The 71,915-nt window shown below is 50.5% G+C and overlaps 2 pseudogenes; both read left to right on the top strand.

The window, feature by feature from the left end:
• The first annotated feature begins 50,169 nt into the window (after window positions 1-50,169).
• On the top strand, window positions 50,170-54,073 carry LOC142435775 (bifunctional peptidase and (3S)-lysyl hydroxylase JMJD7-like; annotated as a pseudogene).
• A 2,029-nt stretch (window positions 54,074-56,102) lies between these two features.
• Window positions 56,103-65,329, top strand: LOC142435774 (cytosolic phospholipase A2 beta-like; annotated as a pseudogene).
• Window positions 65,330-71,915: the final 6,586 nt, after the last annotated feature.

Raw genomic sequence — 71,915 nt, 5'->3', positions numbered from 1 at the left:
GCCTCGGGCAGGTGACAGAGTCTGATTAGTGTCTGCACAGTGACACTGCGGGTGTTGGGGACAAGGCTGCTGGATGGAAAACCAGTACCTAGCAGGGGTCCCAGGTCTTCCTGTCAATTCCCTTCCTGCCTCCCTTCCATGGGGTCTCTGTCTCATAGGCCAGGTGTTTCTGAAAACGCATCAGCTTCTCTTTGTGGTCCCCAAGAGGGACAGGCTATTCCAGCTGCTGGCCCCACCCCTGGATCCAGTCGCTGTCCTGTGTGATGGTGGGGACATGAGTGCCCTGATGTTCATACTGCCTTGGCCCCAAGCGGTGACCCCGTCTACCCCTCGGGCTGTGCCAAGGAGTGAAATGCTGACCAAGCTCAGGGACAGCACAATAATTTTTCTTTCACCCAAGATGACAGGGCCCAGGCCCATCAGTCTTCAGATCTAGGAAGTGGCTGGGCAGGGGCCATGGGTGGGTTCTCATGTGGAGGGTGCCCCTCACCCACCCCTGGGGCCCTGTCTACTCTGCCCATCAGGATGACAGGTGTCCACACGGTTCTGAGAATCAAGGGCCCTGGGCTCCAGTCCTAGCTTTGCCCCTGGAAAAGCCATTAAACTCTCCACATCCGGTTCCACCGCAGGCCGCCCCTTGGCCCCTAGTGGGGCTGAAGGTCACTTGTAAAGGTAAAATGGGGTTCAGGTGGGGTGCCCTCTGACCTGGCTAGCAGCCCTGAGAAAGCCGGCAGTATTCAGAGAGGTGTGAAGCTTGTGTCACTGACTTTCTCCCAGTGCTTCCACCCAAGCCGGCCGCTCACGTTTCGTGCCCAGCAGGCCCTGAACCCAGGGGCTTGGAAGCACCCTGGCCTGCTCTCTCAGCGCAGCCTCCTGCGTAGTGGGAGGTGGGAGGTGGACCCAGCCCTGAGTACCGAGTGTACCCCTGCTGGGGCTGGCTCACAGCCCATAGCCCTTACTATAAGTCCCGAGGCCCTCCCCTCAGCTCTGCAGTTGAGGGTTGTCCAGGCTCCTGGGCAGAAGGAAGCAGGGGCCATGTGATATGGGCAGATCCAAATGCCCTCTGAGGTCCGCAGACTGTGGCCTAACCCATCCCCATGCGCGTCTGGGTGCTTGGGAACCTCGGCTTGGTCACCAGCTTGGATTGGAGCCCCTGGCTCCTTGGTAATCCCTCACCCACCAGCACAGGTTCGGTGTGCATACACATATCACCCGTGTGCCCCCAACAGTCTGGATAGCCCGGCCTTATCAGGGTCATGCCCATGACCATCCCGGCCATCACCTCCCTGTCCTGTGTGCTCAGCACCTCTGGAAGGTGCCATGCTTCTGGATCAGCCGCTCCACCTCTTCCACAGAGCCCTCCAGGACACCGGCTTCCTGGAAGACCTGGGGCAGCCATGGAGGTGACACTGAGGTGGGGGAGGGTGATTGGGGGCACAGATGGTGGTTCAAAGGGAACCCTAGACAGCAACATCTGCCAGAACCTTGGTTTACCGCCTGGGCTCTCTGGGGGTGCATCAAGGGGCCTGCGGCTGGGGGTGGGGAGGTGGGTGCTGAGCAGGAGGGGAAGGAACCTGAGGAAGAAGAGCACTCCAACCTGGGGTCCGTTAGGAACATCCCATCTTCTGATGAGGTGGGGAGGAGCCCCATCAATTTCCAACCAAACCGCGTAGGGCTTGGCTGGCCGGGGCCAGGTGTGGGGAGGAGATGGCCCTGAGTGACCTGAGGCTCAGGTGTCCCCTTGGCCACTTGGGAAGACACACTATCTAGCTTCTTATCAGAATAGCAGCCAGTAATCCAGGAAGCAAGGGGGATTGGGGTGGTACTACAGGAGAACTGGAGGTCCTGGGGTCAGTGTGTCTGTGTGTGGTGAGAGGAGCTGTCTCCTGGGCCTGCAGGATCTTGTCCAGATGCCACACTGTCTGAGGAAGAGCTGCTTGCGGTGCATGGCCTGCCGTCTCCCTTGATTCTGTTCCCAGGCCTGAAAGACCTGCTCCCAAGCATCCTGCATGGCGCATAGCCTTTCCTGGACCTGGGCATGGGCATGGACACAACCTAAGGTGGTGCTGAGGGAAGCTCCAGAGAAAAGGTGCCTGACTGTCCCACCCAAGGCAAGGGTATTGTTTGTGTTTCCACAAGTAAAGAGGGACCAGATATAAAGCCAGTGCCAGATGAATGCAGTGTGCCCGCACGGAGTGGGGAGCCAGTGGAGGGGCCTGAGGGCTGGGCTCCCATACCAGCTATGTGGACAACTGCCCCTGCCCCCGAAGAATTTACTTCAGAGGACAGCACTGAAGCTGCATCTAGGATAGAGGGGCATGTTTGATCAGAGCAAATGGGAGCAAAGAAGGGGGAGGAAGAGAGAGTGGAGCACATCCAGGCCCATCAGGCCTGGGGGACGATATCCGGCTCTGAACATCCAATGGACAGAGTGGACAATTTGGCTGATCCCACTATGAGACACACCATCCATTGATGGCCCAGGGCCCTAAGGGGGACAACACTGGAGACTCAGGGTTAGAACTGGCCCAGACTGATCCTATGGCACTGAGGCAAACCACTAAAAGTGTTTGGCAGAGCAATCGTGGGAGCAGAGCAGGGAGCCCCTGAGGTAGTACAAAGGACAGACTCTGGGGCCAACGCATGGTACCCCATTGGACCTGACTGAAGGACACGCCTAGAGATTAAAAATCAGACTTTCATCTATGTATAGGTTTTTCTTTCTTTAAATTTTTTTTCTTTTATTTTATTCTTAAAAAAGCATTTTATTAAGGACTCATACAACTCTTATCACAATCCATACTTACATCAGTTGTATAAAGCACATCTGTACATTCTTTGCCCTCATCATTTTCAAAGCATTTGCCTTCCAAAATTAATTTATTCTTCTATGGGTAATTGGTTTCCTTTTTGTTGTCATTGCTGTGTTCTCACTCATTGCCTATCTTGCAATGACTTGATCTTTGGTGCATATTATTATCTCTACAGACCTATCTAGATACGATAGACTGCATGAATAGTTTGGAGGAGAAAACAAGGGGACCAATAGTTCCGGGGGAATAGGGGAGTGGGAGAGAAGGGGGCAAAGGGGTAGTGCTGAACAACCCAGGGACAGGGGAGCAATAAGTTATCCAAAATCAGTAGCAAGGAGGGTGTGAGTGGTCTGGTAGGGATTCAGCAAGGGCAAGGTAACCGAGAGAAATTACTGAAACCCAAATGAAGGCTGAGCATGATAGTGGGACAAGAGGAAAGTAAAAGGAAATAGAGGAGAGAACTAGGTGACAAAGGGTATTTATAGAGGTCCAAAGACTGGAATGTACATATGTAAATATATTTATATGAGTGTAGGGAGACAGATCTGTGTGCATATATTTATAGGTTTAGTACTAAGGCAGCAGATGGACATTGGGCCTCCACTCAAGCACTTATTCAGTGCAAGAGCACGTTGTTCTATTAAATGGCATTCCAGGATTCACACCTTCCCGACACGATTGCTGAAGAAAAATGTGTGCATAAGCAAATGTGGTGAAGGAAGTTGACGGTGCCCGGCTATCAAAAGATATAGCGTCTGGTGTGTTAAAGGCTTGAAGATAAATAAGCGGCCATCTAGCTTAGAAGTATCAAAGCCCACATGGAAGAAGAACACCAGCCTGGCTGACCACGAGGTGTAGAAGGGACCAGTTATCAGACATCAAAGAACTAAAAATCGTATCAGTGGGTGCCCACCTTCCTGATACGATCAGTGAAGACAAACGTGTGCATAAGCAAATGTGGTGAAGAAAGCTGATGGTGCCTGGCTGTCAAAAGATATAGCATCTGGGATCTTTAAGGCTCAAAGATAAACAAGTGGCCACCTAGTTCAGAAGCAACAAAGCCCACATGGAAGAAACACACCAGCCTGTGTGACCACGAGCTGTCGAAGGGATCATGAGGTATCAAGAATCAAAGAACAAAAAAATCATATCATTGAAAATGTGGGTGAGTGCAGAGTGGAGACTCAAAGCCCATTGGTAGCCAACCGGACACCCTTTACTGAAGGGTTGTGGGGAGGAGATGAGCCAGTCAGGGTGCAGGGTAGCAACGATGAAACATATAACTTTCCTCTAGTTCTAAAATGCTTCCTCCCCCCACTCTCATGATCCCAATTCTACCTTACAAATCTGGTTAGATAAGAGGGTGTACATAGGTACAGATAGGAACTGGAAACACAGGGAACGCAGGACAGATGACTCCTTCAGGACCAGTGGTGAGAGTGGCGATGCCTGGAGGGTGGAGAGAATGTGGGGTGGAAAGGGGAAATTGATTACAAGAATCTACAAATAGCCTCCTCCCTGGGGGAGGGACAGCAGAGAAGAAGAAAGGGGGAGACTTTGTACAGTGCAACATATGATAAAATAATATTAATTTATGAATGATGAAGGTTTCGTGAGGTAAGGGGGAGTGGGGAGGGAGGGGGAAAATGAACAGCAGATATTAAGGGCTCAAGTAGAAGGCAAATGTTTTGAGAATGATGATGGCAACAAATGTACATATGTTCTTTTTTAAAATAAAAAAACCCTTTTATTATTTAAGCTTAATTTATTCCCAAGCCATGAGTTTTTGCCTCTTCAGTTTCTTCTGGGAAATCTTTTTCTTCAGTGCAACCTCCTCTTCTGGCTTGGGAACGATTTGTTCCTTCTCAGTCAGGATCATTTCAATGTGGCAGGGGGAGCTCCTGTGTGGATTAATCTAGCCAAGAGCTCTGTAAGTCCGGTGGTGCATCTTGGGGGCTTTGTTCACCTGGATGTGCTCGATGACCTGAGAATCCACATCTAAACCCTTAAGTTCAGCATGACTATCTGCATTTTTAAACATGTGAACCAAAAATTCAGCACTCTTTTTGGGCTACCAACTCTGGGTCCCACCCCACTGTTTGGCCTGGGCACATCTACCAACACCATCATTGTCCCGTCGGAAAGGCACACACTGCTTCTTCAGAGTGACGTCTTTCAAGTATTTGGTGGCTTTCCAGATGTGCATGCCTTTGATGGCCTGGGCAGTTTCACGGGTGTTTTTGAAGTGGACCCAGAGATTCGACCCTCTGTATTTGCAGGATTTTGTAGGGTTTTCTGGGTCAAATGAGTAGCGAACCATTTTAGCAGGTCACCTCAGGCCGCTACAGTTAGAGGAAGAGCCTGTACATATGTTCTTGACACAATGCATGTATGTATGAATTGTGATAAGAATTGCACGAGCCCCCAATAAAATGATTAAAAAATAGAAAAGAAAAGTGCTTGGCCCTGTGGGGCCAGGGTGCAGTGGTCCAGTGGGCTGGGGGAGGGCCAGAAAGGGGAGCCGACCTCCACGGTGGACGGCCCTGTAGGCGGGAGCACCTGCTGTCCCCGCTGGGTGGCGCACTGGTGCAGCTCCTTCTGGGCCTCCAGCTTGGCCCGCAGCTCTTGGTGGACACTGAAGTTTTGGGCTCCACTGCCGGGGTCTTGGGGCTCTTCCACCACCTGCAAATCTCACTGCACACTGGCTGCCCAGGAGGCATAGTCTTGCACCTGGAACCTCGGAGAGCACGGGAGAGCATGGGGTGAGGGGACCTGGTACCGAGGCAGCGTCACAGCCGACCTGAGTCGACCACCACTCATGTCCAAACCTCCATGTCTCTGCCGCTCAATCCCACAGCCTTACCAAGTGTCTAATCAGCCTTAGCTCTGCCCGCCACCCCTCCTACCCACCCAGTTCTACAGGGCCAATGAAATCCCTCATGGGCAGCTTGATAGCTTTGCCCACCCATCCACAACTTTGCCAGACCCCCACTTAGAGGTAGCCTTTGGTGGCCTTGTGTGAGAGCCGAGGGACGAGGGACTCTTGTCCCTTCACTGCCTCACTGTGCAGATGGAGGTTTTTGGTGTTTTTTTTTTTAATTTAAATTTATTTATTTTATTGGGGGCTCTTACAGCTCTTGTTACAATCCATACACCAATTGTATCTGACATAGTCATACGTATATTGCCATCATTCTTTTCTAGACATTTATTTTCTGTTGAGCCCTTGGGATCAGCTCCTCTTTTTTTCCTCCTCCCCCAATCATGGTTCCTTGATAGATTATAGATTGTTATTATTTTCATATCTCACATCGACCATTGTCTCTTTTATCCTCAGGTTTCTGTTGCTCCTCTCCCTGAGAGGTGTGTGTGGTTATATGTCATTCATTGCTATCGGTTCCCGTTCCTCCCATCCTCTACCTCCCTTCCCCCTACCCTTTTTGGTATCTCTAGTCCCATTCCTGTTCCTGGGTTCCATGTGTCATGAGTTTTACCCTTGCTAATACCTATGCACTCTACTCCAGAGTGGGAAGCGGCACTGGGGTGATGATAGTGGGGGGTGAGGAGGCCTCAAGGTGTCAGAGGCAGATTGTGTGATTCATTGGTGCGATCCATGTCTCCTGAGGAGGGCCTCCACCTAGTGGGACACAGCATCTGGGAGGCTTGTGGCTTTCTCCTGAGACAGCATGGTGGCCAAGTGCCCGGGTATTGAGTGTGGGACTCTGGGCCTGGGTTGGCAGCACTTGCAGAAGCCACCCCCTCCACCAGGCACCCACCTGGATACGGACGAGCACGTGAGAGAGTTGGCTGTGAACTTTGAGGGTGGCCTCAGCATCTCAGAGCAGGTGGGGTCTGGCCTGAGTCAGCTCCCACAGATCCAACCCGGCAGCCCTGCCCCCAGACGGGGTCAGCAGTTATCCCAGCATGCTCATTCCTCCCCCTCAGCTTCTGTCTGGTCAACCCTTCAGCTTCCTGGCTGGGTTTAGAACTTGTTCTAAGCTCCCAGAGGGCCACCGTCCTGAGATCTTGCTCGGCGCTTTAGGCCTTTCTGCAAACTCTCCTCCCAAGAGCCCATTATCACTAGCAGTTTACCCCTTGCTCTAACGATGCTCCAGGAGGCCTGCTTGGGAAGTGTTGGGCTGTAGCCTGGTTCAGTCCCACTAACTGCTCCTCAGGAGAAAGAAGAGGTTCCCTGCTCCTGGAAAGATTTACTGACTTGCAAGCCCTCTGGAGGATCCCCATGAGTCAGCAGGTGGGGTCATTCTAAAGCCCGGCACACGGCAGGTAGCCACGTTGTGTGCCACCCAGGCATGCTGTGTGTTTGGAGGAGACTGCACACCCATCAAAGGTAGAAGCTGCACCCCTCCATGGTTCTTGCATGCAGCAAATGCCGGGCCCCTGAGACTCCGGGCCAGCCTCTGGGCTAGGATCATGGGCAAATCGGGATCTCGCCTAAGCTCCATCTGGGCTAGAAACGCAGTAGCTTGTACTGTGACCTGGGTCAGCGTGGGGCTGTGCAGGGCATCCTCAGCCCAGCTCAACTCTTCCCAGAACGCCCCTGCAGGTGCAGGGAGCCCGTGGCTTGGGAAAATGACCCTGCAAAGTGGGCTTTGTGACCAGGCTCCCTGATCCACCGACCCAGCTTTGCCTCCTCCACAGGCCGCAGACAGCAGTGGCTGCCCTGGGTTCCCTGAACTCGGGCCCTCTCCAGAGACAGTGGTTTGGCAGAGCCGCAGCACAGCAAGGGTCTCCCTGGAAGCTTCTTCATCCCATGCCCAGCTCCTCCTCCCAAACTCACCCCTGCTGCAGGCTGCTGGTACTCACTGTAGGTCCTGTCACCACTGCAGGGCCCTGGGGGCAATGCTGGCCCGCCACTCCAGCAGGCTCTCCGCTAGTGGGGCAGGCTGCCCCTGGTGGCCACCCATCTTCACTTGGTGCCGAAACATTGCATACTTGGTTAAGAGGAGCTGAGAAGAGAGGAGAGGGGTCACAGGGGGCCCTTGCTGGTGGGCTGTGAGACACCTCAGTGAGTGACTGGGCAGGGCAGGACTGAACAGCCACAGAACTTGCCCCTCTACGCAGAAAGGGGAATTGGAAGCCACAGCTGTCCTCAGTCCAGACTGATGTTCCCCATCAGCCCCTTGTGCATGCAGCCCCCCTCCACTACCCGTCTTCATTCGGTTCCAGGGCACCTTTCTTGCCCCTAGCCCCTTCCTCACTAGGGTGTGCTCATAGTCCTCTCTCCTCTGGCCACCTGCTGCTTGCTGCTCAGCCAGCTCTGCAAGTCCTTGGCTTCCCTCAGGAAGCCCTGCAGTGCCAGCATCCTCTTCAGATCCTGGCCCCTGTGGTGACAGCCTGAGTCCCCCAACAGTTAGTGTGCATGTGTCCACTTTCTGGAGGTCAAGGGACCCAATCAAAGGGGCTGCCTGAAGAACAAAGTTCTTCATGGTCTTTGCCCAGGCTGCTCCTCTGGATTCAAGAAGCAAACCAGGGCATGGGGAGTTGGGGCTGGCGAGGGTGTGGCTGTGGGGAAGGGCATTTGACTGGAGCCAGGGTGCTGAGCCCCTGCCCTGCAGGCTCTCCTCAAAAGTTTGTGGGAAGAGGAAACAGTGAAGGACTCATCTTTTCCTGACACATGTCTACAGGCCTCTGTCACGGTTCTCTTCAAGGCAGGGGTAGCGTCTAGGGGAATAAGCAACCCCAGCCAGTTTTCTGGTACCCACGGATGCAGTGACCCTCACTGTTGGGCTGCCAACTCCCGCAGTGTCTGCTGCTGCTTCCAGAGCTTCCCCTGCATCACACACAGCTGCTCTGAGACCTCAGTTAAAGGATCTACGTATAACTTCCTCCCTGGGGGATGGACAACGGAAAAGTGGGTGAAGAGAGACAAAATATGTAAGATCTGACAAATTAACAAGGGTTCATGAGTGAGGGGGGAATAGGGAGGGCGGAGAAAAATGAGGACATGATGCCAGGGCTTTAAATGGAGAGCAAATGTTTTGAGAATGATGAGGCCAATGAATGTACGGATGTGCTTTACACAACTGATATATGTATGGATTTTGATAAGAGTTGTATGTGCCCCTAATAAAATGATTTTTAAAAATTAAATCATTTTAATTTCTTAGGACAATGCCATTTGTATTTCAAAGCAACATTCACGAAAGCTATTTTTTTCACCTTCACTATCTTCTATTTAGTTTTAGATAGAGCAAAAACAATTCTTATGCCTTTGTATGAGATGTAATGCAAGTAGACATAAATTTATGCATAATTAAAAATTTGAATGAACAAAATATTTTGTTAAAGAATTTGACCTTTTGTGAAAATCATCGAAAGCATATAGCATTTTATTGAAGGGTGGGAATGTTTTCCTCTATTTTATTCTAGTATTTGGTCTGAGGTTCTTATGGCATATTCTGATTGTTGTCATGTAAGAGAATGTACATTCCATATAAGAGAAAACTTTCCTTATAATATTTTCCCATCCATTGCTTCCTGCTGAATCTCTCATTTGTTTTTTTATCATTATTTTTTCCTATAAAAAACCCAGGCTGAGAACTCATTTCCATCTGCTGTAGCAAAAATCTGACTCTTCACATCTTTAAAGCACTCCAATGTGCACCACTTAAGTGGTTCCAGGCATGTCAGACTCAAAAAAAGGATAGGATATAAGACTTCATATTATTTGGAGACCTGAAGGATTTGTAATGATCATAACCATGCCAGTTCCTGCTGAAAGCTGGCTGGATGGCTGGATACCCATGGAATAAGATTTTAGAATAACACAAATAAATCTTCTTTTACATCTGGAAAAAAAACCCAGGCTGCTTAATTTTATTCTTATTAATCATTTATATAAGTTAGAAAAATATTTATTATATATACATTTTATTAAAAATCTTTTATTGGAGACTCTTACAACTTTTGTTGCAATCCATATTGATTGCATCAGGCATTTTGTACATATGTTGCTTTCATTCATTTATAGAAATTTCTTTCTTTTTCTTTTTTAAAATCATTTTATTGGGGCTCATACAACTCATCACAATCCATACATACACCAGTTGTGCAAAGCACACTTATACATTCGTTGCCTTCATCATTCTCAAAATTTGCTTTCCGCTTGGGTTCCTGGAATCAGCTCATTTCCCCTTTCCCCTCTCCCCCTCTCCCCATGCTCCTCTTCCTTCATGAACCCTTAATAATTTATAAATTATTATTTTCTCTTATCTTACACTGCTCGGCGTCTCCCTTCACCCAATTTTCTGTTGCCCATCTCCCAGGGGGGAAGTTATATGTAGATCCTTGTGATCGGTTTCCCATTTTTACACCCACTTCCCTCCCAGTATCGCCACTCTCACCGCTGGTCTTGGGGGGTTCATCTGTCCTGGATTCCCTGTGTTTCCAGTTTCCATCTGTAGCGTTGTGTATCTTCTGGTCTAACCAGGTTTGCAAGGTAGAATTGGGATCATGAGAGGTGGGGGGAGGAAGTGTTTAATAACTACAGGAAGGTTGTGGGTTTCATTATTGCTACACTGAACCCTGAGTGACTCATCTCCTTTCCACTACCCCTCCGCAAGGAATGTCCAGTTGTCTACAGGTGGGCATAGGTCCCCCGTCATGCACTCCCCTCATTCACGATGATATAATCCCTCCTCCCGCCTTTGTTGCTTGAAAACTGGTCCCCTCAGCACTTCATGATCACACATGTTGGTGTGATGCTTTCATGTGGGCTTTGTTGCTTCAGGGCCTGCTTGTTTACTTTCAAGCCTTTAAGACCCGGGAGGCTATATCGCTTGATAGCCGGGCACCATCAGCCTTCTTCACCACACTTACTTATGCACACATTCATCTTCAGCGTTTATGTGGGGAAGGTGATCACACAATAATGGTATTTGTTCTTTGGTGTCTGCTACCTGATCCCTTCAACACCTCGTGTTCACTTAGGCTTGCGTGCTTCTTTTCTGTGGGCTTTGTTGCTTCCGAGCTAGATTTCAGCCTGTTTGCCTTCAAGCCTTTAAGACCCCCAGAGTTTCATTATATTGTGCAGAGAGTGGCTATGAGCCAAACCCACTCGACTGCACCCAACAACAGTAACAACAGGACTTGTGCTTCTAACAATATGCTGAAGAAGACCTTAAGAGAATCTCCCCTTTCTTTTAGAGCCACGGCTCTCGACCTGTGGGTCGTGTCTACTTAGGGGGTCAAACAGCCCTTTCATGAGGTGGCCTGAATTATAGCAGTAGCAAAATTACAGCTATGATGTAGCAACAAAAATAATTTTATGGTTGGTTGGTCACGACTACATGAGGAACTGGATGAAAGGGTCGTGAGTAAGAATGTTGAAAACCACTGTACAAGAGGAAGACTCAATTCTTGATACAGTTGAAGGGCAACAAAATAGACTCAGCCCCAATATAGATGGGATAGCACAGTGGCTGCAACAATAAACACAAGCCAAAGAAACACTGCAAGGATGGCACAAGACGGGACAGTGTTTCATTATATTGGCATAGAGTTGCTGTGGGTCAAAACCCACAAGAAAAAAATAGGACTTGTTTTTCTAACAATGTACCTAAGTAGACCTGAAGAGAACCTCCTATTAGTTTAGCGCAGCGGTCCTCAAACTGAGGGTTGTGACTCCTTTTGGAGGACGAATGACCCTTTCACGGCAGTGGGCCGTTCATTAAAGTGGAAAAATTAGAGGTATGATGTAGCAATGAAAATAATTTCATGATTTGGCAGTCACCACTACATGAGGAATGGTATGAAAGAGTCGTGGCATTAGGAAGGTTGAGAACCACTTCCCTAGAGGAAGACAGAATTCTTGGTAGAGTAGAAGGGCAGCAAAGGAGAGGCAGCCCCTACAAGATTGATTAGCCCAGTGGCTGCAACAATGAGCACAAGCAAATGAACAACTCTGAGCATGGCATTGGACTGGGCAGCATTTCATTATATTGTGCATAGAGTTCTTGTGACCAGAAACCCACTCAACAGCACTCAACAAAAATAACTACAGGACTTGTGCTTCTAACAATATGGTGAAGGAGGACTTAAGAGAAAGTCCTTTAACTTTAGAGCAGCAGTTCTCAACCTGTGGGTCGTGCCCCTTGGGAGGGTAGAATGACCCTTTCACAGGGGTGGCCCAATTCATAACTGTAGTACAATTACAGTGACAAAGTACCAATGAAAATAATTTTATTGTTGGGGGTCCCCACTAAATGAGAATCGATATGAAAGGGTAGTGGCATTAGGAAGGTTAAGAACCACTTCACTAGGGCAAGACACAAATTTGGTACAGATGGGAAGGAAGGGAGCGGCAGTCTCCAACAAGTTGCATTAGCACAGTGGCTGCAACACTGAGGCCAAGCACACAAGCACGGTGAGGGTGGCACAGGACAGGGCAGCGTTTCATTATATTGTGCATAGAGTTGCTAAGAGTCAAAACCCACTCGACGGAACTTAACGACAATAACTACAGGACGTGTACTTCTAACAATATGCTGAACTAGATCTTAAGAGAAACTCCTCTAAATTTAGAGCAGTGGTTCTTAACTTGTGGGTTCTGACCCCTATTGGGTTTCAGACGAGCCTCTCACAGGTGTTGCCAATTAATAACAATAGAGAAATCACAGTAATGGTGTAACAATGAAAAAAAATTACTGTTGGAGGATCAGCACAACATTAAGAATTGTATAAAGGAGCCATGCCATTAACAAGGTTCAGAAACACTGCCCAAGAGGAATACACAAAACGTGGTACTGCAGAAGGGCAGCAAGTGAGAGGCAGACCCTACAAGATGGAATAGCTCAGTGGCTGCAACAATGAGTGCCATCAACAAACCACTGTGAGGACGGCACAGGACGGGGCAGCGTTTCATTATATTGTGCGTACAGTTGCTGAGAGTCAAAACCCACTCGACAGCAACTAACAGCAACACAAAAAGGACTTGACTTCTAAAAATATGCTGACGTAGATCTTAAGAGAAACTCCTCTTAGTTTAGAGCAGGGTTCTCAACCTATGAATCACGAACCATTTTGGGGAGTGAGTGGGTTGAATGACCCTCTCACAAGGGTTGCCTGATCCATAAGATTAGCAAAATTACAGTAATGAAATTTCAGTGAAAATTTTGTATGACTGGGCGTCCACCACTCTATTGGAAACTGCATGAAAGGGTCGTGGAATTAGGAAGATTGAGAACCACTGTCCGAGAGGAAGACACAAATGTTGGTAGAGTAGAAGGGCAGCAAAGGAGAGGCAGCCCCTCCAAGTTGGAATACCTCAGTGGCTGAAACAACCAGCACAAGCAAAGAACCATTGTGAGGAATGCACAGGATAGGGGAGCGTTTCGTTCCATTTTGCATAGAGTTGCTCTGAGCCAAAACCCACTTGAAGGCACCTAAATACAATAACAACAGGACTTTTGCTTCTAACAATGTGCTGAAATATATCTTAGGAGACATTCTTCATAGTTTGGAGCAGAGATTCTCAACCTGTGGGTCACGACTCCGTTAGGGTGATGAACTACCCTTGCACAGGGGTGGCCCAATTCATAGCAGTAGCTTCATTACAGTTATGAAGTAGCAATGAAGATAAATTTATGACTGGGATTGTACCCACTACATGAGGAGTGGTATAAAAGGCCTGTGGCATTATAGGAAGGTTGAGAGCCACTGTCCTCGAGCAAGACAGAAATCTTGGCAGAGCAGAAAGACAGCAAATGAGAGGCAGACCCCCAATGATAGATTAGCGCAGTGGCTGCAACAATGAGTGCAGACAAGAAACCACTGTGAGGATGGCACAGGACGGGGCAGCGCTTCATTATCTTCTGCGTAGAGTTGCTGAGAGTCGAAACTCACTGGGCAACACCTAACAACAATCACTGTAGGACTCAGGCTTTTCACAATATGGTGCTGTAGATCCTAAGAGAAACTCCTCTTAGTATAGAGCAGTGGTTCTCAACCTGTGGGTCGCTATCCCTTTGGGGGGGTCAAATGACCCTTTCAGTGTGGAGGCCTGATTCATAACTGTAGCAAAATTAAAGTTACGAAGTAGCAATGAAAATAATTTTATGATTGGGAGTTCATCACTACCTGAGGAAATGAATGAAAGGGCAGTAGAGGGGCAGCAAAAGAGAGGGAGCCCCTCAAAAGTTGGATTAGCCCATGGCTGCAACAATGACAACAAGCAAAATAACCACTGTGAGGGTGGCACGAGACGGGCTCATATTTCATTATATTGTGTATAGAGTTGCTATGAGCCAGCACACACTCAAAGGCACCAAACAAAAACAACAGGACTGTGCTTCGATGAATATACTGAAGTAGACCTTAAGAGAAACTCCCCTTAGTTTAGACCAGTGGTTCTCAAACTGTGTCACAGTGCCTTTAGAAGACTAATGAACCATTCACATGGGTGGCCTGATCCATAACAGAAGCGAAATTACAGTTATGATGTAGCAATGAAAATATTTTGTGGTTGGGGTGTCACCACTACATGAGGACTGGTATGAAATAGTAGTGGCATTCAGAAAGTTGAGAACCACTATTCTTAAGGAAGACACAAATCTTGGTACGGAAGGGCAGGAAAAGAGAGGTAGTCCCTAACAAGATGGATTACCACAGTGGCCACAACAATTAGCGCAAACAGAAGAACCACTGTGAGGATCCACAGGGCAGGACAACGTTTCATTACATTGTGCATAGAGTTGGTATGCGCCAAAACCCACTCGAAGGCAGGCAAAAACAAGAACAGGATTTGTGCTTCTAACAATATGCTGAAACATACTTTAAAAAGAAACTCCTCTTAGTGTAGATTAGCAGTTCTCAAACTGTGGGTCGTGATGCCTTTTGGGGGGTGGGGTGGAGAATGACTATATCACATGGTGGCCTGATTCATAACAGCAGCATAATTTTAGTTATAAAGTAACAAGGAAAGTAATTTTATGATTGGGGGGGGCAACAATACATGAGGAATTGTTGTGAGAGAGTCGTGCATTAGGAAGTTTGAGAACCACTGCCCTAGAGGAAGACACAAATCTGGGTACAGTAGAAGGTCAGCAAATGAGAGGCAGTCCCTCAAAAGATGGATTAGCACAGAGACTGCAACAATGAGCGAAAACAAAAGAAAAGTGTGAGGGTGTTAGAGGATGGAACAGTGTTTCATGATACTGTGCATAGAGTTGTTATGAGCCAACTATGATCCAAACCCACTCGACAGCCCCTAACAACAATAAGAACAGGACTCGTGCGTGCAATAATATACTGAGCTATACCACAGGAGAAACTCCTCTTAATTTAGAACAGCGGTTCTCAACCTGTGATTTGTGACCACTTTGTTTCGTTGAACAACCCTTTCACAGGGTGACTAGATTCATAAGACTTGCAAAATTACAGTTATGGAAAAACAGTAGAAAAAAATCTTTAGGCTTTGGGGACCACCACTACACATTGGGAAGTGTATGGAAAGGTCATAGAAATAGGAAGGGTGAGAAACACTGTCCTAGAGGGAGACGCAAGTACAGTAGAAGGGGAGCAGAAAAGAGGAAGTCCCTACAAGACGGATTTCCACGGTGGCTGCAACAATGAGCGCAAGCAAAGAACCACTGTGAGGATGATGCAAGTCTGAGCAGGCCTGTATTATATTGTGCACAGGGTTGCTATGAGCCCAAACCCTCTCCACGGCACGAACAACAATAACAGGAGGAATCATACATCTAACAATATGCTCAACTAAACCTTGAGAGAAACTGCTCTTAGTTTAGAGCAGCCGATCTCAACTTGTGAGTGGTAAATCCTTTGGGGGTGTTCGAATGACCCGCCCATAGGCGTGGGCCGATATGTAACAGTAGCAAAATTACAGTTATGAAGTAGCAACAGTATAATTTTTTTGGTTGGGGGGTCAGAACTACACGAGGCACTGTATGAAAGGGTCATGGCATTAGGATTGCTGAAAACCACAGTCCTACAGGAAGACACAAGTCTTGATACAGTTGAAGTGCCGCAATATAGAGTCAGCCCCCCAAATAGATGCAATAGCACAGTGGCTGCAGCAATGAGCTCAAGCTAAGGGATCACTGTGAGGATGGCACAAGATGGGGCAGCGTTACATTATATGGAGCATAGAGTTGCTATGAGTCAAAACCCACTCGACTGCACCTGACAACAAAACAACAGGACTTGTGTTTCTTATAATGTGCTGAAGTAGACCATAAGAGAAACTCCTAATAGTTTAGTGCAGCGGTTCTCAACTTATGGGTCACGAGCCCTGTTGGGGGATGAATGAACCTTTCATAGTGATCGCCCAGTCATAACAGCAGAAAAATTAGAGTTACAAAGTTGCAATGAAAATAATTTTATGATTTGGCAGTCAGCACTATATGAGGAACGGTATGAAAATGTTGTGGCATTAGGAAGGTTGAGAACCACTGCCCTAAAGGAATACACAAATCTTGGTAGAGTAGAAGGGCAACAAAAAATAGCCAGCCCCCTCCCAATATGGCTCCAACAATGAGCACTAGCAAACAATCACTGTCAGGATGGCACAGGTCTGGGAAGCATTTCATGATATTGTGCATAGAGATGCGATGAGCCAAAACCCCCTCCGCGAAACTTAACAACAATAACAACAGGGCTTGTGTGTTTAACAATATGCTGAAGTAAATCTTAAGAGCAACTCTTCTTAGTTTACAGCAGGGTTCTCAACATTGGGTCGTGAACACTTTCAGGTGGGGGGTGTTTTGAAACCCCCCTTCACAGTGATGGCCTGATTCATAACAGTAGCAAAAGTACAGTTATGAAATATCAATGAATATAATTTTATAATTTTATGTTTGGTGTCCACCACTACATTGGGAACTGTACGAAAGGGCTGCAGAATTAGGATGTATGAGAAACATTGTCCTAGAGGAAGACACAAATGTTGGTACAGCAGAAGGGCTGCAAATGTCAGGCAGCCCCTGCAAGATGGAATAGATGCAGCAGTGAGCGCAAGCAAAGGACCACAGTGAGATGGCACGAGATGGGGCCGAGTTTCATTATATTGTGCATACAGTTGCTATGAGCCAACACACACTCAAAGGCACCAAACAATGATAAAAAGAACTTGGGCTTCTAAGAATATTCTGAAGTAGACCTTAAGAGAAACTCCTATTCGTATAGACCATTGGTTCTCCAACTGTTTGTCGAGACGCCTTTGAGGAGACTAACGAACTTTTCACATGGGTGGCCTGATCCATAACAGAAGCAAAATTACAATTATGATGTAGCAATGCAAATATTTTATGGTTGGATGTCACCACTACAGGAGGAATGGTGTGAAGTGGTTGTGGCATTTGGAAAGTTGAGAACCACTGCTCTAGAGGAAGACACATATCTCGGTACAGAAGGGCAGGAAAAGAGAGGCAGTGCCCAACAAGATGGATTAGCACAGTGGCTGCAAAAATGAGTGTGAGCAAAAGTACCACTGTATGGAAGGCACAGGCCGGGAAAGCATTTCATTACATGGTGCATAGAGTTGGCATGAGCCTAAACCCATTCGAAGGCACCAAACAACAGGATTTGTGCCTCTAACAATATGCTGAAGAAGACTTTAAAAGAAACTCTTAGTGTAGAGTAACAGTTCTCTAACTGTGGGTCACATGGGTGACCTGATTCATAACAATAGCAAATTTATAGTTATGGAGTAACAAGGAAAATAATTTTATGATTGGGGGGGTCACTAGTACATGAGGAATGGTGTGAAAGAGTCATGACATTAGAAGGTTGAGAACCACTGCCCTAGAGGGAGACATAGATCTGGGTACAGTAGAAGGGCAGCAAAAAGGGGCAGCCCACAGCACGATGGAATACAACTGTGGCTGCAACAATCCGCGCAAGCAAAAGAACCACTGGGAGGATGGGGCAGGACAGGACACCTTTCCATCATATTGTGCTTAGAGTTGCTAGGCGTCGAAAGCTACACAATAGAATCTAACAATAACTATAGGATTTGTGCTTCTGACAATAGGGTGAAATAGATATTAAGAGAAACTCCTCTTAGTTTAGACCAGCGGTTTTTAACTTGTGGTTTGCCACCACTTTTGGCGATCGAATGACCCTTTCAAGGTGTGAAATGATTCATAACTCTAGGAAAATTACAGTTATGAAGTAACAATAAAGTTATGATGGGGGTCACCACTACATGAGGAACTGTATGAAAGGGTCATGGCATTAGGAAATTTGACAACCTCTGCCCTAGAAGAAGACAAAAGTCTTGGTACAGCAGAAAGGCCACAAAAAAGAGGCAGCTACCCAAAAGTTGGATTAGCACAGTGGCTGCAACAATGAGCACAAGCAAAAGAACCACTGTGAGGATGGCATAGGATGGGAAAGCATTTCATTATATTGTGCATAGAGTTACTATGAGCCAAAACCCACACGATGGTACCTAACACCAATAACAACAGAACTTGTGCATCTACCAGTATGCTGAATTCTATCTTAAGAGAATTCCTCTTAGTTTACAGCAGGGGATCTTCACCTGTGTGTCGCGACCCCTTTGTGGGTATGGAATGAAAATTTCACAGGGGTGTCGTGACTCATAAGAGTAACAAAATTACAGTTATGAAGCTGCAATGAAATAATTTTTATGGTAGGGGGGGTCACCACTAAATGAGAATCGGTATGAAAATATCATGGCATTAGGAACGTTGAGAACCACTGCTCTAGTGGAAGTCCCAAATCTAGGTATGAAAGGGTAGGAATATAGAGGCGGTCCCCAACAAGATGCATTAGCACAGTGGCTGCAACAATGAGCGCAAGCAGAGAACCACTGTGAGGATGTCACAGGACAGGGCGGCGTTTCATTATATTGTGCGTAGAGTTGCTATAAGACATACCCACTCGATGGCACCTAACAACAACAACAAATGGACTTGAGCTTCTAACAGTATGGTGAAATAGACCTTAAGAGAAACTCCTCTAAATTTAAAGCAGTGGTTCTCACCATGTGGGTCGTGACCCCTTTGTGGCTTAGACGAACCCTTTACAGGGTGGCACTATTCATAACTTGTAACAAAACGAGAGTTACGAAGTAGCAAAGAATATACTTTTATGATTGGGGGTCTACCACTACAAAGGAAACTGTATGAAAGTGTCGTGGATTTAGGAAGGTTGAGAAGCACTGTCCTACACAGATATTGGTAGAGTAGACGGGCAGCAAAGGAGAGGCAGCCCCTACAATTTGTAATAGCTCAGTGGCTGCAACAATGTGCGCAAGCAAAGAACCACTGTGAGGAATGCACAGGACGGGGCAGTGTTTCAGTACATTGTACATAGAGTTGCTGTGAACCAAAATCCACTCGACGGCACCTAACAACAGCAACAACAGGACTTGGGCGTCTAACAATATACTGAACTACATCTTAAAGAAACACCTCTTAGTTAAGAGCAGCGGTTCTCAACCTGTGGATTGGGACCTCTTTGGGGGTTGAGCTACCCATTCACAGGGGTCGGTATCTTCTCCATAGTAGCAAAATTACAGTTATGAAGTAGCAACGAAAATAATTTTATGAATGGATGTTCACCACAACATCAGGAACTTCATTATAGTGCCAAGGAATTAGGAAGGTTGAGAACCACTGGTTTAGAGCATAGGAAATCTGATGAAATACTGCATATTTTAACACACATGACGTTGGAGAGTAATGGGTATTGGGAGAGGACAGTAGTATCAAATTCCTATGAGTCAGAATTGCTCTATATCATAGAGTAGCTAAGACAATGAGAAGAAATGACAAAGTCAAAGAGCTGTAGAGAAAATTCCATAGGACACGTGGCAACAGCTTTATGCTCTTGTTAGACCCTCAGGGCCTCCCTATCTTTTGTTGGCTTTCTTAAGCCCATCCCCACCACTGTGAATAGTCTTCATTAAACTCTCTTTAATTAAACCTTCTGCATGGTTTGTTTTCTGCTGGACCCCTAACAGATATCATTTAATTTTTTGATTGCAATTCATCTCTAGCATACAGAAATCTTTCAAGAGTTTGTTTTATGGTTTGCTTTCATCCACAACAGCATTTCCTTCCAGATTTGTTTGTCCTTGAAACATGATCAATAGTTCTTTCCTCTCCAATGAAACCCAAGTGATATGCTGCCTGACTGCCTATGAAGTTCATGTGTAGCCTACATGGAGATCCCAACCATTCCCTAGACAAGTGTTTCTCAACCTCCCGAATGCCATGATTTTTTCATACAGTTCCTCATGTTGTGTTTACCCCGATCATAAAAATTATTTCATTGCTAATTCATTACTGTAATTGTGCTACTGCGATGAACCAGGCAACCCCTGTGAAAGTGTCATTGGACCCCCAAAGGTGTCGTGACCCACTGGTTGAGATCCACTACCTTAGACCAACGTATGGCCTGAGGCCTGTATAGGGCCCCCCAAATAATCAATAGCTGCCAGCATCACACATCTCACCAACGAGAAGCATTTGGAGCCATCACCTTAGGGGTGAGTTCATTAAATATTTGACCTGTATGGCCCCATGAATGATGTTATAAATCACCACATGGTCCTTGGCAGAAAAACAAGTTTCCAGCTCCTGCTCCAGACCAAAGGTTCCCAAACTTATTCTGCCTACTGCCCTCTTTTCAGAAAAAGAAATTACTCAGGGCCCCTCAGCAATGAAAGAATTTTGGATTATAGCCCACCATCCAGGATAAAACGTAGATATCTGCTTTGTAGATCTCTGGATTTTTCTGTGCCCAGTAGGTGGGTGGTGTTGCCCACTTTGGGAAATGAGACTCTAGGAAAATCTGGTGTGTTTTCACTCTCTCTGCAAGAATTTCAGTTGAGGAGCAAGATCTGTCTTGAAAGAAGTGTATCCAGAATGCTCCTTAGAGGCAAGGATGGCTAGACTTCATCTCACGTCCTTGGGCATCAGGAGCTATGTGGAGGAACATCATGGGAAAGGCCATCATGCTTGGTAAAGGGGCGCCCAAATGGGGAGGACCCTCACCAAGATGGATGGACACAGTTTCTACAACAACACACTAAAACATAACAATTGTGAGGCTGGCACAGGAGCAGGCAGTGTTTCTTTCGGTTGTATGTAGGGTCCCCACGAGTTGAAACCAACTTGACAGCATCCAGCAAAACCAGATGTGGAGAAAGCATGGCCTGGTCTGTGTACAGTGGCCCCACGGAGGTTCCTCATCAGTTGTGTTTGAATGGGCCAGGTGCTCTCACAAACCTCCTCTTCAATAGACAACTTAGAATGTTTTCTTTCTGCCCAGGAACCATCCTGAAATTTAAAATGACCATTTGACACTGAGTTGATTGCGATTCATGGTGAGTCATAGGACTTTCAATCGGCATAACCTTTCAGAAACAGATGGCCAGGCTTTTCTTCCAAGGTATTTCTGGGTGCGCTTGAACCTCCTAAGTTTCTGTTAATGGCCAAGTGTTTTAACCATTTGTACTCTCCAGGGATGACTCACAGCTCTATTTATCCTTAAAAGTGACATCTCTCCTCTCTTTGGAAAGCCATGGCAATTGTTCTGTTTCAGTAGATTTACCTTCTTTAAATATAGGAATGACATATACTTCTACCACCTCACAGAAAATGTCAGAAACTCGTAGCTCTCATTTAATAATGGCGTGGGTGATTACATATTGGACTGCTAATCCCAAAGCCAACAGTTCAAAACCACCAGCCACTCTCAGGGAAAAACATGAAACTTTCCAATCCTATAAAGTTACAATCTCAAATACCCACAGGAGCAGTTGGACCCTGTCCTATAAGGTAGAACTCAGGTCATGGGGAGTCAGAGTGGATTCGATGGCAGTGAGTTTGGTTTGGTTTTTGGACTCCCCTCCTACCACAATAGCTCACAATTACTAAGTGCATGTTATGTACTAGTGTTCTAAGCATTGCTTGTACATTCACTCATTTCATCCCACTGGTGGTGGTGTGGGTGAAGCATTAGGACTGCTAACCAGAAGGTTGGTGGTTCAAACCCACCAGCTGTTCTTCGGGATCAAGTTGGGGCTGTCTGAGCTCATAAAGATTTTCAGGGTCGGAAGTCTGCAGGGACAGTTATTACTTTATCCTGCTGAGTTGCTATGAGTCTGAAAGAACTCTAGAGAAGTGGGGTTTTGGTGACTTTTGCAACCCCTTTAAGAGGAGCGCTGGCGGGGCAATAGAGAAGCCCTTGACTATTTACCACTAGCTCAGCGAAACCCTCGGCAGCTTCCCATGAGAATGATGCGTCAATTTGCTCCAGTATCAGTCACAGCCTATGGGAACGCCTATAGAATGGTTCCACTCTGTCCTCCAGGCTCACTATGATTTGGAATCGAGTGACCCATTGGTAGTACATCAGCTTCCGTCTATAGGTGAGGACACGAATGCACAGAGAGGTGAAGCCATCTGGCCCAGGGGTAATCAGGTTATCCAAGGGGGAGCTGGAATTTAAATCCCAGCAGACCAGCCTCAGAGACTACAGGCTTAGTTCTACCGTCTGCTGATATCTGGACTAAGAGTGGTTGGATTTTGCCTCCTTTTCCCTACACATCATCTCCACTGTCCCCTATCAAGCAAAATTAGCTTGAGCATTGAACAGGCACCCTCTAGCCCTGCCCGATTGCACACGCACAGGTTTGAAAAGGATGGGGAGATCACTGGGCTGTTTTAGCTGCCACCTCTACTCCCACTGCGCCAATACACCCACAACGAAGTCAGAGAAAGAATTCTTTGCCTTGTAACCACTCCTCAGCCCTGACACCTTGGAGAGAGCCAAAGCCACTCTCTTGGACACCCACTCGACTGCTACCTGGGAACTTCCCTTGGAGCACTTGTGGACAAAGGAGAGGAAGCACGCCTGCAATGTAATTAACATTATGACAACTTGTTCCCCCCTTGGAGAATGACACCATTAGCTGCTTCAATTGTGCATGAAATGTAAATTACACGACTCAGGGGTAACACATCTGAGCAGCCATGATTCTAAGTGACGAGGCTCTCCATCGAGCAGCCCCTCCCCAAGCAGCAGGAACTAAGAAACCCAAGCCCCGAGGCCGACAGCTGAGACCGAGGTCCTATGGTCTTTGAGTGTGCCTGCTCCACAGAGCCCACAAGGGAGGATCTTTCCGGGTGGCCCTGGATGCGAGGCTGGGATGTTCCACCCACCTGCTGTCATCACCCTGGACCTCCCATTTTCTCTAAAGGGAGTCAAACGCTGGACAGCACTCTTTCCTCCCTATCTCTCAGAAAATTAGGAAAAAGGGGTGGTGGCTGTGGTTGTGGTAATATCCTTCTTGCTAAGGAGTTTTGGTGATGCTGTGGGTTAAGCATCCCGATACTAATCTCAAAGCCAGCAGTTCAAACCCACTAGCTGCTCTGAGAGGGAGAAAGATGAGGCCGTCTGACAATGGACAAATTTATAGTGTCAGAAACCCACAGAGGCAGATCCAAACTCGTCCCCCAGATTACTTCCATATCCATTCCGCCTCCCATTCATTACTCTGTCTGGCTCAAATTATTCCGTGTTCACTCCCTGGCCAGCTCCCCACATTTCCCTACCTCCTTTCACCACGAACTCTCTGGACACTACTCGAAATCAGCTTGAGACCCTGGATCAGCCACACTTCTTTGTGGCCCATGAAAGAACTTTCCAAAACCTCATGTCACAAGCAGGTCCACTTGCTTTTAGAGAAGAGGCATAGGCGAAATTGTATGTGTCCACCTTGAGAGGGGCAAGCACCACCATGTACAATTAGTAGGTGACCACCAGTGTGTCACTTTTGTGGTCACTACACATCTCCTTTGGGGACCCATTTGCCCCTCTCCTAGCACCCTGATCCCTGGTGCCATGGTTAGACTGGGATGGGAAATCCCTGTGCTCAACCAGGAAATTCCAGGTGGAATCAGAGTCACTGTCCCCTCTGCAGAGCCTCTGTGAGGACAGGGAGTTTGGAAACACAGCCTAAATCTGCAGTAGGATAAATTTAAGAAATGATCACGCATTTACCCTAATGTCAACTGTACAAATCCCACAAACAACCTTCAAATGCCCTGCCAATGAGCAGAGCCAAAAGCAGGAAGAGCAAAAACCTACATATGGGTACAGGAAGACCTCTGGAAGGTGTCCCTGTGGGGGGCCGGGGAAGGGGGAGAGTGGAGATGAGGAGGCTCGGGGGCTAAGGCTCAGGCTGGGAAAGAGCCAGAGTTCTTAGTTCGACTCTCTCTTTGTCTCTCTGCCTAACCACCCACCTCCCACCCAGTCCAGGAAATTCTTTGAACAGGGCCCACAGGGTCAGAGGTGAGAGCTGGCAGCTCCTGTTACTACCCTGACTTGGGAAACCTCCCTCATTCTGGAAATCCATATATTTTCTTGGGCTTTGATCAAGACCCAGGTCAAGCCTCCCCTCCCCCTTTTCTCACAGAGGCACTTTGTCAGAATGGCAAATAGCCCTCAACTGTGCCATGCACTCTGCCTCTTCATTCCCTGTTCCCTTCGAACCATCTGCTGCAAAAAATCACAAAACAGCCCGATGGAGGGCAGGTCGGTGCTTCTTTTTCAGACTTTCCTCTCATTCTTTCTCTGTTCGCATCATCATTCCAGCTACAGCAAACCCATTACTGTCCAGTCAATTCCAACTCATGGAGACCCTATGTAAGTTTTCCAACATTGTCCAACATTACTGGAACAGACAGCCTCATCGTTTTCCTTGAAGCAGCTGATGGTTTGAACTGTCAACTTTGAGCTAGCAGTTCAACATTTACATGACATCCCTTCAGAGTGGTGAGTCATAGTCTGCAGACACCGTGGGCACGAATCATTGTTCTGGCTTATTTTCATAAGGTGGGATTCTAGGTAGGCAGGTGTGACGCAGGTGTAACTGGAAATCGACTTGATGGCAACAAACAACAACACTGATGTCATTGTTTCGGGACTTGGGAACTGAGACCTATGAGGCATGGAGCTAAGTAACAGCTACTTCAGGTTTGTTAGGTACTTCATTGCTGAGCTCTGTTCTACATACTGGGAATACAGCTAGAAGGAAGGTGGCATCTCTGTTCCTGGGGTTGAGAGATGAGAGGGGTTGGGAAACTTCCTGTCCTGTTAGTAGTGGGTGTAGACATTGTTTCTGCTGTTAGATGTCATTGAGTCAGTTCCAACCCCTAGCCACCCTATGGATAATAGAACGAAACACCACCCTGTCCTGCACCATCCTCTCAATTGTTGTTATGTTTGAGCCCCTTGTTGCAGCCACTGTGTCAATCCATTGGCCGAAGTTCTTCCTCATTTTCACTGCCTCTCTGCTTCACCAAGCAGGACGTCCTTCCTCCTCCAGGGACTGTTCTCTCCCTAACAGTATGTCCAAGGTGTGTGAGGGGAAGCCTCACCATCCTGGCTTCTAAGGAGTATTCTGGCTGCATTGATTCTTCTCTGATCTTCCTTTTCAATGTCCAACTTTCACGTGCATAGAAGGCCACCGAAAATATGACTAAGATGGCTTTAGTCAGGTGCACCTTAATGTAACATTCTTGCTCTTAAACACTTTGAAGAACACTTTTGAAAGAGGTCTCTGGCGGCAGCACCCGGCCCCTTTAAGGGTGAGGAGGATGGGCGCACAGGTGGAAGCCCATGGCCCCTTTAAGGCTTGGCCTACTTGGCAGCAGCTGGAGCCTATTGAGAACATGACAGGAGGCCAGCCAGCAGTTCCTATAGAGGTCAAGGGCTCAGGAGCTGAGCGAGCCAAGCTCTGAAGGCTGTGAGCCAGCTTCGGAGCCACACTGCCTCCATGGGCCATAATGACCTGATGCGCAAGGCCTAGGACTTCAAAGACCAGGTGTGGTCTGTGCAGCCTTCCTGCCCCTTCCCAAACTCCTGCCCAACAGGGAGGGCCTTGCCACCATGACCCCTGATGTGGGTCTGCAGCCCACCAGGCACCTGGCCAGCCACCAGGATCCCTGCCCTTCCCAGCTGACCCACCCAGGACCACACTCCAGACCCCCTGCCCCCACCCTGGGCCTGCTCACCACCAAGACTCTGCCCTGGGCCCGCTGCCCACCCAGGAACCTGCATCAGGGACCTTGCCAACCCTGGGTCCAGTCCAGGCCGGGCACACACCTGGGATCCCTGTTCCAGGTCCCTGCCCACCTTGGTCAGGGCCTGCCACAAAGACCCTGCCCGAGGCCCTCTGCCTACCCAGGAAACACCCCCTGCCCAGCTAGCCCCTGGGTCATCTGGGCACTGCCCCAGGCCCCCTGCCTGCCCAAGACCTTGTGTTAGCCTGAGTGGCCATGGAGGATGGAGAGGAAGAGGGACACTGCCCAGGCCCCTGCACCCCATCCCACTTGGGATGCCCTGGGTTGGCCCAGCCCCAAAGGTGGCTCCCTTCCCCCAGGCCCACATACCCAGAACTCCATGGGCCCACTGCTTACCTGAGGCCTCCCCATCAAGGGCTTGGGATATGTAACCCCAGCCTGGGATGGGCTCCTAGCTTGCTAGAGCCCCATGCCACTCTCCTTAAGCCCCAACTACTTAAGATCCCTAGAAAGTGCCTGTGGGGGCCCCTGTTGAGTCACACTTTGGCTGTAAGGGGCTAGGCTGTAGCTCTTGAAACTTGTCTTCTCCATTCTGAACCTTTAGGACATTGGTCTTTCCACAGGGCAGTTTTACAGAAGTGGCAGGGAACTCTATTCCCGAGTGGAGTTGGCCAGGTTTGAGTGGGGGGGTGCCCTGGCAGGGACCCCAACTTGGGAGAACAGCCCATCTCCCCTTTCTCATTCCCAACTGCAAAAAAAAAGAAAAAAAGAAAGAGATCTCAAAGAGCAGATTTACCCAATACAATACATCCCTTGAGTTCTTGACCGGGGCTCACATGATCATTTATTGTGGACTCCAGAAAGAAGATAGCCCTGATCACTTCAGTCTTTTCTCCATTTATCATGATCATGTTGTAGATGACAGGGTCATAATTACATATAAATATGTCCCTGCGACCCAGCTCCTTGGGAGTCCCAAATTTCTTGATGTAAAGATAATATGAGAGAGAAAACAAGCACTCTGAGCTCTTGGTTGGAAGGACAGTCCTTTGTGAATAGAGAGCTGCAAGGATATTGGAGTTCCTGAAGGGGGGCAAACAGTTCCACACACAACTATTTAACAAATCATTTGCCGTTGGAACCCACCCAGGGACACCATGGAGGAAAGGCCTGGCAACCTCCTTAAAGCCTATAGTCTTGAAAGTCCTATGCAATGTACACATGGGGGCACCATGAGTCAGAATCAACTCTCTCATGCCTGTTTTGGTTTGGGGCGAGGAGCTATTAGAAGCAGTGGGGTATAATGTTGAATCCCAAAAAAGGAAGGATTTGGTCACCATTAAAGTGACTTCTGACCAAATTACTAACAATCAGAGGGACTTTTGTGGGAGAAAGATGAGGATTTCTACTGCTGTAAATATTTCGTGTCAAAAACCCACAGACAGTTCTCCCCTGTCCTATACAGTCGCTGACTTGCTGTCAACTGGATGGCACTAAGATAGCACCTATCTGCTGAAAGGTTGCCATGCGGCAGGACTTGTGCCAAGTCCATTATGGTAATGCCTATGATCTTTGTGGGAGACAAAGCCTTGCTTATGTTTAATGTCTCTGTTGTCAGATCGCTCCATTGTCCAGTCCTGGCTCTATGTCCTTCTAGCTCCATGACCTGGGACAAATCATTGAACCCCCTTTGCGCTGCTGTGTGTAGAAGGGAAGTGAAAAATAGTGCTTAGGTTGTGTGTTCGAGGTTGAGATTGAATGCATCAATAGATAGAAAGACCTTGTTGTTGTTGTTAGTCTCCAGTAAGTCAAATTTGACTCCTTTTGACCGTAGGTCTGATAAGACAAATCACTGCCAGATCCTATGCCATCTTCCTGCCCATCGGCAGGTTTGAGGTCATTGTTGCGGTTATGGAGCCAGTCCGTGTCATGAAGAGTTTCCCCAGATCCACATGATGTCCTCTTCTCGCAACTGGTCTTTCCTAACGACATGACCAAAATCAGCATGACAAAAATTTGCCATTCTCTCTTCTAGGAACATTCTGTGAAGAGTGTCCTGGCTCAATTACCTCCAGGACAGATTTGCTCATTCTCCTGGCCACACACAGTATAATCCACACACGGTCTTTGCCATCAATGCCATTCAAATGCCTCAATCCTTCTGAGAATCCTGGTCCTCACTGTTTTCCCCATTAGAAACTCCATTTCTCGCAGCTTGCTTCAGATCTGCTGAAGTGGAATCTGAGTTTTTGTTAGGCCCCAAGGGCATTTTATTTGTGTGCCTGCTAGAAGCACGGCTGGGGAACAACATCTGGCCCATATAAGTGCTTTATAATTATTGGTTGTGATCAGTGTCATTATTTATTACTCCATCTAATCTTTCCAGCACACTCACAGGTCAGGAAACCAAGATTCTGAGCCTGTCAGTGCCTTTGCTGAGGCTACCCCTCAGGAGAGGGCAGGGGCTCCATGCAAACCGAATATAGGATCAGGCCAACATTTGGATCACTCTGAATGGAGACACAGTCAATGCTCATTAACCAGTCACTCCCCATTGCCTTCGTCACCCTACCCTTATTAACTGTGACCCTGCTTGCTGTGTATGGATTTCCCTATGGATTCTGCATATTTTATATCAATCTCATTATGGTCTAACTTGTTTCACTCAGTAGAAGGTGTTCAAGGTCCCTGCATAGTGTAGCATGTTCCAAAACATCATTCCTTTTTAAAGGCTGAATAATATTCCATTGTATGACTTAGATATTGTTTGGTTTATCCATTCTTCGGGCCCTGGGCACTTTGGTAATAGTCACCTTTCAGCTATTGTGGGTAGTGCTGCAGTAAACTTGTATACCACTATCTCTTTGAGTCTCTGTTTGTTATTCTTTGAGGTATATGCATAGATGTAGAATTGTGAGGTGGTCAAGGATTTCCTCTTCCTTGGATCCATGTTCAACGCTCATGCAAGCAGCAGTCAAGAGCTTAAAAAATGCATTGCATTGTATTGGCTAAATATTCACAAGACCTCTTTAGAGTATTGAAAAGCAGGGATGTTATTTTGAGAACTAAGGTGCATCTGACAAAAGTCATAGTATGTTCAAACACTTCCTATGCATGCAAAATTTGGAGATTAAATAAGGCAGGCCAAAGAAGAATCGATGCATTTGAATTATGGTGCTAGGAAAAAAGAACCATAGAAAGTACTATGGACTACCAGAAGCACCAATAAACTTGTCTTGGAAGAAGCACAGGCCAAATGCTCCTTAGAAGTAAGGATGGCCAGATTTTGTCACCCTTTGGACATGTACTTTCAACATGTTGTCAGGAGAGACCAGGCCCAGGAATAGGACATCATGCTTTGTAAAGTGGAAGGGCAATGGAAAAGAGGGAGGCTCTCATTAGATGGATGGACATGGGGGCTGCTGTAATGGGCTCAAACATAAGAACAATTGTGATGAGGGTACCGGGTGGCGTTGTGTTCTGTTTGACATAGGGTTGTTATGAGTGGGAACCAACAGGACCAACCCTAACAACAATAGTAAATCTCTGACTTGTTAAGAAGAAACAAGCATTTTTCATTTCCTCTATGAGCCAGGCACTGCGAAGTCCCTGAAGGTACAGATAGAAACAGCACTTGGCCCTACCCATGATGGGTTCCCAGGCTAGGGGTGAGGCAGCAGATCTCCACTTTTGGATGAGACTATGCAGCCCCCTTGGGGTTCAAGTGTGTGCTGGAGAGACTCCAGTTAACTTTGCCTTTCTCTATACCCGCCTTTAGGGAAGTGGAAGAACTTTAGAATAAAGCATCCTCCGAGATTTCTATTGCACAATTAGACAAAAGGAAACCAATGGTGGCTAAAGAGAGCGAACAGAGAATCCAGAGCTGTGTCTGGGTCCTTGGCCATGCAGCTATCAATCAGCACAGTTGAGTTCAGGAATCAGGAAACGAAGATCCTCAATATCTGGATCCAGTAGGTATAGAAGGCATAGCTTCAAAGATAAAGAAGGATAAGCCCTCTTTCGTTTTCAGGAGGAACTCACCCAGGGAGAACTCATTCAGGTGGGACTGCACTAAATCCTTGGAACTGGGAGGGTCCATAGGAGCATGTTTACTGCCAGAATGGTGCCTTCCCATTCAAGAGCTTCTATCATATTCCAGCTCATGAATGATCTTTGCTAAGTGCCTTGGTTTTTTTGCTGTGACTTCTGTGGCATCACTTGAACTCTCCATCCTCTCCAGCCAGGAGCAGTGGCAGGAAAAATCTATTAGGGAGAAGTGAGAGAGTGAGCTAGGAGATATTCCGTACACAGCTTGCCGTCTCCTTCAGCAAAGGCCCTGTGGGGTGGGGACTTAACTTTTCTGATTCTCTCCTATTAGTAGTCAACACGGAGCTAAAGAAGCATGAATGGAAGAAAGCAGGATAATGAGCTGACAGCTTTTCCATAAGGAAATAATAGCCAGAAGGGCTCCAAGTTGGGATGAGGCATGGTGGGGAGGGGAACACACGTGCTGCTACCAAGAGGAGAGTGAGGAGCAAGAGACCAGGAGAGGCTAGTCTCAAAGCCGTCTCCAATAACATTTCCCCAACAGGCTGTTTTCCTCTCTCCACTCTAAAGACGTCAGCCTTCACTTCCACCAAGCACCGAAACCCCCCATTCCTCCCACCAATTGGTCCAGGTTGCTATGGGAACTATGGGAGTAGTAAGTGGTTCCCGCTATTACTACCTACCTCCCTGATTTCAGCAGCAAAATTTTTATGACTGGGTGTCCACCACTACATTGGGAACTGTATGAAAGGGTCATGAAATTAGGAAGGTTGAGAACCACTGTCTGAGAGGAAGACACAAATGTTGGTATAGTAGAGGAGCAGCAAAGGAGAGGCAGCCCCCACAAGTTGGAATAGCACAGTGGCTGCAACACAAAGCACAAGCAAGGAAGCACGGTGAGGATGGCACAGGGCAGTGTTTCATTATATTTGCATAGAGTTACTGTGAGCTGAATCCCATTTTATGGCACCTAAATACAATAACAAAGGAGTTGTGCTTCTAACAATGTGTTTAAATATATCTAAAGAAAAATTCTTCATAGTTTAGAGCAGAAGTTCTCAATCTGTGGGTCAGGACGCCATTTAGGTGATGAATGACCCTTTCACAGGGGTGTCCCAGTACATAACGGTAGCAAAATTACAGTTATGAAGTAGTAATGAAAATAAATTTAAGATTGGGGGGTATGCACTACATCAGGAATGGTATGAAAGGGTTGTGGAATTAGGGAGGTTGAGAACCACTGGCCAAAAGGAAGACAGAAATCTTGGTAGAGTAGAAAGCCAGCAAATGAGAGGCAGACCCCCAAATGATGGATTAGCACAATGGCTACAACAATGAGCGCAAGCAAAGAGCCACTGTGAGGATTGCATAAGTGTTGGCAGCATTTCATTATATTATTCGTAGAGTTGCTGTGAGCCGAAACTACTGGACAGCACCTAACAACAATAACTACAGGACTTGTGCTTCTCACAATATGGTGACGTAGATCCTAAGAGAAACTACTGTAGTTTAGAGAAGTGATTCTCAACCTTTGGGTCGCGACCCCTTTGGAGGGGTTGTCAAATGACCCTTTCACAGTGGAGGCCCAATTCATATCTACAGCAAAATTAAAGTTGCGAAGTAGCTATGAAAATAATTTTATGATTGGGGGTTCATCACTATATGAGGAAATGTATGCAACGGTCATGGCATTAGCATATTTGAGAACCACTGCCCTAGAGGAAGACACATATCTTGGTACATTAGAGGGGCAGCAAAAGAGAGTCAGCACTCCAAAAGTTGGATTAGTACAATGGCTGAAACAATGAGCACAAGCAATATCACCACTGTGAGGATCGCACAAGATGGGACCGGGTTTCATTATATTGTGCATACAGTTGCTATGAGCCAACACACACTAAAAGGCACCTAACAATAAAAAACAGGACTTGTGGTACGAAGAATATTCTGAAGTAGACCTTAAGAGAAACTCCTATTAATTTAGAACACTGGTTCTCAAACTGTGTGTCGTGACACCTTTGAGGAGACTAATGAACTTTTCACATGGGTGGCCTGATTCATAACAGAAGCAAAATTACAGTTATGATGTAGCAATGAATATATTTTATGGTTGGGATGTCACCACTACATGAGGAACGGTGTGAAATGGTAGAGGCATTCAGAAAATTAAGAACCACTGCTCTAGAGGAAGTCACAAATCTGTGTATAGAAGGGCAGGAAAAGAGGCAGTGACCAACAAGATGGATTGGCACAGTGGCTGCAACAATGAGCATGAGCAAAAGAACCACTGTGAGGAAGGCACAGGACGGGAAAGCATTTCATTACACGGTGCATAGAGTTGGTATGAGCCAAAACCCACTCGAAGGCAGCCAAAAACAACAGGACTTGTGCCTCTAACAATATGCTGAAGTAGACCTTAAAAGAAACTCCTCTTAGTGTAGAGTAGCAGCTCTCAAACTGTGGATCACAACGTTTTAAGGGGGAGGAATGACCATTTCACATGGATGGCCTGATTCATAACAGTAGTAAAATTATAGTTATGAAATAACAAGGAAAATAATTTGATGATTGCGGGGTGTCACCAGTACAAGAGAAATGGTGTGAAAGAGTCGTTCCATTAGGAAGGTAGAGAACCACTGCCCTAGAGAAAGACATAAATCTGGGTACAGTAGAAGGGCAGCAAAAAAGAGGCAACCCACAGCAAAATGGAATACGACAGTGGCTGTAACAATCCGAGCAAGCAAAAGAACCACTGTGAGGATGGCACAGGAAAGACACCTTTCCACCCTATTGTTCTTAGAGTAGCTGTACGTCGCAAGCTATGCGACAGAATCTAACAACAATAACTACGGGATTTGTGCTTCTAACAATAGGGTGAAATAGATATTAAGAGAAACTCCTCTTAGTTTAGACCAGCAGTTTTCCATCTGTGGGTCGCGACCGCTTTTGGCGGTCAAATGACCATTTCACAAGTATGACCCGATTCATAACTGTAGGAAAATTACAGTTACAAAGTAACAATGAAATTAATTTTATGATGTGAGTCACCACTACATGAGGAACTGTATGAAAGGGTCATGGCATTAGGAAATTTGACAACCACTGCCCTAGAGGAAGACACAATTCTTGGTACAGTAGAAAGGCCACAAAAAAGAGGCAGCTACCCAAAATTTGGTTTAGCACAGTGGCTGCAACAATGAGCGCAAGTGTAAGATCCACTGTGGCATAGGACGGGAAAGTGTTTCTTTGCATTGTGCATAGAGTTGTTATGAGCCAAAACCCAGTCAATGGTACCTAACAACAGAACTTCTGCATCTACAAATATGCTGAATTCTATCTTAAGAGAATCTCCTCTTAGTTTAAAGCAGAGGATTTTCACCTGCGTGTCACAACCCCTTTGTAGCGTGGAATGAAAATTACACAAGGGTGTCTTGATTCATAACAGTAACAAAATTACAGTTATGAATGTGCAATGAAAATAATTTTATGGTTGGGGGTCACCACTAAATGAGAATCAGTATGAAAAGGAAATGGCATTAGGAAAGTTGAGAGCCACTGCTCTAAAGGAAGACCCAAATCTTGGTACAGAAGGGCAGGAAAAGAGAGGCAGTCCCCAACAAGATACATTAGCACAGTGGCTGAACATAATCAAAGAACCACTATGAGGAGGGCACAGGACAGGGCGCCGTTCCATTATAATGTGCATACAGTTGCTATGAGACACACCCACTCTACGGCACCTAACAACAACAACAAATGGACTTCTAACAGTATGGTGAAGCAGACCTTAAGAGAAACTCCTCTGAATTTAGAGCAGCAGTTCTCAACATGTGGGTCGTGACCAATTTGGGGCTTAGACGAACCTTTTACAGGGTGGCACTATTCATAACAGTAGCAAAACTAGAGTTATGAAGTAGCAAAAATATAATTTTATGATTGAAGGTCTACCACTACATTGGAAAGTGTTGTGGAATTAGGAAGGTTGAGATCACTGTCCTAGAAGATGACGCAAATATTGGTACAGTAGAAGGGCAGCAAAGGAGAGGCAGCCCCTACAATTTGGAATAGCTAAGTGGCTGCAACATAGAGCCCAAGCAAAGGACCACTGTGAGGAATGCACAGGATGGTTCAGCGTTTCAGTACATTGTACATAGAGTTGCTGTGAGCCAAAACCCACTCTATTGCACCTAACAACAGCAACAACAGAACTTGGGCGTCTAACAATATACTGAACTACATCTTAAAGAAACACCTCTTAGTTAAGAGCAGCGGTTCTCAACCTGTGGATCGGGACCTCTTTGGGGCTTGAGCTACCCATTCACAGGGGTTGGCCTCTTCTTATTAGTAGCAAAATTACAGGTATAAAGTAGCAACAAAAATAATTTTATGAATGGATGTTCACCACAACATCAGGGACTTCACTATAGTGCCAAGGAATTACGAAGTTTGAGAACCACTGGTTTAGAGCATAGTAAATCTGATGAAATACTGCATGTTTTAACACACACGACGTTGGAAAGTAATGGAAATTGGGAGAGGACAGTAGTATAAAATTCCTATGAGGTAGAATTGCTATACATCATAGAGTAGCTAAGACAATGAGAAGATATGAAGTCAAAGAGCTGTAGAGGAAATTCCATAGGACACGTGGCAACAGCTTTATGCTCTTGTTAACCCCTTGGGGCCTCCCTATCTTTTGTTCGTTCCCTTAACCCCATCCGCACCACTGTGAACAGTCTTCATTAAACTCTCTTTAATTAAAACTTCTGAATGGTTTGTTTTCTGCTGGACCCCTAACAGATATCATTTAATTTTCTTGATTGCAATTCATCTCTAGCATACAGAAATCTTTCAAGAGTTTGTTTTATGTTTTGTTTTCATCCACAAAAGCATTTACTTCCAGATTTGTTTGTCCTTGAAACAAGATCAATAGTTCTTTCCTCTCCAATGAAACCCAAGTGCTACACTGCCTGAATGCCTATGAAGTTCATGTTTTCCTACATTGAGATCCCAACCATTCCCTACACCAGTGTTTCTCAGCCTTCCTAATGCCGTGACTTTTTCATATATTTCCTCAGTTTGTGGTGACACCTGACCACAAAATTATTTCATTTCTAATTCATCACTGTAATTTTGTTACTGTGATGAATCAGGCCACCCCCGTGAAAGTCTCATTCGACCCCCAAAGAAGTTGTGACACACCAGTGGAGATCCACTACCCTAGACCGTTTGGCCCGAGGGCTGTATATGGCCCCCCAAATCATCAATACCTGCCAGCATCACACATCTCACCAAAGAGAAGCAAAGAGAAGCATTTGAACTCACCTTAGGGGTGTGTTCATTAAATATTTGACCTGTATGGCCCCATGAATGACATTATAAATCACATGATCCTTGGCAGAAAAACAAGTATCCAGCTCCTGCTCTAGACCAAAAGTTCTGAAACTTATTCTGCCTACTGCCCTCTTTTCAGAAAAAGAAATTACTCAGGGACCCCTGGTAATGAAAGAATTTTGTACTATAGCTCACCATCCAGGATAAAATGTAGATATCTGCTTTGTAGATCCCTGGATTTTTCCATGCCAAGCAGTTGGTGGTGTTCCCCACTGTGGGAAACGTGACTCTAGGTAAATCAGGTTTGCTTTCACTCTCTGTGCAAGAATTTCAGTTGAGGAGCAAGATCTGTCTTGAAAGAAGTGTATCCAGAAGGCTCCTGAGAGGCAAGAATGGCTAGAATTCGTCTCACATACTTGAACATCAGGAGCTATGAGGAGCAACATGATAGAGAAGGCCATCATGCTTGTTAAAGGGGCACCAAAATGAGGAAGGCCCTCACCAAGATGGATGGACAGTGTCTGCAGCAATAGTCTAAAACATAACAATTTTTGAGAATGGCACAGGAACAGGAAGTGTTTCTTTCGGTTGTACAAAGAGTCGCTGCGAGTTGAAACCAACTTGACAGCATCCAACACAACTAGATGTGGAGAAAGCATGGCCTGGTCTGTGTACTGTGACCCCAGCGAGGTTCCTCATCCATTTTTGTATTTAAATGGGCCAGGTGCTCTCACAAACCACCTCTTCAATAGACAACTTAGATTTTTTCTTTCATCCCAGGAATCATTCTGAAATTTAAAATGACCATTTGACACTGAGTTGATTGTGATTCATGGCAATTCATAGGATTTCCAATGGGCATATCCTTTCAGAAACAGATGGCCAGACTTTCTTCCAAGGTATTCTGGGTGCGCTTGAGCCTCCTACGTTTCTGTTAATGGCCAAGTGTTTTCACCATTTGTACTATCCAGGATTGACTTCCAGCTCTATATATCCTTAAAATTGACATCTCTCCTCTCTTTGTAAAGTCATGACCATTGCTGTGTTTCAGTCGATTTACCATATTCAAATATAGAAATGACAAATAATTCTACCACCTCACAGAAAATGTCAGAAACTCGTTGCTCTCATTTAATAGTGGCGTGGGTGATTATATATTGGACTGCTAATCCCAAAGTCAACATTCAAAACGACCAGCCACTCTCAGGAAAAAGATGAGGCTTTCCACTCCTACCAAGTTACAGTCTCAAATAACCACAGGAGCAGTTGGACCCTGTCCTATAAGGTAGAATTCAGGTCATGGTGAGTCAGAGTGGACTGGATGGCAGTGAGTTGGTTTGGTTTTTGGACTCCCCTCCTACCACAATATCTCACAATTGCTAAGTGCATGTTATGTACGAGTGTTCTAAGCATTGCATGTACATTCACTAATTTCATCCCACAGGTGCGGTGTGGGTGAAGCATTAGAAATGCTAACCAGAATGTTGGTGGTTCAAATCCACCAGCTGTTCTTCGGGATCAAGATTGGGCTGTCAGTTCTCATAAAGATGTTCAGGGTTGGACATCTGCCGGGACAGTTATTACTTTATCCTGCCAAGTTGCTATGGGTCTGAATTAACTCAAGAGCAGTGGGGTTTTGGTGGCTTTTGCAACCCTTTTAAGAGGAGCGCTGGTGGGGCAATAGAGAAGCCCTTGACTATTGACCACAAGCTCAGAAAAACCCTCAGCAGATTCCCCTGAGAATGATGCATCAATTTTCTCCAGGACAAGTCACAGCTTATAGGAACACCTCTAGAATGGTTCCATTCTGTCCTGCAGGCTCACTATGAATTGGAATTGACTGACCCATTGGTAGTGAGTGCATCAGCTCCCGTCTATTGGTGAGAACATGAATTCACAGAAAAGTGAAACAATCTAGCCCAGAGGTGACCAGTTTATCAAAGGGGGAGCTAGAATTCATATCCCAGCAGACCAACCTCAGATACAACATGCTTAGCTCCACCCTCTGCTGATGTCTTCACTACAAGTGGTTGGATTTTGCATCCCTTCCCCTACACATCATCTCCACTGTCCAATATCGATCAATGTTAGCATGAGAACTGAAGAGTCACACTCTAGCCCTGCCCAATCCCACACGTACAGGTGAGAAAAAAGTGGTGAGACCACTGGGCAATTTTAGCTGCCACCTCTACTTCCACCGCCTCAATGCACACAAAAAGAAGTCAGAGAAAGCATTTTTGGCCTTGCCACCACTCCTTAGCCCTGACACCTTGGGGCCTGTCCACTCTCTTGTACAAGACGGCTACCTGGGAACTTCCCCTGGGGCACTTGGGGACAAAGGAAAGGGCACACGCCTGCAATGTAATCCACACTGTAACAACTTGTTTCCCCCTTGGGGAATGACACCGTTAGCTGCTTCAATTGTGCATGAAATATAAATTACATGACTCAGAGTTATCATGTGGGAGCAGCCATGATGCTAAGTGATGAGGCTCTCCATCGAGCAGCCCTCTCCCACCAGCAGGTCCAAAGAAACCCAAGACCCGAGGCTGACAGCTGAGAACGAGGTTCTGTGGTCTTTGAGTGTGCCTGCTTCATAGAGCCCACAAGGGAGAATCTTTCCGGGTGACCCAGGATGCCAGGCTGGAATGTTTCAGCCATCTGCTGTCATCACCCTGGACCTCCCATTTTCTTTAAAGGGAGTCGAATGCTGAACAGTACTCTTTCCTTCACTAACCCCCAGAAAAGTATGAAAAAGGTGGTGGTGATTGTGGTAATATCCTTCTTGCTAAGGAGATTTGGTGATGCTGTGGGTTAATCATCTCACTACTAATCCCAAGGCCAGCAGTTCAAACCCACTAGCTGTTCTGAGAGGGAGAAAGATGAGGCCGTCTGACAATGGACAAATTTATGGTGTCAGAAACCCACACAGGAAGTTCTACTATTTCCTCTAGGATTGCTATGCATCTGAATTGACGGGATTCACCAGAAGTAGGTTTTGCTTCTTCGGAGTGTATTTGTACATGTGTGTGTACATGTGCGTGTGCGTGCCTGTGAGTGCTTGTGTCTGCATTGTCGCTTGTGTGGTTTGGAAGCCCAGAGCAGGCAGACCGAGGCTGCATAGGAAGCAGTTGAGAAGAGAGAAGGGTGAGATCCTTCAAGAGGTAGATAGATTCAAACTCATTTCCCAGATCCCTTCTATATTCATTCTGTCTCCCATTCATAACTCTTTCTGGCTCAAATTACTCCGTATTCTCTCCCTGGCTAGCGCCCCACAGCTTTCTACCCAATTTCACCACTAGATCTCTGGACACTACTCTAAATCAGCTTGAGATACTCAATGATTGATGAGCTGCTGAAGGATTGGATCAGCCACCCTTCTTTGTGTCCATGAAAGAACTTTCCAAAACCTCATGTCACAAGCAGGTACCCTTGCTTTTAGAGCATAGGATAATTTGTATGTTTCCACCTTGAGAGGGCCAAGCACCACCATGTACAATTAGTAGATAACCATAAGTGTGTCACTTTTGTGGTCACTACACATCTCCTTTGGAGGACCCATTTGCCCCTCTCCTAGCACCGTGATCCCTGGTGCCATGGCTAGACTGGGATGGGACATCCATGTGCTCAACTAGGCACTGCCAGGTGGAATCAGAGCCACTGCCCCCTCTACAGAGCCTCTGTGAGGACCGGGAGTTTGGAAACACAGCCTAAAGCTGCGGGAGGAGAAATTTAGGAAATTATCACGCATTTATGCTAATGACAACTGTACAAAGCCCACAACCACCCTTCAAATGCCCTGCCACTGAGCAGAGCCAAAAGAAGGAAAAGCCAAAATCCACATATGGGTACAGGAAGACCTCTGGAAGGTTTCCCAGTGGGGGGCCGGTGAAGCGGGAGCGTGGACTTGAGGAGGCTCAAGGGCTCAGGCTGGGAAAGAGCCAGGATGCCTGTAGACAAACCCCTTCAGACCAGACACAACCAGAGGAAGTTCAACTCTCTCTCTTTGTCTCTCTGCCTAACCACCAACCTCTTACCCAGTGCAGGAGATTCTTTGAACAGGGTCCACAGGGCCAGATGTGAGAGCTAGCAGCTCCTGTTACTACCCTGGTTTGGGAAACCTCCCACTTTCTGGAAATGCAAATATTTTCTTGGACTTTGATCAAGACCAAGATCAACCCTACCCTCCCCCTTTTCTCACAGAGGCACTTGGTCAGAATGGCAAATAGCGCTCAACTGCCATGCACTCCGCCTCTTTATTCCTTGTTCCATTCGAACCAACTGCTGCAAAAAATCACAAAACTGCCAGATGGAGGGCAGGGCAGTGCTTTCTGTTCAGGCTTCCCTCTCATTCTTTCTCTGGTCACATCATCATTCCAGGTACAGCAAACTCATTGCAGTCCAGTCAATTCCTTATGTAAGTTTTCCAAGGTTGTACAACATTACTGGAACAGACAGCCCCACCATTTTACCTTAAAGCAGCTGGGGTTTCAACTGTCAACCTTTCAGCTAGCCATTCAACATTTACATGACAGTGCCTTCAGAGTGGTGAGTCATAGTCTGCAGACACCTTGGGAAAGAATCATTCTTCTGCCTTATTTTCATAAGGTGGGTTACTAGGTAGGCAGGTGTGAGTCAGTTGTAAGTAGAAATCAACTTGATGGCAACAAACAACAACACCGATGTTATTGTTTTGGGGCTGGGGAACTGAGACCTATGAGGCATGGAGCTAAGTAACAGCTACTTCAGGTTTGTTAGGCACTTCATCGTTGAGCTCTGTTCTAGATACTGGTTATACAGCTAGAAGGAAGGTGGCATCTCTGTTCCTGGGGTTGAGAGATGCGAGGGGTTGGAAAACTTCCTGTCCTGTTAGTAGTGGGTGTAGATTTTGTTTCTGTTGTTAGATGCCATTGAGTCAATTCCAACTCCTAGCCACCCTATGGACAATAGAACGAAACACCACCCAGTCCTGCACCATCCTCTCAATAGTTGTTATGGTTCAGCCCCTTGTTGCAGCCACTGTGTCAATCCATTTACTGAAGGTCTTCCTCATTTTCGCTTATCTCTCTTCACCTAGCAGGATGTCCTTTCTCCTCCAGGGACTGATCTCTCACTAACAGTATGTCTAAGGTACGTGAGGGGAAGTCTCACCATTCTTGCTTTTAAGGACTATTCTGGCTGTACTTCTAACCCACATTTGTTTGTTCTTTTGGCAGTTCATAGTACTTCCAATATTATTCACCAGCATCCCAATATAAATGCATTGATTCTTCTTTGATCTTCCTTTTCAATGTCCAACTTTCACGTGCATACAAGGCCATTGAATATATGACTCAGATGGCTTTCGTCAGGTACACCTTAAGCTTCAAGGTAACATCCTTGCTCTTAAACACTTTGGAGAACACTTTTGAAAGAGGTCTCTGGCTGCAACGCGTGGCCCCTTTAAGGATGAAGAGGCGGGGCACACAGTTGGAAGCCCATGGCCCCTTTAAGCCTTGGCCTATTTGGCAGCAGCTGGAGCCACTATTGAGGACAAGGCAAGAGGCCAGCCAGCACTTCCTGTGGAGGCCAAGGGCTCAGGACCTGAGCAGGCCAAGCTCTGAGCACTGAGTGAGCCAGCCTCAGAGCCGCACCACCTCCATGGGCCAAAATGATCTGATGGGCAAGGCCTAGGGCTTCACAGACCAGGTGTGGTTCCTGCGGCCTCCCCGCCCTCTCCCAGACTCCAGCCCAACCCGGCCTTGCCACCATGACCCCTGAGGTGGGTCTGCAGCCCACCTGGTGTCTGCCCAGGCACCAGAACTCCTGCCCTGCCTGGCCCACCCACCTGAGACCTCACTCCAGGCCCCCTGTCCCAACCCTGGTCCTGCTCCAGGCCCCATCCCTGCCCAAGACTTTGTTAGTATGGTTGGTCATGAGGGATGGAAAGGAGGAGGGATCCTGCCCAGGCCCCTGCACCCCATCCAACTTGGGATGCTATGGGTTGGTCCAGCCCCCAAGGTGGCTTCCCTCCCACAGGCCCATATACCCAGAACTCCATTGGACCCACTGGGTACGTGAGGCCTCCCCATCAAGGGCTTGGGATATGTGCCCACAGCCTGGAATGGGATCCTAGCTTGCTAGAGCCTCACTCCCCTCCCCTTAAGCCCCAACAACTTAAAATCCCTAGAAAGTGTCTGTTTGTGGGGGCCCTTGTGGGGTCACACTCTGGCTGTGAAGGGCTAGGCTATGGCTTTTGGCACTTGTCTTCTCCATTCTGAATCTTTAGACCATTGGTCCTTCCACGGGGCAGTTCTACAGGAGTAGCAGGGAACTCTATTCGGGAGTGAAGTTGGCCAGATTTGAGTAGGGGTGCCCTGGCAGGGATGCCAACTTGGGAGAAGAGCCCATCTCCCCTTTCTCTTTCCCAGCTGCAAAAAAATTTTAAAAAGGAAGAAGTCTCATAGAGCAGATTTACCCAATGCAATACGTCCTTTGGTTTCTTGACTCTGGCTCGCGTGATCATTTATTGTGGATCGCAGCAAGAATATAGCACTGATCACTTCAGTATTTTCTCCATTTATCATGATCATATTGTAGATGACAGGGACATAATTACATATACATATGTCCCTGGGACCCAACTCCTGGGGTGTCCCAAACAACTTGATGAAAAGGAAAATGAGAGAGAGAAGACAAGCACTCTGAGCCTAGGTTGGAAGGACAGTCCTTTGTGAATAGAGAGCTTCAAGGGTATTGGAGTTCCTGGAGGAGGGCAAAGAGTTCCACACTCAACTATTCAACAAATCATTGGCAGTTGGAACCCACACAGGGGCACCATGGAGGAAAGGCCTGGAAACCTGATTAAAGCCTATAGTCTTGAAAGTCCTATGGAATCCACACATAAGGCACCATGAGTCAGAATCAACTCTCTCGTGCCTGTTTTGGTTTGGGTAGTGGAGCTATTAGAAGCAGTGGGGTATAATGTTGAATCCAAGAAGAGGAAGGATTTGGTCACCATTAAAGTGACTTCTGACCCAATTAATAACAATCATACGGACTTTTGTGGGAGAAAGATGAGGATTTCTACGGCTGTAAATATTTAGTGTCAGAAACCCACATAGACAGTTCTACTCTGCCCTATACAGTCGCTGATTTGGTGTCAACTGGATGGCACTAAGATATCAACTATCTGCTGAAAGGTTGCCATGTGGAAGAGCTTGTGCCAAGTCCGTTATGGTAATGCCTATGATCTTTGTGGGAGACAAAGGTCCTGCTTAAGATTAATGTCTCTGGTGTCAAATCGCTCCATTGTCCAGTCTTGGCTCTATGTCCTTCTAGCTCTATAACCTCGGAAAAATCATTGAACCCCCTTTTTTCTGCTGTGTGTACAAGGGAAGTGAAAAATAGTTCTTAGGTTGTGTGTTCGAGGTTGAGATTGAATGATAGAAAGACCTTGTTGTTGTTAGTCGCCAGCAAAGCAAATTTGATTCCTTGTGACCTTATGCCGGATAGGACAAATTACTGCTAGATCCTATGCAATCTTCCTGCCCATTGGCAGGTTTGAGGTCATTGTTGCGGTTATTGTGCCAGTCTGTGTCATGAAGTGTTTCCCCAGATCCACTATTTTACCAAACATGATGTTCTCGTCTCGCAATTGGTCTTTCCTAACGACATGTCCAAAATCAGCATGACAAAATTTTGCCATTCTATCTTCTAGGAACATTCTTCGTAGAATGTCCTGGTTCGATTTCCTCCAGGACTGATTTGCTCATTCTTTTGGCCACCCACAGTATACTCAATACATGGTCTTTGCCATCACGGTCATTTGAATGCCTCAATCCTTCTTAGAATCCTGGTCCTCACTGTTGTAGAAACTCCATTTCTCACAGCTTGCTTCAGATCTGCTGAAGTGGAATCTGAGTTCTTGTAGGCCCCAAGGACATGGCATTTGTGTGCCTGCTAGAAGCACTGAGGAACAACGTCTGGCCCATAGTAAGTGCTTATAATTGTTCATTGCGATCCGTGTTATTATTTATCATCCCATGTAAACTTTCCAGCACACGCACAGGTCAGGAAACCAAGATTCTGAGCCTGTCAGTGCCTTCACTGAGGCTACCCCTCAGGAGAAGGGAGGGGCTGCATGCAAATCGAATACATGATCAAACCAGTTGGCCTGGGTGGAGGGACTTTCAATGCTAAAATAGGGGAACTGGTTGTTGGGTGTGTGGGAGGAAAGGCATCTAAAGAAAATCAGCAGAGTGCTCCAAGGCTCTGGAGTTCTGACTACAAAGACACATAACCCAGGCCTATATATCTTTGGGGGATGTGCAAGACCAGTAATTACAGGTAAAGACATACATCACAGGAAGGGGTTGCACTATAGGGTATACAGCAATGAGAGGGGGACAATATAGGGATATACACAATAGGAAGAGGAGGGATTGGGGGCACACATGTGACAAGGGCAGATCCTAGATTCAGGATGGCAGCCTAACTTTGAATGTCACTGAGCTGGTTTGACTTGTTTCGTGGGTCTCCATAGAAACCATTATCAGTAGGGTGTAAACTCTTCCTATGGGAACCAAGCTAATGGTCACAAGCATTTAGGGAGAACTAGCCCATTGTCCTTAACAGCAGGGAGGGGGGGACCTCTACCTGCCCTCGGAGCAGACAGTTGTCTGGCCAATGCCTGCCTTCAGGGAGGATGTCTCCAAGCATCTGGCCTCCCACGATATGCTAGCAAATAGGCTCTAGTGTTTGACATGTCTTTGGGGAGACAAATCTGGGGAGAATTCTCTTTATAATTCCACATACATGATGTAAGGTATCGGTCCATTTGCCTTCATTCCTTTGCATGTGGCGACTCAGTGGTCATAGCACTGTGTATTGAATAAGTGGGTCTTCCCCCATTCACATAATTGTCAAATCATAAGTTACCATAGGTGTATGGGTGTATTTCTTGATTCTCATGTCTACTCCTTGGACTGCCCTCTTAGGAATACCACACTCTTTTGATGATTGTGGTTTTTGTTAGATCTCTCGGGAGATAGAGTTGTACCTCGTTAGAAAGAATTCACGCCGGAGCCTGGTTCGTGATCCAAGTGAGTTTGATGAGAGGTAGAAGAAGTTTCAGGTTTTACACAGCACCCATAGGACTCCTCCCGACCATGCAGCCTGGCTGAAGCTGCTGAGCGTCACGCAAAGATCTCTCCTTCCCTGTGACTCTCTGCTCTCTGTTAGATCTCGATCTCTCTCTCTCTCTCTCTCTCTCTCTCTCTCTCTCTCTCTCTCACTCTCTCTCTTCCTTCTCCCCCTCCCCCTCCCCCACCCCTCCCTTTTCATGGATTCCAGGGGGAGGCATGGTGGACGACCCCAGATGGACCCCATTGGCTGAACTGAATTCACCTGACTCAGGTGGGCCGATCCAGGTTTAGCACCCACCCAATCCCACTGGTGGGAATCCTGAGCCTCTGAGCATGTGCAGTGTGCCGCTCTTTGTTCCCTTGCCTGGCTCTCTGGGCATGGCTTAAGGGACATCCCATCCCTGTGCTAGTCTGCCTAACAATGTTACAGTACATTTTTAAATTGGAAAGGATGAAACTTCCTATTTTTAAAATTTTATTTTTTATTTTATTTTGAAACCTCCTATTTTGTTCTTCTTTTTTTCAAGATCATTTTTACTATTTGAGGCCCTTTGCAATCATGTGAATTTGAGAATTGACTTTCCGTTCCCCTAAAAGGAACATAAAAGCTGTTGGAATTTTTATAGGGATTGCAGATCACTTTGGTCATATTGTCATCTTAACAATATTAAGCTTTCTAATTTGTTTATGTCTTCTTTAAATTCCCTCAGAAGTATTTTTAGTATTTGTCTCCCTCATTAAATTATTCCTCAGTCCCATCTACATGTAACCTCCTTTCTGGGAAATGGGCAATGCGACGGTGGGTGAGGGGAGACGCGGGGCAGTGTAAGATAAGATAAAATAATAATTTATAAACTATTAAGGGTTCATGGGGGAGGGGGAGGGGAGCGGAGAGGTAGGGGAGGGGAAAAAAAGGAAAAAGCTGATTCCAGGAACCCAAGTGGAAGACGAATTTTGAGAATGATGAGGACAACGAATGTATAAGGGTGCTTTACTCAATTGATGTATGTATGGATTCTGATAAGAGTTGTATGAGCCCCAATAAAACGATTTATTAAAAAAATATTCCTCAGTCCTTTAGTTGTGTAGATGGTATTAGAAATGGAATTGTTCTCTTTCTTTCCTTTTCCGATTGTTTGCTGCTGGTGTATGGAAGCACAACATATTTTTAAAGAATGTTTTTATTAGGGACTCATACAACTCCCATCACAATCCATATACACATCAATTATGTAAAGCACATCCGTACATTCATTGCGCTCATCGTTCTCAAAACATTTGCTCTCCACCTAAGCCCCTAGCATCAGGTCCTCATTTTTTCCCTCCCTCCCTGTTCCCCCCTCCCTCATGAACCCTTGATAATTTATAAATTATTATCTTGCCATATCTTTCCCTGTCCGATATCTCCCTTCACCCACCCCTCTGTTGTCCGTCCCCCAGAGAGGAGGTCACATGTAGATCCTTGTAATTGGTTCCCCGTTTCCAACCCATCCTCCCTCTACCCTCCCAGCATCACCACTCACACCACTGGTCCTGAAGGGATCATCTGCCCTTGATTCCCTGTGTTTCCAGTTCCCATCTGTACCAGTGTACATCCTCTGGTCTAGGCAGACTTGCAAGGTAGAATTGGGATCATGATAGTGGGGGAGGAGGAAGCATTTAGGAACTTAAGGAAAGTTGTATTTTTCATCATTGCTACATCGCACCCTGACTGGCTTGTCTCCTCCCCGAGACCCTTCTGTAAGGGGGTGTTGTCCAGTGGCCCACAAATGGACTTTGGGTCTCCACTCTGCACTCCACCCCTCATTCACTATGATATAATTTTTTGTTCTGATGATGCCTGATACCTGATCCATTCAACACCTCGTGATCGCACAGGCTGGTGTGCTTTGTCCATGTGGGCTTTTTTTGCTTCTGAGCTAGATGGCTGCTTGTTTACCTTCAAACCTTTAAGACCCTGACTCTATAGCCGGGCACCATCAGCTTTCTTCACCACATTTGCTTATGCACCCATTTGTCTTCAGCGATCAAATCAGGGAGGTGAGCACACAATGATATGAATTTTTGTTCTTTGATGCCTGATAAGTGATGGCTTCTGCACCTCGTGATCACACAGGCTGGTGTGCTTCTTCCATGTGGGCTTTGTTGCTTCTGAGTTAGATGGCCGCTCGTTTACCTTCAAGCCTTTAAGACCTCAGATGCTATTATCTTTTGATAGCCAGGCACCATCAGCTTTCTTCACCACAATTGCTTATTCACCCGCTTTGTCTTCAGCAGTTGTATCAGGAAGGTGAGCCTCATAGAGTGTCAATTTAAAAGAAGAAAGTATTCTTGCATTGAGGGAGTACTTGAGTGGAGGCCCAAAGTCCTTCTGCTACCTTAATACTAAACCTATAAATATATGCACATAGATCTGTAAGGTCTCTCTCTCTGGGACTAGATTTCAGCCTTGGTCCTTGGCTCCGCGCGAGAAAGATTTTATGCTGAAGCCGGGCTCATGATCCAAGTGAATTTAATGAATGTTCAAAGAAGCATCAGGTTTTACGTGGCACCCATAGGATTCCTTTGACCATGCGGCCTGGCAGAGACTGCTCCGGGACATGCAAGGATCTCTCCCCTCCCACGGAGATGACCAGACCCTCTCCCTCTCGGTTCCTGCCTTCTTAAGGGTTCCTGGGGGAGGCGTGGTGAACGACCCCAGGTCGATCCCATTGGCTGAATTGTAGTAACCTGGCCCAGGTGGGCTGCTCCAGGTGTAATGCCCATCTCCACCCACTGGCGGGAAAATCCAGCTTTGTCCTTTGCTGGTTCTCCTGGGCATGCGTAAATGGACTTCCCAATTACCTAGGCTAAGCTACCTAACAGATCTATTTCCCCATCCTCATATATAAACATATTTGCCTATGTACATGTCTTTGTCTAGAACTCTATAAATGCCCTTTGCCTCCCAGCTCTTTCCTCTATTTCCTTTTTTGACTTTCCTCCTTTCCCACTATCATGCTCAGTCCCCACCAGAGTTTCAGCAATTCCTCTTGGTTACATTGCCCTTGATCATGCCCTACCAAGCCTCCCACACCCTCCTCACCACCGATTTGGGTCACTTGTTCCTTTGTCCCTGGGTTTGTTAACACGACTACCTTTCCCCCCACTTCCCCCTCTCCCATGTCCCCTCGGAACTGTTGGTTCCATTGTTTTCTCCTCCAGATTGTTCATCCAGCCTATCTTATTTAGACAGACCTGAGGTGGTAATAACATGCACAAAAACAAGACAGAGCAAAACCAAGAAACAATATACAGCAAAACAACAACAAACCAATGACAAAACCAAAACAAAACACAATAAGAAAAAAAAGCTTGTAGTTAGTTCAAGGATTGTTTGTTGGCCTTTAGGAGTGTTTTCCAGTCCAGTCTGTTGGGGCACCATGCTGGCTCCAATGTCCACCTTCAGCATTCCCTGAGGACCTCGCCACTCCAATCCCTTGCTGTTGCACCCCTTTAGTGTTTTGCCTCAGTGTGGCAGGATCATATTGGGTGCAATTCCCACACTGTTTCTCCATGGTTGTCCCCTGTAGGGCTATGAGTCAGTGAGGGGCGCCATGTCTCCTAGTTTGGCTGGCCATGTGGTCCTCTCTGTGAACTGGCTGTTCTAATTGGAAATATTGTCCCCATGGCCTGGTGGTCCAGGATGTGCTCCACTCTCCTCGTTCCCCTTCCTCTGCTCCCGTGTGCTCTGATCAGATATGTCCCTCTCCCGGAGCTTCAGATTCAATGTCGCCCTTTGAAATAAATTCTTCTGGGGGGAGGGGCAGGTGTCGATTTAGTAGTTGGGATTGGGACCGGCCCCTCAAACCTCTCCACTGGTTCCCTACTGCATGCTGGCATGCTGCATTCACATCTTGGAGCATTGGGTTGAAGTCTGGTCCCTCTTTCCCAGTGGAGATAAAAACAATACCCGCTCCCCTTGGGTGGGATAGTGAGGCTGAAATTCTTTAAGGGAGCAGACAGCGTCTATTTTCTCCTGAGGAGTGGCCGATGGGTTTGAACCACTGACCTTGCTGTTAGCAGCTACCGGGGTTCCTTACAGTTAGCCGTAGGCACACTAAATGAAGAGACAGTAGGTTAGAAGATAAATGTGGGGAAATCAGTTAAGTGGAATGAGGGGCTCCGGGATGGAGGTTCAATAGGGTGAGTAGAGCGGGCCTCAATGAGGAGGTGGCTCTTGGGCACAGACTCAAGGGCAGGGATGGAGGGAGTGTGCAGACACATGCGGGGGCAGTTCACGGAAGGCAAACACCCTGAGTCGGAGAGAGGTTGGTGCGCTCGGGAGAGGGAAGCGTTTTTCTCATGTGTATTTTGGTTGGTTAAATTCCTAGCAGTGGAATTATGGGGTCAAAGGAATTGTCTAGATCTCCTTTGAAATTCTCTCTTTCAAAGCCCTGGGATAGAAGAGTGACCGTACCCCAAAAGAAATCTATTCAAATGCAAGAAAATCAAAATGGAAGAAGAGTAGAAAACATAAAGGGGCTAAAAATAGCAGTTACCACCTCTGTTAAGAATTTCTGTGAGAATCTCAGGGGTTTACCGAGTCATCTTCCGCGGTGCCTGTTACAGTGGGCTGGCACAGTTTGGCCACGTGTCACCCCTCCGCGTTCCTGTATCTACTAGGCAGGATCCTTCTTGCCTCTTTGCCAGTGACTTTCAAGTACCAATCAGCTCTTCCCTTTCCACCTTCGCAGGTCCCCTGGGACCTTCCTATTCAGCTCCAATTTCTGATCTAGCTAAAGACATCCCCACTTTCCCACTGACCGTGAGACTAATCGGATGACTTCACCGGAGGCGCGCGACCTTGTGGTTCAGGGGGAGGGCAGTGGCCTTGAAGCACAGGGGGGACCTTCCGCTCTACCCAAGAGAAAGAATGGAGGGAGCTGCAGGGCCAGGGAGCAGGGAAGGTGTGTGGTAAGGGGCCGGCTCCAGGCAGGGGCTCATCAGAGGAGAAGAATGGGTTGGGCCCCGTTACCAAGGCCAGGCAGACTTTATTCTCCAAGTGGTAAGTCATCAAAGGAGGTTTGCTCAGAGTGACAACATGAGACTGCCTTTCAAGAAGATGTCTGGAGCTGGGGTGATAAATGCTTTTGGAAGGAGGGGAGTTAAGCCAGGGGAACCAGTTAGTTCACTGTGGCAGGAGATATTGTAAGCCTTTCATCCAGTCATTAAGCCAGTGTGTACTGGGGATCATGGGCGTGCTGGGCACTGTGCTCCATCCTGGGAAGGTGTAACCCACACCCACACCCTCATGGAGATCACATTCTAGCCGGGGACAGAGACAGCTATCCAGTGGAAATCAATTGAGTAGATAGTATATTAACCTGTTTGCAAACCTGTCACTGGAGTCGTAGGACTGCCCCGTATTGTGTCTGAGGAAACAGATTGGCCACCACGTCTCTCCCCCGAGGGGCACCTGGTGGACTGAGATCAACCCCCTCCTGGTTAGCAGCCACGTGCTTAAGCACCGTGCCACCACCAGGGCCCATAGATAGTGTGCTTGACGGTGCAGGTGGTCAAGTGGACATGCACGCAGGAAGGGAATGAGGAGTTTTTCAGAGCCCCGGGGTGGTGTCCATGGTTAAGCATTTGTCTTACTAATGGGAAGGTCGGTGCACTTTGCCTACTCCTAAAGGACCCCCAACGAAATGCAATCCTTTTCAGAAAAGTCAGGGCCACAAACTGTGGAGCAAAGGTCCACTCTGACATCCCGGGTCACCAGGAACCAGAATCGACTCGAGGGCAACTGTTGTTTGTTTACTAGAAATGGTTGTGGGCTGGGGCCAGGAGTGGGTGGGCGGTGGGTGGTGTGGTTCACAAGTTCCTAAAGAAGAAGGATAGCCAGCTGGGGGAAGGAAGGCTCTTGGGGTGACTTGTGAGTGGAGGGGCCCCAAAGGAGGTGGCATGGGAGAGGGTGAAGGTGAGGGCAGGGGAGGTTGGGAGTGTTTGTAGGTAGACTCCGTGAGACGAGGAGCCAGCCAGGAGCACAACAGGGAGTCAGTGATGTTTATGAAGGGCAGCAAGAGAAAGCCACCCAGGCAGCACACAGCACGGTACCATCATGGAAGACCCAGGGCGTTCAGGTTATAAGCATGTCTCCCCGATGAGGCTGTCAGCATCTTGAAAGGACCCATTCACACTGGCCAAGCCAAGTGCTGAGCACATTCCAAAATATTCAGTGAATATTCGCAGTTGGAGGGCATTCTTCCTTCATCTTGCTGCCCCCAGCCACGGGGAGCTCCCTGCATGGTGCCTGAGGCTGCTTTTCTATACTTCGCTAGAGGTCCGCCAATGCAGCTAGGGAAGCTAACCAAGGGTCTGGCCCCAGGGAGGACTGGGGTTTGGGCCAAGCAGGAGTCCCGCTGTGTTAGCCCCAGTTGACCAGAGAAACAAATTCATAGACACTTATATGTGTTTTAAAAGAGAACTTTATATCAAAGAAAAATTGTACATTAAGAAAACATCCCAGCCCAGTCCAGATCAAGTCCTTAAGTCTGATATTAGCCCACATGTCTGATACCAGTCTATAAATCCCTCTTCCTACTCACGAAACACAAGCAATGATGCTGATGCAGGAAGATCACAGGCCAGTGGGTGGAAAGCCTTGTGGACCCAGTGGTGGTGGAGGCATCCCAGCGCTAGCAGGGGTCTCTAAGTGAGCCCTGCGGCTCCAGGGCTCTAGTGTAGCTCTGTGTGTCTTGTCAGCAGGAATGTCTCACAGGAAGGGAGCTATTGATTTCCGTGGGCACCTCTAAATGAGGTCATCAAGCTGCAACCTGAATGACAGCTTAGACTCCACCCCTCCACAAGTTGACACCAGAGAATGTTGCTCACCTGCTCTTGGGCTGTGTGGCCCCTCCTGGAGTAGGCGTGCGGCAGTCTCCTCCTTGAAAATCCCCTTCTATTTCTGGTGGTCCAGAGTCTCTTGGTCCCTCCCCAGTGAGCACTGCCCAGTGATACCCTGTGGCCTGCCCAGAGAGGGCATCTCATCCGTAAGTGGCTGGGTGCTGTTTATGTCAACATCTACCTCCCACCCCACTTAAGAGCTTGGCGTGCCTCCAACCGTGCCCTACCTGGATGAGGCCCCGATGCCACTGCACTTCTACCGGGACTGGGTCTGCTCCAGCAGGCCCTGCATCGTGCGCAATGCCCTGCAGAAGTGGTCACTCCCCTATCTGAGGTGGGTGCAGCCCTGGGCTGGGCTAGGGTGATGGGCGAGCTGTCTTGTCGCATGTGGGCATGCTCTTAGAGTCCCTTCCCCTAGGGCCACGGTGGGCGCCACGGAGGTGAGCGTAGCTGTGACCCCAGATGGCTATGCTGATTCCGTGCGCGGAGACCACTTCGTGATGCCAGCCGAGTGCCTGCTGCCCCTGTGAGGTGTGTTGGACGTCCTGGAGGGCAGGGCCCGGCACCCTGGCGTGCTCTACGTGCAGAAGCAGTGCTCTAACCTGCTTACCGAGCTGCCCCAGCTGCTGCCCGACTTGGAGCCCCACGTGCCCTGGGCCTCCGAGGCTCTGGGTGAGAGGGGGCGACTGGGGCAGAGGGCAGTCGTTGAGAATACACAGCAGAAGCACACACCAAGCTTCTACACTGACAGCTCAATGACATTGATTGTCTTGGCCCACACCCACCACCCCATGGCCAGGGTCAGGCCCTGCCGCCCTGGAAGCCTTGACTGTTGACCGACTGCAAAGGATTAGTGCTCTAACTTTTGCCTGTGGGGGGCTGGGCCCACTCCCCAAGCCCTCCAAACCATGGCCTGTTCGCCACTTTTCCCTGGGATGCCCCTCGCTCGCACGCAGCACCCCTGGCCACATCCTGTTGGGTGTTATCCCAGACCCAACCTGCAGGGGACAACCGCTCCTAACTCTCCTCCTCTGTCCTGCAGGGAAGATGCCAGACGCGGTGAACTTCTGGCTGGGGGAGGCGGCTGCAGTGACGTCCTGTAGGTGTCTCTGGGATGCAGGGACAGGGAGGAGCCAGGATGGGGCCAAGGGTGGGAGGCTGGCCTGGAGGGTCGGTCTACAATTCTGCGAACAGAGGAGGAGCGGCGTTGCAGCGTGGTGGGTGGGATGACTTTGGTGTGGGGGTGCACTAGACATCTCTCAGAGGGCACATTGGCCCCGGAGGTGAACTTGGGAGAACCCTATGCGTGGATATTTACCTCTTTGGAGAGATGACCCGCATGGGGCGTGTGGTGAGTGCCAAGTCCCTGGTGGCTGGGATCTGGAATGCCCTCCACCCCAGCCCCCCCTGGGCATCTCCTGGAGTCTGGTTTGACTATGTCGTTGAGAATACACAGAGCAAAAGCACACACCAAGCTTCTATGCTGACAGTTCAGTGACATTGATTCAGTCCCTCTAGTTGGTTCAAACGTTCTCACCCTCCCTTCCCGAGTTCTTCTCCCTGAGGGAAATGAGGGGGCTTCAGAAACTGTGTAGAAAATAATGGGATTCCGCCTCCCCCCTTATAAATTCATTGTCCTCCAGGATCCTGGCTGTTCTTTGAAGAGGCTGTTTTCAGTCTGAGCCCGGATGGAGTTTAAAAGAACACCATGCTCATGGCAGAGGGATGGAGATCCTTTACTGCCTAAGTTGAACTAGTACTGGGCGTAAAGGAGACATCAGGGGACACTTTGGATGGAAGGTTGAAATCTTTATTCGCAGGACTTTCTCGTTTTTACACCCCTGGCTGTCTTGAGGCGCAAGGCTCTGGGTGGGCAGGTTCTGCCTCTCATGTGCCCTGCTCCACCAAATCTGCTTAGGACCTTCTTTGTGTTGGCAGTGCACAAGGACCACTACGAAAACCTCTACTGAGTCCTCTCTGGAGAGAAACATTTCCTGTTACACCCGCCCAGCGACCGACCCTTCATCCCCTATGGTAGGGCTGGGACCTGCCTTACGCATGGGCCCCAAACCAGAAGAAGGGTAGCGAGGCTTCCCTGCCTGTGTCCCTGGGGCCAGGCAGGCAACAGGAGAGGCTGGGAGGAGGTGTGAGGGACTGGGAGCACTCTTTGCTGAGCTCCCCCTTTTTCTCTGGCATCAGAGCCGTACACCCCAGCAACCTACCGACTCACTGAGGCGGGCACCTTTGAGGTGGTGGATGAAGAGGCCATGGAGAAGGTGTCCATCTTGGCCCTGGGCCTCAGGGAGGGGCGAGCTCATCCATCTCCGAGGAGCAAGGGGGCCCCAAAGTCCTGGGAAAGTGGCCCCTTCCTCCGTAAGGTCCCACCTTCTGGGGCTGGCTTCCCAGGGCGGATGGAGGGGGACCTTTGGCCCTTACCGTTGGCAAGGCCAAAGGCCGAGTTCCCCGGTCCTGCTCAGTCCCCAGGTGCCCTGGCTTTCACTGGATCCCTTGACACCAGATCTGTCCCAGTACCCACAGTACCGTGGGGCCCAGGCCCTCCGCTGCACCATGCAGCCCGGCGAGATGCTCTACCTGCCGGCCATGTGGGTCCACCACGTGCAGCAGTCCCAGGGCTGCATTGCTGGTGAGGAGCTGCTGGCCTCGGCCAGCGGGTGGGCTGGGGAGGCTCTGGGTCAGAGCTGGGCCACCCACTCCTGTGCTTGCTCTCCCCACAGTGAACTTCTGGTACGACATGGAGTATGACCTCAAGTATAGTTACTTCCAACTGCTCGACACCCTCACCAAGGCCTCAGACCTGGACTAGTGGAGCCCCCAGGGAACGTGCCCCCCCACAGCTCAGGGGGCACTCTGGCTCCTCCCCAGATGGGCCCCCACAGAGACACCCTGCAATCTGTCTGACCCAGAACCCCGTTTGGGTTGGGACCGACCCTGGAGACTATCATGGGTGATAGGAGGAGGACCAGGAAGTGCCAGGCAGGTGTCTAGGTCAGGGTTCCCAGAAAGCTGCCACGCAGGTGAAGCAGCCCCGTGGGTGGAGGCCAGCTGCGGCGTCCTCCCTCCTCTGTAAAGCTGTGAAGTGGATATAATGATGGTCCCTACCTTTCTGGCTGCCCTGGGGCCTGGAGAGGGTTTCTGTAAGGGCCCGCTCGCTCGCTCGAAGGACATGCTCAATAAAGCCGGGGAGGCTCCATGTGGTACCTGCCCCTTGTGGCTTTCTGTGTCTCCAGGAGGGCGGGGAGGGTTCAGATGGAAACGTCAGAGAGAGGAGCTAGCTCCCTGTCTGTCCAGGGACCACAGCTTGTACTCCGGTCTGGCCGGCAGGCCAACCCTGTTTTAACTCTCTGCCAGGGCTCGTTGACTGGGATTCTGGTTTGCTTCGCGATGGGGTTGGTGGCCTGGGAACGAGCCTGTGTCTCCTAACCAGCACAGGGACCAGGGGACAGAACCTGCCCCACCCCCACCCCTGGGCTGCTCCTCTGCAGAAGGAACTGGCTTTCTCATGCTGCCCCCACAAAAGGGGAGATGAGCCCCCTTCCCCTGGGTGCCCACCTGGAGCTCCAGTCCTGGCCATCTCTGGGGACCCAGGTGGCCCAATCCCTGGCTTTGAAGAGCTGTTTTTAGTAACAGCCACTCCCCTGCTGTGATGATAGGCTCCAGATACACCCCTCCTCCGGGTCTGCTTCAATGGAGACTGGGCATTCCTGTCCTACTGGTACCTGGATGTTGCTACAAGCCTTGTTGGTGGGGACTCTGCCCTTGCCCTACCTCTGGCGGCTGCCCAGACCTGTGGCCCCTCCAAGCCATGCCTTCCTGTCCTGCTCACACGGGTGATTGGTGAGCTGTCCTGGAAGGAGGACCCGGCCGGGCAGGCCCAGGTGGTGTCTGCTGGGGGCAGTGGGTTTTCCAGGAACCCAGCAGGGGTGGGGGACCTTGAGCCCATGGGAGGGTGTCAGTAGCCCCAGTATAGGCTGAGGTGCCTCATTTCTTGGGCAGGGTGTGGGGCTTGGGCGGAGCGGAAGATGTAGGTGGGAGGGGCTAGGGAGGCCAGTTGGGACATACTTGGATTTTGGCTTAAAACACCACAGTCCTCGGCCCAGTGGCTACTGCTGCCTTTGCTCGCCCCGCCTGGGACCCCCAGCCTCATGGCTCTGGTAAGATTGGCGTGGCACTGGAGCCCACTCTGACCCTTGCTCCCCACCTGAGTCCTGACTAATGCTTTCTCTGGAGGGGTGTGGCCGCGGTGGTCTTCAGGTGTAGGGGGTGTGTTTGCCAGCTTTGGGTAGGGGCATGGCTGGGCTGCGGATCCACAGAGCTTCTAGGCAGGGAGAGGCTCCTGGCTGCTCCCCTGCTCCCTCTGAGTCAGTTGCCTGGGCTGTCGGGGCCTGAGACTGATGAGATGGGTGACTTTCCCGGGTTCTTCCTCTGCCAGGAACCCCTGGGCGCATGCAGCTGGGACTTCCAACGGCAGCTGGGAGGCCAGTGAAAGGGTGTGCTGACACACGCTCCCTGGCCCCAGCGCACCTGACAGGGCTTCAGCCCAGAGCCCGGGGTGGTTTGGGATGGAGTCCTGGGGTCCTTTGTTTCTCTGCCCTCAGAGAACCTGGAGGGCGCAGGGCTTGGCGCCCATGGGCTGCCTGGCCTGGTAACCTCCCACCTGCCCCAGCACAGAGGTGGCTTCCAGAACTGCCCCCTGACCAGGGGTGGGATGCACAGGCAGGAGCGAGTGAGCAAGCAGGAGCTTAGTCCTAGCAGGCCGCTCCCTCCATGCCCTTCTGTATGCCCACCCAGAGCTTTGTAAGCGAGGGCATGGGCTGGGGCAGACAGGTGGCAAGATGGGAGCCTGCTGGTTCCAGGAGAGGGAAGCGGAGAGCACAGCGATCCTGCCTCTGGGTCTCCGGCCAGTTGCTGGGTCACCTCTCCATGCCTCCGCCTCCTCATGAGGCAGCGTAGTAGTCGGCTGAGTTAATGTATGGATAGCCCTTGGGACAGACCTGTCATGGGCATTGTGTAAGTTCCTATGGACGTGCCCTGTCTCTTCTAGACTCGGGGTTCTGGGTGGCCTTGGCCCTGTTGGTGCAGGGTGAGCCCTCACAGGTGCCCCAACCTCCCTTCCATCGCCTGCGGCCTTTGGTCATGTCATCCCACAGCAAGCTTGTCCCCTCCCCGCTGCTCTGCAGGCCAAGTTGCCCGTGACCTGCCTGCTCACCATTCGTGTGCTGCAGGCCCACAGCCTGCCTGCCAGGGACGTGGGTGAGTTGACCGAGAGAGGAGAAGGGAACTGAGGTTGCAATTGGAGCAGGGCAGGGACGGTGGAGGTGGCAGGAGGGCTGGGCCTGTGAGGTCCTGGGAGGAGGGCCTGCAAAGAGTGACGGGCAAGGGCTGGTGATGGAGGGTGGGGCTTGGTGCGTCCCCAGGGATCCCTCTGGTGGTGAACTCTGCGTGGCTTGGGGGAGAATTGGCCCTCATTTCTTCTCCTCCAAGTGACCCACCCTGACTTCTATGTGACCCTGTGGCTTCCCACGGCCTGCAACCACCGGCTCCAGACGCGCACGGTCAACAACTGCAGAAACCCTGTCTGGAACCAGAGCTTCCACTTCCGGGTGCACAGCCAGATCAAGGTGGGCCTGCCTCAGCCCAGCCCTGCGTTCCCCCAGCGCCACCCCCACCCCACCCCCACCCCATGGCCCTGTCCCGCTGCTCCCCTTCCAGAACATGGTGGAGCTGAATGTCTTTGACCAGGACCTGCTGACCAGCGACGACCCCATGCTGTCAGTGCTGTTTGACGTGGGCACTCTGCTGCCTGGGGAGTTCCGGCGCCAGAGCTTCTTGCTGAGCCCACAGGCAAGACTCCACATGAGCGGCCACCCTCGGTACCACCAACGGGATGCTGCTTAAATGGCCCTCTTCAAAGAACTTTTTTACAGACCATGAGGTCAGGTTTCCCTGGTGCCCGAGGCCCTTGTCAACCAGGACCTGCTTCCCGAGAAGCGGCCCCCTCCTCGGGGCTACATTATGGACAGCAGCCCTCCCCGCATTGGCACCCCTGGCTGGCATCTGGGTTGGAATCTGCACATACCCACACTGACACACACACTCACACTCACATTCCAACCCACACGCAGCCTCACACACATACACAGGTACACTCACACGCAAGCACACGCACTCAACCACTGTCACACTCACACATGCACAGCCATGTGGATACACATGCACACACACTCACATGTGTACACAACCACTCACCTGCATGCCCACATACATGCACACGTCTTACCTTTATAACTTGCTTTTTCAGGGTGGGGAGCGGTTTGACGTTGAATTCCGCCTGCGGAGTGTGTGAGTTGGGGGTTGCGGGGGTCAGGGGAGTTGGGGGTTGCGAGGTAGGGGGAGGGGCTCTGGGTCAAATCTGTCCCTTCTGGAAGGAGAGAGCCTCGTGCGCTCAGGGCTGGTGTCCTTCCCCGGGGACCCTCTGTGGTTGGAAGGACTGCCTAGGCTTCCTTGGAGGCAAGAACCTGACCCCCGCTCATGGCTTTTCCCAGGTCAGACTGTGCGGAGCAGCTCACCAGCAACGGTGTCCTAGTGGTGAGTCAGATCATTGTAGTGATTGATTCAGGATCATAGTAGTGATTCGGGATCATAGTGGTAATTTGGGATGGTAATGGTGACTTAGGATCATGGTACTAATTCGGGATCATAGTAGTGATTTGGGATCATAGTAGTGCTTTGGGGTCATAGTAGTGCTTTGTGATCATAGTAGTGCTTTGTGATCATAGTAGTGATTTGGGATCATAGTAGTTCTTTGTGATCATAGTAGTGCTTTGGGATCATAGTAGTGCTTTGGGATCATAGTAGTGCTTTGTGATCATAGTAGTGCTTTGTGATCATAGTAGTGCTTTGGGATCATAGTAGTGCTTTATGATCATAGTAGTGCTTTGTGGTCATAGTAGTGCTTTGGGATCATAGTAGTGACTTGGGATCACAGTAGTGATTTGGGATCATAGTAGTGCTTTGGGATTGTAGTGGTGAGTGACACACCCTCCCTCAGGCCATCTGCTCACCTGCCCTCCTGGCTGCAAGTCTGTCTGGACCAGGAAAGAGCAAAGTGGGAGGGGCTATGATTTCCAGAGGACATGGGACTGAGGAGCAGGAACCGCGGGCTGCAGGGGAATGGATAGTGGTGAGGTATCCTTGCGTGGGAGGGGCGGCATATGAATCTTCTCTTCCCAACACAGGCCCGTGAGCTTTCCCGCTTGCATGTGCGGCTGGAGGAGGCCAGGGACCAGAAGGGTGAGTCTCCCAGGTCACCAGGACAGCCCTGGCCCTCAGCCTATGTCTTCCCCCTTCCTCAGCTGCCCATCCTGGAAGAAGCTGCCAGCCACCTTTAGCCTCCGAAGGCTAGGGCTGGGGGTGAAACTGCCCGGGCTTACCAAGACCTGGTCTTTTCCCATGACCCTGCTCCGAGGGGGCTGGGCTGGGGGTAACTCCTCCCAGCCTCTGCCAGCCACAGGGGCGGGAGACACCTCACGGGCAGGGAACCCCCTCCCAACCCTACCTCGGTTCCTTTCTCCAGAGTCAAAGGGAAAAGTTCAGCTTGTGGTCCCCGGGTCCTACGAGGGATCTCAGGAGGTCACCGTAGGCAGCGACTCCTTCCGTTTCCACTTCCCCACCTGCTGGGAGCAGGAGCTGAGTATCCACCTGCAGGTAGGGTGCCCCCCCACTGACCCCCTGGAATTCAGGCCCACAGGGCTGGGTGGTACCCCTGCTCTGAGACTCGGGTAAGTGTACAGTTTTGGTCCCCTTGCAGAACGCCCCCCAGGAGCAACTGAAGGTGCCACTCAGGGCCCTGCCATCAGACCAGCTCGTGAGGCTGGTCTTCCCTACGTCCCAGGTACTCTTCACTCAGAGGAAGAGACCCTTGATGTGGGGGTGGGACAGGGCCTCAGGCCAGTGCAGGGGTGGGGGCAGGGGGTGACTCCTTCTCTCCCTTTTCTTTTGGGCCAAGCCCCTGGGCTGGGCTGTGGGGGTGCATCCCTGTGGAGATGACTGGGGCATCCCAGGGCCGAAGTTGGGGTGGAGGTGCCAGCCTTTCTGAGTGGTATTTTGCTGGTTTGCAGGAGCCTCTGATGAAGGTGGAGCTGAGAAAAGAAGACAGGTGAGAGGCTGGGCTGGGGGAGAGCAGCCGGGGGAGGGAGGGCGCTACGTGCAGCTGGGTGGCCTGGAGGACCGGAAGCAAGCGGGTGGCTACAGCAGGGAGCTCCCAGTCTTGGGAAGGTGCTCAGAGCAGAAAGGGTCCTTCCTCAGCCTTGTAGTCTGCGTGTGGCCTCACTGGGTGGGAGAGAGGTGGGGGCTGAGGAGAGTAACATGCCTGGTTTGAGGAGCACAAAGACCAGAAGGAAGCAACCTTTTGGGTGGAAGCAACGTGGGTGGGCCTTCAAGAACTTTTGCTGGCCCTCGGTGTCTAGGAGCATAAGCAGCCCCAACTTAAAGGCCTTTGTTCCTTCTCAGCCCCCGTGCCCCCTCCCCAGTGTAGCCCTGGTCCAGCGTTGCAGGGGAGGGAGAAGCTGAGACTCAGGGCCACCTTTGGCCACAGGGACACCCTCATCTGCCAGCTGGCCTTGCTGTCATGCCTGGCGTGTTGGTGTGGCTCTGGGCCCACCATCCCCCCCTCACTCTCCAAGCTTCAGCACACAGGCTGAAGGGAGAGAAGAGATGGACGTGGATCTTGCAGGGAGATGGGCCCAGTGTCCTCTTTTCTGACGAGGATGAGCACTGCCTCACTGTCCGTCCATCCCCCCACCCCGCGCCCAGACCAGGGGAGCTGGCCGTGCGCCTGGGCTTCGAGCTGTGTGCTGAGGAGCAGGCCTTCCTGAGCAAGAGGAAGCAGGTGGTGGCCAAGGCCCTGCAGCAGGCCCTGCAGCTGGAGGGAGACCTACAGGAGGACGAGGTCTGTCAGGCTGGGCAGGAGTGTGGGGGTCTCAGGCCGAGTGTTGAGCTGAGTGGGCCTCCACACTTCCATTGCCCGACCAGGGTTGGTTGTAAGGCGGACTTGTGTTTGCCTCTCGTCTGCCCATCTACCCCCCTTGTACTTCCCGGAGCTTTCTTGATGTTATCTTGGGCCCAATGCGGCTGAGCAGTGTCAGAACCACGGGCCCCACCAGGGGTAGCTACCCTTCTCTGGGCGTTGGCCCTTGGCCTGGAGCTGATTTTAAGACTGGGCCTCTCAGACAACTCGGTGGACATCTGGCCAGGCCTCTCTGCAGGTTGGGCTGGCTCCTAAGGAAATGAGCTCCTTGCAAGGGGAGAGGGACGCTGATTTGGGGGTTTTGAGGTGAGCCTGTGTCTTTTAAGAAGTGACCGCCGTACTCCCCAGGCTGGGGATGGGGAGATAAGGCCTGTGGCCTGTACGCTCCCTGGAGTTTTCAAAACCCGAAAGGACCCACCCTGCTGAAGGAGGTTATCCTGACATGACTCTCCTCAGCTGCTCTGACTCAGACCCGCTCCATGGGTCCCCACCAGACTCTGACCTATGCTAACTTGGTGGTGGGGCCAGGGGCAGGGGACTGAGTGGCCACTTGACTTGCTGTGTTCTCCTCCTGTGGTTTTTACTGCCCGGCACACCCTGACCTCCCCTCCACCAACTGGAAGTCCCCGCAGGGCCTCCCTTGAACCCAGCTGTACTCTGCCCTTCCAGGTCCCAGTGGTGGCAATCATGGCTACTGGTGGAGGGGTCCGGGCAATGACTTCCCTGTATGGGCAGCTGACCGGCCTCAGGGAGCTGGGCCTCTTGGACTGCGTCTTCTACATCATAGGGGCCTCGGGCTCCACTTGGTGAGCAGGCTGAGTGTGGGATCTGGGGGTGAGTGGGCAGAGGCAGGGGTGCCTGTGGTAAGGCTTCTCCAGTGCCCCCTTGGCCTCCCTGACTAGATTGGAAGGTCTGCGAGGAGGCAGGTGGCAGGTGCGATATGCCCAAGGTGCCCCATGGGCTTCGGCTGTCTCCATGGAGCTGGAAGGCACCTGCGGCCTGCTGCCCTGGGAGAGAAGGTCCGAAGGGGTGTGAGATCTCGGGGGACTCTTAGAGGAACCTGTCTGCCCCCGACCTCTGGCTTTGCCTAGGATCTTAGAAAACCTCTACAAGGATCCAGATTGGTCGCAGAAGGACCTGGGGGGCACCACAGTACTGCTGAAGACGCAGGTGACCAAGAACAAGCTGGGCGTGTTGGCTCCCAGCCAGCTGCAATGGTACTACCAGGAGCTGGAGGAGTGCGCTCGCCTGGGACACCCGGCCTGCTTCACCAACCTCTGGGTCCTCATCAATGAGGCCATGCGACATGATGGGGTACAGAAGGGCGGCCCACGGGGACGGGCCTGGACCTGGAGGCAGCCCTGCTGGGTAGCAGGGCGAGGGGAGATCTCCAGAGACCAGGCAGCAATGGGTTTACACGGAGGTATCTCCCTACAGCCTGATGTCCACAAGCTCTCGGAGCAGCGACAGGCTCTGAGGCACGGCCAGAAACCTCTCCCCATGTACTATGCCCTCAACACTAAAGGGCACGGCCTGTCCACCTTTGAATTTGGAGGCAGGTCGAGGTAGCTGGTTGAGGCCCCGGGCGGCCAGGGGTCGGGGAAGGGGTGGTTGGGATGGTGTGGGGAGGCAGTTTTTCATGCCCTTCTCCTTACACTCTGGTCCGGGACCCGAGTGAATCCAGACACCCATGACCCCAGAGTCACTTGGACTGGAGGGGAGTCGCCCCGTCCTTTGTGGCTGCCCTGCGTGGGTTCGGGTGGGCAGGATGGTGGTGGCCAACAGCGGTCCCTTCCCACCGCAGAGTGGTGTGATTTCTCCCCCTACGAGCTCGGTTTCTCCAAGTAAGGTGCCTTCATCCCCTCCGAGCTCTTCGGCTCCGAGTTCTTCATGGGGCGGCTGATGAAGAGGATGCCTGAGTCCCGCATCTGCTTCCTGGAAGGTGAGGGGGTCTTGGAGAGAGAATGGGGGAGGGGAGGATGTTTCTGGGGGAGCCCCATCACTGAGGCGGGCAGCAGGGAAGGGTCAGGCTGTGACAGGAATGGGGGCTCTCGTCCCCTTGTGTCTGCGCTCCCAGGTATCTGGACCAACCTATATGCAGCCAGCCTCCAAGACAGCTTATACTGGTCCTCGGAGCCCAGTCCATTCTGGGATCGCTGGGCTCAGACCCTGACCAGCTTGGGTAGGTGCCCAGGCTCCGGGGCTGGTGCTGGGGGTGGGCATGTGACTCCCAGCTCTGTGTGTGTGTGGTGGTGGGGGCACTGGTCTCAGCTCTTTCCCTCTCCGGGGTCACTGCCCTCAGACTGGGCTAGCACCCACGCCCCACTCCCTGGCTGTGCAGACAAGAAGCAGGTCCCAGTGCTGAAGATGGTAGTGCCACCCAGCCTGGCTGGGAGGATCGGGGAGTTGTTCTCTGGCCTCCTGACGTGGCGCCCGCTTGCCCAGGCCACCCACAACTTTCTGCGTGGTCTCCAGTTCCACAAAGACTATTTCCAGCACCCTCACTTCTCCTCCTGGAAAGGTAGCTTCTCCCACCGGGGCCCAGCCCCCTGATGTCTTCCCAGAGCTGTTGGCCTTGGCTCCAGGCCCCTCACCTCACCCCTTGGCTCCATCCCTTCCATGTGTGGCCCCACGGGATGTTGGAAGTAGAGTTTCCTGCCTTCTCCTTCAACTGGGGCTGGAGGTTGCTTCAGGGCTGGGGCCAGGTGGGTGGGCCCTGAGGGCGGAGTCTTTTTCCAGGAGCAGCCAGTGACTGCCACTGACCAGGGGAGCAAGCGTGGTGTCCTCAGCACCCGTGCTCAAGGCTGCCCTCCCACCCCGCCCACCTCTCCAGACACCAAACTGGATGGACTCCCTAACCAGCTGACCCCTGGGGAGCCCCGCCTGTGCCTGCTGGACGTGGGCTACTTTGTCAACACCAGCTGCCCGTCCCTCCTGCAGCCCACCCGGGACGTGGACCTCATCCTGTCGCTGGAGTACAACTTAAATGCTGCCTTTCAGGTGGGGGAGCTGATGAGTGGCACCCGAGGATGCTAGGGCGGCTTCACAGTGTGTGCCTTGCTGGCTTCCTCCCAACCCTACGAGACAGGGACCCACATGCTATGGGCTGAGCTGTCCAGAGAAACAAAAGCAGCAACACTCCTCTGTGTAGAAAGAAAGAGCTTTATATCAAGAAGTCATTTTAGATCAGCAAGGCATCCCAGCCCAGTGTGATTCAAGACCATGCTAGTCAGAACCTTCCTCAGCCTCTGTGTAGCTGCAGGCAGATAATGCCCAGGCTGGCGTGAACACAGCCGAGTCAGAGGCTCTCCAGGCTGGTGGCTCCATGGGGCCGTCCCTGGAGACAGAATCCCAGCGAGGAGGAAGAGGCTCATAGCATCTCCCCTTCCTTCCAAGGAGGGATCACCAGGCTTCCACCTGAGTGACAGGTGGGACTCCACCCCTGCACTTTCACGCAGGTCCAAGTGGACATAATATCTAACCACCACACCATGTCAAAACAACCAAACCAGGATCCCCACCATGGAGTCCATGCTGACTCACCGGGTCCCCGTTAGTGTGTTTCCGAGATCGAACTGCTTACGGGAGTAAAAATGCCCACGGAGCAGTTTGTCACAGGAAATCAGCCTCTAACAACCAATGGGTCAGTAGGCACAATTGTATGGCGATAAAATAGTGAAGGTCTAGTAAAGTCATAGAGGCTAGGAGAGATAGGGGAGCGAGAGTACAATAAAGGAGTCAGGCACGTTTTATGATAGCATGCTCACCTCAGCTCCTCTTGATGGACCACGTGGAAGTGGGGGAAGAGAGAGCATCTGTATTATCTTGGGGTAGTTACAGGTAGCCTTAAGACATGCATATTCAGTAGTTACATACGCCACAAGGTGGGTGGGATCGACAGTAACGCTGAGCTCACAAGTGAGGAAGCCTAACAGCTGCATTGGGGGAAGCTGAGAGGGGGGCTGGGCGACAGCAGGAAGAGAGAGCCAGAGGATGTCTGCCTCTGTAGGGAGATCAGACCAGCCATGTGCTCACTTGAAGGCAGCATGGCTGTTAAGGGAGAGTCTGTGGCTACCAACGTGGAGGCACAAGTTCAGGAACGTGGTGCTCGGCCCTCTCTCCATGGAGCAGCGGGTGCTTTCCCAGTGCTGACCCTGCAGAACCTCGCCCAGCACATAACTGCTTCACCACCAGCACTCCCTGTGAAAAGAACTGGGGTTTCATTCACGCTCCATCAGGGGGCTTTCTCCGCACTGGGGAGAGGATGTGATGGTGAATCTGGTTGGCTGCACCTGCACCCCGGCTGATTGCAGGCCGTCGACACCCCAGCGTTTAGTTTCTGTGTTAATTTAGTGAGAGGTGTGTGCCCTTCATGGCTGGCCTCAGCGATGGCTACAGTCCGTTTGGTGGAGCTCTGAGGGGCTGCGGCACGGCTGTCCACTCCGACTGATGCTTGGTCCTATGTGACGTCAGTGTCCAGGACCAAGGGAGCCCAAGGCTAGCCCTCTCCTGCCCTCTGTGCCCCTGCAGCAGCTGCAGCTGGTGGGCCGCATGTGCCAAGAGCAGGGCATCCCGTTCCCGCCCATTTCTCCCAGCCTCGGTGAGGAGCGCCAGCCTCGGGAGTGCCACAAGTTCTCTGACCCCGGCCGGCCTGAGGCCCCAGTCATTCTGCACTTCCCCCTGGTCAACGACTCCTTCCGGGACCACTCAGCCCCTGGTGAGCCAGCTTGCCGCTACCCCCTTCCTGGTGTCCCAGCCTCCCCGACCCAGCAGACCCGCCCTCCACCCCAGCACCCTGCCCCTCCATGCCCACGATGTGCTCTCTGCACAGGGGTCCCTAGGACACCCGAGGAGCCGGAGGCCGGCCGGGTGAACCTGTCTCCGTCTGACTCCCCCTACCACTACTCGAAAGTGACCTATAGCCAAGAGGACTTGGAGAAGCTTCTGGGCCTGTCCCACTACAACATCTGCAACACCCAGGAGCGGCTGCCGGCTGCCCTGCGCGAGGCCGTGCGGAAGAGGAGGCAGCGCTGACAGCCCGCCCCGAGTGAAGCCATGCCTCAGCCTCAGAGAGCCATCCCCCAGTGTTCTGGGACCTCGGAGGGCCTGGTTGGCCCCAGCAGCACCCTTCCTAGCCTTTGGTGTATGCCCTGGTACCCTAGATGGGGCAGGAGCTGCCAGCACCTCACAGAGGGCCATCTGCACTGTGAACTGAAGCTGTGACTATGGGCTTGCCACAGCTCAGCAGCTGCTCTGATCCTGGGCCCTGGGCCCCTGGAGCATGCCACAGTGGGCCTCTTCTCCAAGCACCGGGAGAGGTGGGGTGCAGAGTTGCTGTGGCAGCCAGGGTGCAAATGGGGTGGGGTTGGGGTTCTGGGTGGCTGGGCCCGGTGTAGAATGCTGGCACTGGGGGGAGGGTCCCAGTCTCCCCCGCGCTGCTGCTCTGAATGCTGTACACAGGGACTCGGGGGCTGCACACATTACAGGACTCGTCCCAGCAACGGTCTGAGGATGTCATTGCTGCTACGAATGGGGAGACCTTTGGTACCACCATCAAAGACCAGTTTAGGAAACAAGACAAGGACACATCTCCCTGGCCCCGCAAAGAGTTGCCAGACTCTTGGTGCTGTGCCACCCTTTCCCAGCAGGAAGTCCCGTAGGAGGTGTCTGCTTCGGGCACCCCTGCCCCACCCTCCCAGCCAGTAGCTGCCCTCTTTGCCGGGTGGGGGTCAGAGCACCTTGAGGAAGAGCCTAGGAAGGTGTGACCTCGGAAGGGCTGCCTCTTACCAGGAGCTGCCCGTTCCCAGGGTGCTGCGTGGTGGCCTGGCTAGACTGTGGCGAGCCTGCATGGGCAGTCTGTGGCTGGTTCCATGTGGTGACCTGGATGGAGCACGTCCTCACCTACAGCCCCAGGGTCACTTCTGGGCCCACCCACTCACCTACAGCCCCAGGGTCACTTCTGGCCCCACCCACCCCTGTGGAGGAGCAGCGAGGCCCAGTGAATGAATGTTGGGTCCCTGGGTCACACCTGCCCCACCACCACCACCCTGACAATATGCCACGTTCCTCTAGCATTGGTAACCACGTGGATTCCCATGACACTCTCCTTCCCCCTTCCCCCCAATGCATGGCTGAGTGACTCCCAGGTTGGGCACAGAGTGAGAGTCAGGGCAGGAGTGACTGCTCAGTACCCCTGTGTTCAGGATGAAGCTTCACCCCAGCCATTCATCCCATTCATGAACTGGACCCCATGGGAGAGTGCGTGGAGGTGGGCAATTACAGCGGAGATGGTGCCCCAGGATGTCTCCACTGGTGGAGGGTGGTGGGCTCAGGGGTGCTGCACATTCTGGGGGGTGGGAGTAGGGGGGAACAGGGGCTCCTGCTTGCCCATGTGAGAGAGAGAGAGAGAGAGAGAGAGAGAGAGAGAGAGAGAGAGAGAGCCGTGCCCTGCCCTGCCTTCTCTGCCTCCACCTTCTGACCCCTGACTAGATTCTCTTCTCACCTTGGAGGGCGACAGGGCCTGTGCCTTGCGAGAGCTGCAGGGGACTGTGACAGCAAGGGACGGGGAGGCACCAGGCTGCCCATGAGCCGAGGTTGGTTTGGAGAGGGAGGGGAGAAGGCAGGCCAAAGGGCACAATTGCAGGAGGCCAAGTCCAGGCAATCTTGCTGGGACTATGCCAAGAGAGGCTGCCCTAACCCCGTGCTGCTCCAGTAGGCAAGGCGTTCCAAGAGGGCCTGCTCTTCTCCGCAGACCAGCCAGCAGCAGGAAGCTAAAGGATCGCACGGATCTGCAGATGTGTGTGTGTGCCCATGGACGCACACCACACAGACACACACACATGGATGGACATACCACAGGCATGTATACCATAAACACACCTGGATGAACACACACCGCACCGATGGACACGCATCTACCAAAAACACGTGAACATCTATCACAGGTGCTCCCGCACACACACATGCACACATGGACAGGCATGAGTATAGAGGGCTGAGCCCGTGGGTGGGACAGCCGTCAAGTCTGGGGAAGGGAGTGACATGGTCCAGAAGCTGCCCGGGGACCATGGGTTGCCCTGGCGGGTGGGGGTGAGGCTTCTCTTAGTCCCAGGCCAGTGGGCGTCTGGTGCGGGAGGTGCAGAGCAGATGGGGACCCTGCTCCAGGAGCCCCGAGTGGGCGATGCGGGCGTGTCCACATCCAGTCACACCACCACTGTCCTGAGAGGTGAACTGGCTTTCTGTGTGCCCACATTGGGGGCCCGGGCCACGTGTTCCAGGGAGCAACTTGTACAACCTGGAGCTTGGGACCGCTTACTTAAGCTGAGAGGCCCTGTCGGACGACCTTCAGCAAAGCTCAGCCTTTGAGTTCTGGGCTTCTGGCTTCAGGGCACGGTGAGGACAGCTGCTGGTTCTGGCCCAGCTGCAAGCAGCCTCGCTGTACCTGGCCCTTCTGGGGACTCCAGATAGCACTGGGGAAACTGGGTGCACCGAGAGGCTGGGTTACTTGCTAGAGACCACAGCTAATTAGCAGTGGAGTTGAGACCTGATATGGCCCTCACCGTAAAAAGGAAGTGTTTTCTGCCCTGGTGACCCTTGGCCTTCCCTGAGGTCAAGGGTGACCATAGCAGCCACATGAAGAGTGTCAGAAGCAGGGCACAGTGACTGCCTCAACCTCCCCACTCTCCCCCCGCCGGGGCTCTTCCAGTCTTGGCCTAGTGCCTCTATTGCTGGGGAGCAGGCTGGAGAGTCCCCAACCCCTGCAGGGCCCACAACCTTCCTAGGAGTGCCAGCGAATCTGAGAAGGCACAGCATGGCAGTGTGTGGCCAGGCTCCCTAGAAATGGTCCCATTGAAGATCTGGAGAGCAGACTGATTGTTTCCCTTTGATTGTGTTACAGACACCTTACAGGAGAGAAGGACGTTTATAGATCACTGTCTACAGTTTCTGACCTTCAAAGCACTCAAATCATTGCCATCGAGTCGATTTCTATCATCGAGGCCCTGTAGGACAGCACACGACGGCCCCTGCGGCTCTCTGAGGCTGTCACTACGGGAGCAGACAGCCGAGCCGCGTCTCTCTGATGGGTTTCAGACCACTGACCTTGCCACGAGCAGCAGCCCGGGGCATGCCTTTTTCTGACCTTGGGTTTGACTATATATATATATATATATATATATATATATATATATATATATATATATATATATATATATATATATATATATATATATATATATATATACACATATAATGCACATATATATATGAATTTTAATATAGAGGGTTTTTGTTTTAAGTGGAAACATGCAGAGCAGTTTAACAATTTCTACACATTTTGTTTGCAGCCCTCATAATATAACACAGCACTCTTCTTGCCTCCTCCCTGGCCCCTCCCTCCCTCCTGAACTTTGAGGGCAAATGCTCCCCTTTGCTCTGGGAAGCAAGTGCTTCACAGGTGCCATGCGTTCACTTTATTAGCTCGACTGTTGCTTGGGCAGGGGTGATTCCCGGAGCTGGGCTCTGTTTTGGATTAGAAGGGCCCTGGTTTGGGGCTCCAGCAGTCCCTGTCAAACTTGTAATGCCCTCTCTTCATGAAGTCGACTTCCATTGGCTTTCAAGCTGTGCACAAGTTGCCAGTTTGAGCTCAACCAGAGCAGTTTGAGGCGGTGGCTGGGCACCATCTAACTCTCCTTGTCTCCAGGACAAGGATGGAGGGCTGTGGTATTGGTGGTCCGTTAGTCCTGTGGACTGCTTTGCTTCAGTTTTTTATTTTCTTCACTCGTCTGCTCCAGATGGGGAGAGAGTGGATCCTAGTTGCTAGAGGTGGCTTTGCAATGGAGACAAACATTTTATACTAAAGTGAGATACTTAGGTGACATTTGTGTGACTGCAGAGCCCCTGCTCATCTTCCTCCGTGCTCACCCTAGCTGACCACCTTCCTGCCTCAGAGGATGGGGCACTCCCTCTGTCCATCCACCCTCAGGTCCTCACTTTCAGTCCCACAGGATCCTGTGGTATCAACCCCCCTATCAGCCCCGCCCCCAGCCTACACAAGGATTACAAACCTTCGCTCCACTCAGATTCTCTGTAGCTAGTGTCACCTCCCCTGTGTTCCTCAGAGTGTGCTCTGCACCCATGAGATTATTGATTGGTTTCCACCCATAGTGACCCTCTGTGTCCCACAGGGCTTGCTCTGGGGGCAGCTCTCAGAGGGGGAAACCAGGAGGAGGAGGGGAGGGAGCAGTTGGGCAGAAGAAGCTGTGATGCACCCCACAGAGCCAGACTGCCCACGGAGGACAGGACCCTGCGGCTGTTTCCTCGAAGGGGTGCCCCTCAGGGCGGATCAATGCTCTGGGGTCTCCACCGCAGGTTGAGGCCCCTCGACCCCTCCTCAGTCCCGCCCTCCACACCCTCACCTACATCTGGAGCTGGGTGAGCTTCTCCTCCTGGGCCGCCAGCTGCCTTTCCAAGTCGTGGTGCCAGGCATGTGGCCCTCTAATGGGTGGATCCCTGCTCACCCCACAGTCAGGGTCTAGCAGGAGGTCCTCTCAGGAGGCCATCCAGACGTCAGCCTGACCCAGCATTCCCCGAAGCTCCTCCTGGTCCTGGCTCACCAGGCAGTGCTCCTGGTGAAGGGCCCAGGTCGTCCGGAGCTCCTGCAGCTGCCTGTTCAGCTCCCGGAGACGCTGTGACCTGGGGGGCAGAGGGCTGTTGGGAGGGGCGCAGGGTATCGCCTGGGTGGGGCAGGACTGGGTTACCGTGGAGCAGAGAGAAGCAGGAAAGGGGGCTCTGGCCACGCACCACCCTTGCCCTAGCCCTCAGCGCGCACATCTCTGGGGCTATGACGTGGCTGGTGTCCAGCAGCTGCTACCCTGCCGGCCGCACTGCCTGGGCTCTCAGGCAGAGCTCCTGCCCCAGTGTCTCCTTGGCCCCAGCTGGCCCTTCTGAGGATATAGACTAGCGCCTGCTTCTCTTGAGCCGGAGTGCTGGGTGGGGGACAGGGCATGGGAACAGGTCTTAGGGCCAGGAGGGCAGAACAGGGAGGAGGCAGGGAAGAGCTGGGTGCTCCCACCCGCATGGAACAGAGCGAGCCCCCATCCAGGTGGGGTGGCACATACAGCAGTTCCTGGCAGTGCCTGAGGAAGGCATGGCCATGGGCTGCCCACTCCAGCTGCTGGTCCTGCTCCCAGGCCTTCATGTCCAGGTGGCCCAGGCCTCCTGCACCTCAGCCAGCTGCCCGGCCAGGCCCTCCTGGACCGCAGGGTGTACCTGAATGGCCTCCATCCCCATCTGAACCACCACCTCGTCCACAGCCACCAGCTCCCTCTGCAGCTGGCAAAGAGCAGGCTGAATGCTTCTCCACCCAGGACTCTGCAGGCCATCCTGGCTGTACCCCAGCCTAGGTCAAGCCCAGGCCCGTCACCCCACATCGCAGAGGGGGCAGGGACAGGCTGCAGTCCTGCCTGAGGTCAGCTGGGGGCGAGGGCTCCTCATCCATCCATTGCCTACAAAGAGGGGTTCACGCGGAGGGGGGTGAGGGACTGGGGCCCTCCCTGCAAGAGGCGGTGCTGGCGCTGCAGGACCTCCACAGACGCCAGGTCGTGGCCAAGGACAGCACCCTCCACCAGGACCACCTTCTGTATGTGGCCCCACAGCTCGAGCGCCGCCTTGTGGAAGTCGAGGGCACAGCGGGAAGGAGGGCCAGCAACTTTCTCCCTGAGAACAGGGCCACCTCCTTTTGAGCAAAGACTGTGGCTTGGGGATTTTTGGAGCGTTAACACGGAGGTAAATAGGACGAAGACTCTATTCCCTAACTTATAACAGTGAGAATCTGGAAAGCTGGTGTTCCACGGTAGGAAAGCGTCTACTTTGGTAAGTTAGAGGTAAAGTCCAAGTACATTATCCTACTTTAAAAATCATTCCCACGGATTCTCCGTTCACAGCTAGGCTGCCTTAATGTGAGCACATGGCTGATTGTATCTCTGTGTAGAAGCAGATATGATCCTTTTGCCCTCTCTTCCCACCGTGACACCCAGCCCCCTTTGTAGCTTCCCCCAATGCAGGTATTAGCTTTCCTCACCTTGGTGAGCTCAAGTACAGGGGCCTTACGATAGATACCGCCCACCTTGTGACCCATGTCACTACTGAAGAGGTGTGTCTCCAGGCTCCCTATACACGTCCCAAGATAGCAAAGGTTCCACTTCTCCCAGTTCCACGTGGTCCATCAAGAGGAGCTGAAGTGAGGATGTTTAATAAAACATGTCTGACTCTGTATTGTATTCTCTCGCCCCTGTCTTTCCTGTCCTCTGTGACTTTACCGTGACCTTTACCTATTATCATCGCTGTACATTCGTGCCTTCTGGCCCTTTGGTGGTTAGAAGATGGTTTCCTCTGATCACAGCAGGTTCCTGATGAGGCCCGGGGGCCACAGGCAGGGCCCGAGGGAGGAAAGGGTCTTGACACACATGTTGGGTGGAAGGCAAAAATATGGGGAGCCCTGAGCACATGAGGACGACGGCTCAGGGAGCGAGTGGGCTGCCTGTCAGGGGGTCTGCCTGTAGCACCTCCAACAGTCAGTGAGGAGAGGGCTGGCCCCGGGGCCACCCAGCCCCAGGATTTC

This window comes from Tenrec ecaudatus (genome assembly GCF_050624435.1).
Source record: "Tenrec ecaudatus isolate mTenEca1 chromosome 1 unlocalized genomic scaffold, mTenEca1.hap1 SUPER_1_unloc_14, whole genome shotgun sequence".
In the NCBI taxonomy this organism is placed as follows: domain Eukaryota; kingdom Metazoa; phylum Chordata; class Mammalia; order Afrosoricida; family Tenrecidae; genus Tenrec; species Tenrec ecaudatus.
The sequence above is the reverse complement of the archived record's forward strand: the minus strand, read 5'-3'. Positions and strand labels throughout refer to the sequence as shown.